Genomic DNA, 72,089 nt, shown 5'->3' with positions numbered 1-72,089 from the left:
TAACCTGTACTCATGTAGGAAATAACTTTTTCAAATACAGTACAAACCTTGTGTGAAGTTCCTTTTGCCCTTAGTCTTACAGACTCTGCTCATTTCCAAGGTTTCTTAGGTCAGCACCTTTTCTCCCACTCCTTTTACTGAGATTGCTTCATACACTTATATTGTACATAAGATTCTCTTGTCACATTTGCATTCTTTCCAGGGATTCTCAAAACTGCTAATTTTCAAAAATGTGCATACATTGAGGAACAGTCCTACCAATGGTGTACAAGGGTTCTCTTTTCTCTACATCTTTACTAACACTGGTTATCTTTTGTCGTTTTGATAATAGCCATTCTAAGATATGAGGTGATATCTTGTGGTTTTGATTTGCATTTTCTCGATGATTAGTGACATCGAGCACCTTTTCAGACACCTGATGACCATTTGTATGCCCTCATTTGAGAAATATCCATTTAGGTCTTTTATAATTGGGTTATTTATTTTCTTGCTTTGGAGTTCTCTGAGTTTCTTATGTATTTTGAATATTAACCTCTTATCAGATGTATGGCTTGCAAATATTTTTTCTCATTCTGTAGGTTGTCTCTTAACTCTGTTGATTATTTTCTTTGCTGTGCAGAAGCATTTTAGTTTGATGCAATCCCATTTGTCTATGTTTGCTTTTGCTACTTGTGCTATTTGGGCTATACTTCAAAGAATAATTGCCCAGACCAATGTCTTGGAGCCTTTGCCTATGTTTTCTTCTAGTGGTTTTATAATTTCAGGTCTTATATTTAAGTCTTTAATCCATTTTGAATTGATTTTTGTATGTGCTGTGAGATAAGAGCCCAATTTCATTCTTTTGCATGTAGGTATTCAGTTTTTTCAGGACTATTTATTGGAGAAATGATCATTTTCCTATTGTGTGTTCTTGGCACCCTTTTAGAAGATCAGTTAATCATAAATGTGTAGATTTATCTCTGGGATTTCTATTCTGTTCTATTTGTCTATGTTTCTGGTTTGATTACTATAGCTTTGTAGTATATTTTGAAGTTTGATAATATGATACCTCCAATATTGTTTTGTTCTTGCCCAAGATTACTTTGGCTATGTGGAAAATTTTTTAGTTTCATATGAATTTTAGGATCGTTTTTCCTACCTCTATGAAAAATGTCATTGAAATTTTGATAGGAATTGCATTAAATCTGTAGATTACTTTGGGTTGTATGGACATTTTAACAATATTAATTCTTTCAATCTATGAACACAGAATATTGTTCTATTTGTGTGTTCTTCAATTTCTTTCATCACTGTCTGATAGTTTCCAGTGTATAGATTTTTCACCTCCTGGGTTAAATTTATTCCTAAGTATTGTATTGTTTTGTAAGTATTGTTTTGTAAGCTATTCCAAATGGGATTTTCTTTATTTACTTTTCAGTTAGTTTATTATATATGGAGAAATACAACTGGATTTTGTGTGTCGATTTTGTATCTTGCTACTTTACTGAATTCATTTATTAGTTCTAACCGTATTTTAGTGGATCTTTAGGGTTTTCCCTATATAAGATCATGTCATCTGCAAACAGTAGACAATTTTACTTCTTTCTTTCTGATTTGGATGCTTTTTATTTCTTTTTCTTGTCTGATTACTCTGGGTAAGAAATCCAGCACTATATTGCATAGAAGTGGTGATAGTGGGCATCCTTGCCTTGTTCCTCATCTTACAGAAAAAGCTTTCAGCTTTTCACCACTGAGTATGATGTTAGCTGTGGCTTGTCATATATGGTCTTCATTGTGTTGAAGTGCATTTCTTCTATTCCTAATTTTCTCAGAGTTTTTATCATCAAAGGATGTTGGATTTTGTCAAATGTTTTTCTGCATCTGCTGAGGTGATCGTGATTTTTGTCCTTCATTCTGTTAATGTGTTGTATCCCATTTATTGATTTACACATGTTGAACCATCCTTGCATACCAGGGATAAATCTCACTTGATCATGGTGAATGATCCATTTAATGTGCTGTTGCATTCTGTTTGCTGTTATTTTGTTAAAAACATTTGCATCTATGTTCATTAGGGACATTGGCCTGTAATTTTCTTTTCTTGTGGTGTCTTTGTCTGGCTTTGGTATCATTTGGTACCCATTTTTGTACCCATTTACCTTTTAAAAAGTGACTTGAAAGCATTATTTCATTTTTGACAAATAACAATTGTGTATTTATGAAGTACAATGTTGTATTTCAATATATGTATACATTGTGGAAAGATCAAATCAAGCTGATCATCATATCAATCACCTCAAATAGTTATTTCTTTGTGTTGAGAATATTTAAAATTATCTATTTTAGCTATTGAGATACACAATACATTATAATTTTACTTTTAATCTATGTGTGTTTTGGTTTGGTTTTCTTTTTTAAAAGAAGTTCAGCTTTGACATTTCTGTCTTTTAATTGTACTTGAAACAGTAATATTTGAAGTATCTATTGATATCTATCTACTTAGTAAATGGTTTTATTCATTGTACTTGTTCTTTTTTTTATTCTCTGGTTTTAATTCACATTATATATTATTTTATTTTCTCTCCTCTTTTTTCATAGCAAGTAAACTTCTTTTTCAAATTTTTTAGTGGTTGTACTAGAGTTTGCAATATATCTTCACAAATAATCTAAGTGTACTTTTCAAATAACACTATAATACTTCACAGGTAGTACAGGTACTTTATAATAGAATTTGTCCAATTCCTCCTACCTATCTCTTATAAAATTGCTGTAATTAATTTCAATTATTTATATGTTATAATCACATAGTACATTGTTACTATTATTGTTTTGATTAAACATTTATTTATTAGATTAAGAATAAGAAAAATAAAATATTGTATTTTATTTTTATTTATGTCTTTTCTGATACTTTTCCTTTTATCATGTACATCTGCATTTCTGACCTATATACTGTTCCTTTTTTCTGAAGAGTCTCTCCTAGCATCTCTTATGGGGCATGTCTGCTGGTCATGAATTTCCTGTTTTTGTTTGTCTGCCAAAGTCCCCATTTTTCTCTTCACTCTTGGAGGATTATTTTGCTGGATGCAGAAGTCTAGGCTGGTGTTTTTTTGTTTTGTTTTGTTTTGTTTTCAACACTTTAAATGTTTAACTCCACTCTCTTGTTGCTTGCATAGTTTCTGATGAGAAGTCCACTGTAATTCTCATCTTTGCTCCTCTATAGGTAGGGGCAAAGGGGTTTGTCTTTCTTTGGCTTCTCTCAAGAGTTTCTCTTTGTCTTTTTCTGTTTTTTTTTTTGAAGTTTGAATATGATATTCCTAGGTGTAGAAGGTTTAGCATTTATCCTGCATGATGTTCCTCTGAGCTTCCAAGATCTATAGTTTGGTGCGTGTCATTAATTTTGGAAAGTTCTTGGTGGTTATTACTTTAGGTATTTTTCTGCTCCATCCTCTTTGCTCCTTCTAAGCTGAATTATGTTAAAACTTTTGAAATTGCTTCACAGTTTTGGGGTATTCTATTCTGTTTTTTCCCCTTTATTTTTGCTCTTTGTATTCTAATCTGTAAAACTTCTATGGACACATCTTCAAACTAGTGAATTCTTTCCTCTTCCATGTCCAGTCTACTGATGAGCCCATTACAGGCATTCCTTGTTTCTATTACAGAGGTTTTGATTTCTAGCATCTCCTTTTGATTTCTTCTAAGAGTTGTCATCTCTCTGTTTACATTCCTTGTCTGTTCTTATATGTTACCTACTTTTTTATGAGTGATCTTAATGTATTAATTGTAGTTATTTAAAGTTTCTTATCTGATAATTCCAAAATCTGAGTCATATCTAAGTCTCATACTAATGCTTGATTTATCTCTTCAGAATGTGTTTTTTCTGTTTTTTTAACATGTCTTGTAATTTTTTGTTGAAAGTCAGATATGATATCTAGGGAAATAGGAACCGAGATATAAGTAGGCCTTTAGTGTAAAGTTTTATATTAATCTGGCTAAGTATTGGTGTACGTTTAATGTTTTCTGTAGCCATAAGTGTTAGGGACTTCAAATTCCTCTTGTATCCTTGTGGGTTTTTTTTTGTCTCTCCTGTTTTTGAGTTTTCCTAAAATTTACTTCTTAAATAAGCAGAATCTGAGCCTTGCAGCTCTTTCAGCTGTATGAAACAGCAGTTACACTGCCACTCTGTTATTGTGGTAGTATGGTGTGGATAAGGGGAGGGGTTCTATAATTTTATGGTTAAATCTTAGTTTTTTAGTGGGCCTTGGATCCTGGGCTGTGACCTTCACAAGTATTTCTTATTGCAACTCCTTCCTCAACACTTAGGTGAGACAGGAAGGCTAGATGGGGCTGAGATTGGGTAATTGCTCTTCTATTTATGTGAGATAAGGTTCTAGTAAAGTATTTTCACTGGAGTGAAAAAAAAGTTTTTGCCATGGAGGGTAGAGTGAGCATATTTCAAAATGGTTAATTTCCACCGTCCCCTACTTGCCCCGCCAGAAACACAGGAACACAGGACTCGCCCCGCCAGAAACACAGGCTCTTCACATGAGAATCTGGTGGGGTTCCTGGAGGTAAAACCCAAGAAAGTGTGGGAGTATTTCTTGGACTATGGACCCCATGATTTTCTCAATCTTAAGCTAGTCCCTACTCAACCTCCAGCAATTCACCAAAGCTAGAATTTAAGTGTCCTATTAGTTTATACTCCAGTGGCTTCTGCTCCAAGTAAGCTGATCTTGACTGTTTCTCTGTATTTGCTTGACTCTTCAAATTTCTGCCCTGCAGCCTTAATTCTATAATAAGTTCAAGAAAAGCCATTAATTTTTGGTTTGCTAGCCTTTTGGTTGTTGTAAGGATGAGAAGGATGACTTCCAAGCCCTTTATATGTAAGAACTAAAACCAAAAGTCCAGGAGGTGACTTTGAGCTGGGTCCTGAAGGATGAAAATGACTTCTCCAATAGAAAAGATCACCCTCACCACCCCTTAGGGCCTGCCATCATCACAAAGGTGTCCAAAGCAATGGGGGCTGAGAACATTGGCAATGCCCTTCAGGTCTCTGGCTCCCAGGCCTGACCTTTTCCCTTTTGGGTTTCCTCACCTCCAGAGGGTGATCCAGATCTCCCATCCAGACTGGTCTTCCTTGAACAATGCCTCTATCTATATTTCCTCTTCTGACTCTGAGGTTATCACTCAAGAATTTACCTGTGAAAGAGTCATGCCAGTGTGGACATTGGTTGTATTTTGACCATCCAACCATACATATGGTCTACCTTTTGTAGAAGCTCCCAATTTTCTATTAGTGATGCACCCCCATTCCTAGGCAACAATCTATGTGCTTCAGATGAAACCAATTCCTTCTGTACAGCCAGGCATGTGACTCTGGCCAGGCGAATCAAAGCCTTGAGTTTATCTGAACACAGTGATTGGTTCATAAATGTTTCCGTTATCCCACTGGAGCTGATGAGATATGACAGGAGCTAGTAGCAAGCATTATGAGATCAGAACGGAGGAGCTTGATGAGAATCACATTAATATGGAGGAAAATGACTTGAGTAATACTGAGGAAAACCATATCCTAGTGACATTGTTTAAGCTTCTGCTTCTAGCTATTCCTGAAAACTCTTCTACTCATGAACTTTTTACTTGCAGGATCTTCATGTTACAAGATTCTCTTTTGTTCAGGTCACGTGGACTGGGTTTACTTTTGCTGTCTACCAAATAAAAGTTCTGAATGCAAGAGAAATCTGTGGTCAATAAACTCTATCATGCCAGAGAACAGAGAACAATGTCTAAATGCTGTAGATGACCCTTTAATGGAAGAATTTCAGACCTCACCAAATATGTGCCCACTCCCTGGTGACTGTATCCCGGTATGTGGCACCAGGGTGCGTGCTTATTTGCCGAGGTTCTTTTTCCTTCTTCTTACCTGCCATTTACCCACATTTTCCCAGAAAGTTTTCTTAGTATCTGATTCTAGGTGGGCCATTCTTGCATGGGATTTTGAGGTTCTAAAATACTTTCTTGAAGATGATTCTGCCTTTTTCTGTCATTTTATACCCTCAGCTTCTTCAGATGCAGATCCCCAGTTAGTGTGGGGTTTAGCCTACCTCTGCAGCTTTTCTTCTGAGGGAGCCAACCAGAGCCATTTATACTCACAGGACTGCCAGGGGCCCTGCAGTATGTGAAGCAATGGGATGGTGGGGGATCTTGCCTCATTCAAGTCAGATGATGAGAGGGGGATTGAGCGAGTGTACGTACAGACTTTCAGAATTCCCGTTGGCAACTTGGAGATCGCTTAACCCAGGGTTTGGCAAACTTTGGGCCAAATCCAGCCTACTACCTATTTTTGTAAATGGTTGAAAAAAATTAAAAGAATACTTTTTCATGACAGGTGACAATTATATGAAAATCAGTTTTCAGTGTTCATAAATAAAGTTTTACTGGAACACAGTCATGCTCCAATAAGTATCATTAACATATTATCTATGCCTACTTTCATACTACAACAGCAAAGTCTCATGAGTAGTTGCAATAGAGACCATATGGCCTGCAAAGCCAAGAATATTTACTATCAGGTTAGTTATAGAAAAAATTTGTCAAATCTAGGTTAAATAAATGAACTATAGATATAAGTGACAACATGGATAAATCTCAAAAACATAATGTTGAATGATAAAAATCAAGTTTCAAAATGAAGAGTATAATGACAGTATTTATGTAAGATTAAAAATATGTAATCTGAGATTTTTTTTATTTTTTATTTTTTGGGGTACATGGTAGGGTATATATTTTGTGGGGTGCATGAGATGTTTTGATTCAGGCATGCCATGTAAAATAATCACATCAATGAGAATGGGGCATCCATCTCTTCAACCATTTATCCTTTGTGTTTGAAAAATTCCAATTACACTCTTTTAGTTATTTTAAAATGTACAACTAAGTTATTATTGACTATAGTTACCCAGTTATGTGATCGAATAGTATGTTGTATTCATTTTTTTCTATTGTTTTTGTACCCATTAACCATTCCCACCTTACCCCAAATCCTCCACTACCCTTCCCAGCCTCTGGTAACCATCATTTTACTCTTTACTTCCATGAGTTCAATTTTTCTGATTTTTAGATTCCGTAAATAAGTGAGAACATGCAATGTTGGTCTTTCTGTGCCTAGATTATTTCACTTAACATAATGATCTTCACTTCCATCCATGTTATTGCAAATGACAGGCTGTCATTCTTTTCTATGGCTGAATAGTACTCCATTGGGTATATGTACCACATTTTCTTTATCCTTTCAGCTGTTGATGGACACTTAGATTACATCCAAATCTTAGCCATTGTGAACAGTGTTGTAACAAACACGGGAGTCCAGATTGATTTGAGATTATGTATGACAGATATATATGTTATATGACATATTAACATCATAAGAAGTATAGAAATATGAATACGAATAATGCATACCAACTTTAAGGAGTAGTTGCCTCTGGGAAAGATAATGGGATCTGCAAGAATGCAAAACCAGCCTAACATAGTTCTATGATATTTTGTATCTTGAAAGAAATAAAGATTTGAAACAAATATTGCAAAATACTAAGATTTGTTAAGCCAAAGGTAGATACACAAGTGTTCATTATGTTTAAATTTTTTATTCTGCAGGTTTGAAATATATTTTTAAAAATATTTTTAAGGAAAATATAGTGAACACATCAAACCTATAGCTTCACGGATTCTACAAGGCAAGTAAAAGAGGGACTGGTTTAAAGTTAATACAATAAAAATATTTGGCATATGTAGTGAGCTGAATAGTGTCCTCTGAAAAGATATGTCCAGGTCCTAACCCCTAGGAGCTGTGAATGTGACCTTATATGGAAATGGGGTTTTTACAGTTGTAATTGGGTTAAACTCAAGATGGTAAACTGGATTTCGGGTGGGCCCCAACTCCAATGACTTGTGTTCTTATAAGAGGAGGAGAGGATGCAGAAACACATGGGGAGGATTATGGGCTCTGTGCCAGTTACTGTATGAGGCATTTTGAATACAGTCTCTTCTCTGGAAATCTGAATTAAATGGGTAGTAACAATAAACTATATAGTAGAAGCTAAGCATAGTGTATATGACATACAGAAGATTGGGCTCTTAATCCCATATGATTGACATCTTTATAAAAGAGGGCAAGGGACAGGGGAGACAAAGCCATGAGAAGACGAGGACAGAGATTGAGCTGATGCTGCCACAAGCCAAGGAACTCCAGGAACCACCAGAAGCTGGAGGAGGCAAAGGAGGAATCTTCCCTTGAAACTTCAGAGAGTGCCTGGCCCTGCCAACACCTTGGTTTCAGCCTTCATGACTCCAGAACTGTGAGAGAATAAATTTTTGTTGTTTTAAGACACCTCAGGGATGGTAATTTGCTACAGCAATTCTGGGAAATGAATCCAGGAGATAATAGTTCAATCGGCATATGAGTGTGGCAAACATTCTGTAGCAAGTACTTTAGTGACCAAATTTTGGGAACACTGATTTATCCAGTGATTTTGTTTTAGTGATAAAAGAGGAGGCACCAAGATGAGCCTGGTGTAGGGGTACACAGCTGGGTGGTGGCAGAACTAGGATTTCAGTTCATAAACAATGATCCATTGATTTGCTAATTTTTTCTCCCTGCTGGATAAACGCATACCAGGTCTCCCACTGCCACCACCTCATAAAGTGGGGAGAAATTCCTCCATCAACACCCAAATTGCCCTCTAAATAGAGAGCATAGGTGTACTCTAGTGTCTCTCAGTGGCAGCCTGACACCTACCATTCCACAAGAGCAGTTTTGCTGCCTGACAACTCTTTCCATTCCTACGTGAATGTGTCCTGGGCAGTGGATCAACCAACCGCCCATCCACAGCAGGACATGGCATCAAACCTCTTCTCTCTGTCTGTCTTAGCTCAGGCTGCCACACAAAATACCACAGACTGGGTGGCTTAAACAACAGAAATGTATTTCTTACAGTTTTGGAGGCCACAAGTCAAGATCAAGGTGTCTGCACATTAGGTTTTTTCTGAAGCCTCTCTCCTTGGCTTGCAGATGGTCACCTTCTTCCTGTGTCCTCACATGGCCTTTTCTCTGTGCATGCATGTGTCTTCTTCTTCTTATAAGGCCATTCGTCCTATTAGATTAGGACTCAACCCTCGTAACCTCATTTAACCTTACTTACCTCCTCCAAAGCCCCATCTCCAAATACAGTCACATTGGGGATTATGTGTCCCCCCAACCAAATTCAGTAAGAATTCTGGGGGGGAGGACAAAAATTCAGTGCATAACACCACCTTTCAGCCAGTCCCAGCAATTTCTCTTAATTCCAGATGGATTTTAATTGCCTTAGGGGTATGATGATCAGAAGTTCTAGTGTTGAAAATGTTGCTCAGCAGACACTGGTTAAGCACCTTCTCTGTATCAGCTGCTGCACTCAGCCAGCAGAAAGAAATCCCAGCCTAGAGCACAAATGAAAGCAGGACTGGGAAGTTTGTTCTCATGGACCCTCCTCTTCCCTCTCAAGCCCGTTCCTCTCCCGTTGTCCTCTCATCATCCAGTATCTCCCATCCAGGCCTCCTGTCTCCCAAAAATACCCCTCTGCACTTAACTGATGCATCCTACAACTGCCCATCCGAGGCTGCCCTTAACGACCTATCCTTGGGGAAAGTGAGCTTGTAAACAAGTTCACACTGAAATATTAGTGATGGGTAACTGTTTAGGGAGCTCCCTCTCCCAGGGGCCCAGTTCAGGAGCCAAATGAACAAAACCCTCGTGGTGGAATTTGAGGCATTGAAGAGGGGCTGCTTCAAAGTCCTTTCTGTTGCTCTTCTCATTGCACCAAGAAGGTGTTATTCTTACTTGCAGATTCTGGAAGGGGTGGCTATTGGAGAGGAAGAAACATAGCTTAATAGAAGGTCACCAGTGAAGACCTGGGCCTTGGCCCGGCACGGTGGCTCATGCCTGTAATCCCAGCACTTTGGGAGGAGGCAGGCGGATCATGAGGTCAGGAGTTTGAGACCAGGCTGGCCAACATGGTGAAACCGTGTCTCCATTAAAAATACAAAAAATCAGCTGGGCATTGTGGCATGCGCCTATAATCCCAGCTACTTGGGAGGCTGAGAAAGGAGAATCACTTGAACCTGGGCGGTGGAGTTTGGAGTGAGCTGAGATCATGCCACTGCACTCTAGCCTGGGCAACAGAGAGAGACTCAAAAGAAAAAAAACATAAAAAAAGACCTGGGCCTTAATGCTGATGTTGGCCCTGATGTGTTACATAACCTTGGGCAAATCCCTTGCCTTTTCCAGACCTCAGTTTCCCTACTGGCACAGCTGAAAGGATAAGCCTCCAGGGACACTGAGAATGAATGCCGTAACAGGCAGACAAGTGTTTTAGATGGAAAATGCCATAAAATAAATTCAAGGTGTTATTATTTTAAGGCATGAAATCAGAACTTATAAAACCAAGCATAAAAATGTCCTGGTGGATATATTTTCATTCTGGAGAAAATTAATGGCTACATCTTGGGCTTGAATTTCTCATAAAGTCAGTCTCAGGGTGTCAGAGTTAGAAAGTCCCTTAGAGAGATGAACTCCTACCCCTCCTGATGGGGAGTCTGAGGCTCAGATAAGGAAGGGACTTACTCAGGGTCACACAGGTTAGGGACTCGGTTAGGATTGGGACTGGGTAGTCCTGGTGCCTCCTTCTCCATTCCAATCGTTCTTTTCATGGAGATGGCAGAGAGTGGATGGCTAAAACTTATGAACCACCCTTAAGTAATACTTAAGCCTTGTGAGACCACCTTAGCATTTGGGCACATCTCTCCCTGATGAAGGCTTCTAATTTGCAGGCCCAGTGGCCTCTCAGAGGAAATTTTTGCCGCAGTTGCTGACCTCAGCTTCTCAGGGCTATAGACTGGCTCGACCCAGAAATTCTGCTGCTGGTCTCTTTTCCCCCACTGGGATAGCTCCTGTACAGTTTGACTTGGTCTAGTTTGAGTGCAGAGGTAATTGCAATATATTGAGGTTTGGTATTGTAATAAAAATAGGGGCCATTACAACAACCATTTATGTCATTAGTATTTAGTGGTGGTGTGTTGCAGCTTTTTTACTGCTCATAAAACTGTCACTGCTTGCAGATATGTCACGGCGCTGATATAAATTTAAAGGGTTGGAAATCCATAAGTCATAAAAACTAGATAGTAAATAGCAACAGAACAGGATGGACAAGAACTGTTGCATTAGGCATGCAAATGCTTATGGATTTGCATGTCTAGTGCTTGTATTAGCATAATGAGAAGCACATTTACATTACAGATGGAATTGATTAACTAGGCCCTTGTAAATAAAGTCCACTCAGCCTCAATAGAGGGTTTTTGGGCACCAGAAGAGAAATTGTTACAAGACCCAAAGGGCAAGTAGAGTCATTTCTTGATTCCTCTCTGGTGATATTGACTTAGAAGAAAAGTCTTCAGAATCACTGATGATGTTCAGATGGGAATGGATTTGGACTCATTTGACGTAATCATAATGACTAATGTGTTGAGCGCTTACTATGAACTAGCCACTATTTGGACATTCCACATATATTAGCTCACTTAATCCTTACAACAGCCCTATTATTATTCCACTTTTACAGACTAAGGAAGCTAAGGTGCAGAGAAAATAAGGGAATTTATCAAAGTCCAATTATCAAGGAGTGGCAGAACTAGGATACAAACCTGGGCAGCCTGGCCCCAAAGCTCACTGCTACACCAGCTACCTCTTATTCATGCAGCCCATGCATGCATGCAGCTAATACTTATTAAACATTGCCTGCATGCAGGCTTCATGCTACTGTCAAGGATATAAAGATAAGTAAGTTAAATGCTCTCTTCTTAAAAAGCTCATGCAGTCAAGTGGAGAAATTGAGACGAAAGCAAAAATTCCCACCGTATACTCAGGGAGCTCAAGGAAAGACACTTAGCCTCTAGGAAAAGTGAGTCAAAGAAGACTACTCCAAAGGGATCCCCCTTAAACTGAGAATTGAAGGATACGTAGGAGCCAGCAGGTAAAAAATAAGAGAATTAGAACACTTGCTTAGGAAACAGCAAATGCAGAGTCATGGAAATGGAGCATTGAGTGTGTTCTCAGATCTCAATTCACTCCACACTGGAGCATAGTGTCCATGTAAATGAGAGGCAGGAGAATCAGGAGCTGGTCATGAGGACCATGTGGGAAGCCTTGCAGGGGCCAACTGATCCTTTGGTCCTATGGCCTTCTCCAAACAGAAACCTCTTTCCAAATTAGGCACTCGGATTTGCAGCTCAAATACCAACTCTCTATTGCAAAATCCAGAACCAAATCCTACTCTAAAGCCCTGTGCCTTTTTCACAGTTTCACAGATTCTAAACTCCAGAATTGGTGAGGGTATTGTGGCCATTCAGACCACCCTTGAAAGATGCATGAATCCTGCCATAAGCACCTCTTAACTGGTGAGTTGTTTAATTTCTGCCTGAGGACTCCCATCTAAAATTGGGCAGGAGGGGAATGTAAACTCATTCCTGGTAGCCCAGTTGAATGAGAGGTCCAAAGAATCCCGAATATTTCAGGGTGCCCTCCATCAAAATGCATATTTCCCACGAGCTCTCCTTTCACTAATAGCTCCTGACAGTAAATATACTACTTGTTCCAAGTGTATTTGAATGGAAGCCTCCCGTAAATGATTTTTTAAAATGGTCCCAGACAAAATATAGCAAACGACATGGGGGAATTCCTGAGAATCAACATCCTCTCTGAATCACCCTAAGGAGTCAAGGCGGGCACAGTTTCTTTGTAGGTGCTTTGGTTCTCCTTTGTGCCTCCAGATAACATGCAATGTAGATTGTTTTAGATGAATCTTCAGTGGGGCCAGCAACACTGGTCATCTTCTCCACCATTTAGAACTTTTCATTTGTCTTGGTCATGATTCTGGGGTCTTCAGCAGGCAGAAGTTGTCATCTTGAGGTGCGCAACAGCTGCCAGGTGAGGATGCTGGTTCTGAGATTGAAAGCCTTATTGAGGGGGAGAAGGAAGGCATTTGGGAATAGTAAGCCATAATCCAGCATCAGAGAGAAATGTGACAGAAATTCCACAGTGGGGCTTTCTAATAGAAAAAGCAGAATGTATGCTGGAGGATCCATGGATTGCGGATTCATGCATCATGAAAGGACTGGTCTGAATGGCCATGACATCCTGATGAATTCTGGGAATTAATGATGAATCTACAAAATGATGTTAAAGGCACAGGACTTTGGAATAGGCAGAAATTTGCAATACAGAATTGTTATCTAAAATGCAAATCATAATGCTTAATCTGGAAAGAGTCTTCTGTTTGGAGAGGACCATAGGTTGGCCCCTCCCACATGTCTTCCCACATCCTACAAGTACCTCCTGACTAGGTCCTGATTCTCCTTCTGCTTCCCACCTCCCACCCATCCCCTCCCACTCACTCCTGGTGAACTCTGTCCAGAGTGCTGGTTTTCATTTTCTTCTTCAGTAAAGCCAATCAGGATAAAGCTTGCCACATTCTTGGCTGGTTCTGCCCTCAGTCAACCAGGAGCTGCTCAGAAATTCCTTTTCATAGCTGGTAGGAAAGCTGGTTTGGGGACCAAAAGCCTTAAGAAACAATTCTTGCCCAGCACTCTGGGCAGCACAGCCATTGGCTGCTAGAGTTGACTTCCCTGGGGTCTCAGGGCTTCCAAGCCTAAGTATCTTACAGCTGGATTTCCCCAGCAGTAGAGCACTGTCTCCTTTCATCTGCTTCCTCCCTCTGCTCTGGGCCATCAGCACAGCCACAAAGCTGGACCTGTGTGATGTGGACTTTGAGCTAGAACAGAGGTTGGGGGCTTCCTAGGTTCTCTGTTTCTTGAAGGTGCTGCACATGTGGTCAAGTTCATGACTGCACAGTGTGTGACAGTGTAATAGTGTGCCAGGTGACATTTTACTAGTGCACACATATACGTGCATGTTTATCTTTTGTGGGTGTATGTGCATTAGGCTGTAAGTACATGTCTCTTTATATGGACGTATATCTTGCTTCATGTATATGCGTGCATGTTAGTCTATGAATCTCTCTACAGATTTGTATATGTGTATATGGGTACTTACGTCTGTGAACATGTGTTCCTATGTGTATTGTTGCATACCTGTGTGTGCACATGTGTCTGTGTATACACACATCTGGAAATGCTGACAAGCGTGCCGGAGGTGCTTGTGGCAGGACTAAGAGCTGACACTGTAATCTCTTCCTGGGAATTTCAGAGCCTCTGAGGACAAAATTCCCTGAGAGGAGACAGAGGCCTGAGTTGCCAGCTAGACTACAAATCCTTTTTATGTTGCCCAACGCCATTGTCCCAGACATTGGTCCTGGCCTGACAGTCTGGGAGATGGCAGGATCTGCAGGAAGAGGCCTGCCACCACAGAGCAGGCATATTAGTCTGTTTTGTGTTGCTATAAAGGAATACCTGAGACTTGGTAATTTACAAATAAAAGAGGTTTATTTGGCTGTTGGTTCTGTGGGTTGTATAAGAAGTGCGGTGCTGGCATCTGCTTGGCTTCTGGTGAGGGCCTCAGGAAGCTTTTACTCATGGCCAAAGGGAAGCGAAGCTGGTGTGTCACATGGTGAGAGAGGGAGCAAGAGAGGGAGGGGAGGGGGTGCCAGACTCTTTTAAACAACCAGCTCTCACGTGAGCTAACTAAGGATGAACTCACTCATGTCTCTGAGGAGGACACCAAGCCATTCATGAGATCCAGCCCTATGACCCAAGCACCTCCCACCAGGCCCCACCTTCAGCACTGGGATCACATTTCAGCATGGACGTTGGAAGAAACAAATACACAAATATCAGCAGGGGAACCAGGCTTCCCTCTCCCCACAAAATAGGAGCCCAGGGGCAGGGGTGGGGGAATCCTAGTGATAGCACACCCACATTGAGCCAAGTTTTACATGTATGCACCCATTTGATTCCCACAACAGCTTCGGGTGAATTATCAGTCCCAATTTCCAGAAGAAGACACGAAGGCACAGTGAGTACAAGTAACCTGCCAGGATTGGACGGCAGGCAGGAGAGCTCTGGCTATGACCTTAGGCACGAAGCTCCTCCAGGATGAGCCATACAGCTCTAAGATTTCTTCTTCCCAGTGACCAGACGTCATTTCTGGTTGAAAGGTCAACTCAGCAAAGTTTTTGTTTTGCCTTTCTTCCCTTCCATCGTCATTCTTCTCTTTGCTCTGAAGGTGTCCACACCACATCCATCAATACTTGGAGCTTCTTACAGGGGGCACTGCTGCATTTAGAACTTCTCTAACCAGTGCCACTGCAGACCCCAATTTTTCACCTTCATCACAATTGTCTGTGGTGCTGGCCAATCTGTTACTGACCTGCTCTCTGCTTCCCAAGCTGTTTCCATATCGAGGAAATTAATCAGTGGTAAGGTGAGTGTGGCTACTAATGACATTAAATGTCTCACTTTCCCAGGACAGACCACAGAAGTCCTAAGTGCACTTCAAGTTAATATCTCTTTAGGCTTAAAGAAGGGACATGTAACCTGCCCAGGTTACATGGCTAGTGAGCGGTATACTGGCCTTGAACTCAAGTCTTGTGGTTTCAAACCCAGTACTTTTCTTACTTAACCAACTTCTGATTTACTAAAGAAGTGTGATGATGGTGGGAGCTTCAGGTCAAGACTGATCATTGGCGGAGAGAGTTTGGTTGTACTATAGGTCTTTATCTGTGAGTAGAGTGACTTTCTTGAGATGTGGGAACAGAAGCCCTCCTGAATGGATTCAACATGACAACTTGCCTTCACCTCTCTTAGGTACTTGTCTAAGATAATAAAAACCCCAACCTGACATGTGACCTTTTGCGCAAATCTAAGATGACCACAAGTGTCAGCTGCCCATGTATTGATATTCTTTTAAGGATAAAGTGCAGTAAAGGGGGGGATAAAAGATAGTTTTTACCATAATATCTTGGTTAAATATTTGGTGTAGATCCCCCTTTCTGGAAAACTCCAGCCAGAGAGCAAGTCTGAGCTTGGGAGAAAGTAAAAAGCAGATAAGACTTAGTTATCATATACATATAGACTGACCCTTTATAGATTCTACCTACTGCCCTGGGAAGCTTTGCAGTAGCACTCCTTGTCATGTTATAAATAATAATGGGTTCTAAATCTCCTGGTTAAAAATGTCCTTGATGCATTTTATGGGTGGAACATCTTAAAATGCATGATATAGCAGCAAGAATCCACAAACCCCAAGCTTGGGGAGAGAAAGGCAGGAGCATCTTCCGACAATGGACTCTCTGCCTCTCCTGTGGTCCCTGGATCCCTACCAGGTTTTAAGGGGCTCAAGGACACCAGATGGCCTGCTGTACAGTCAGCCTTAAGGTTTACCCATCTCCAAGAAACTCATGAGCTGCTTAAAATGAGTTTCCAATTGTGTGTTTAGGCTGGATTTACGTCTGGGTTGCTGCATATTAAATGCTGATTATTAAAAACATTTGCATGGCATTTTAAGAACGATAGATTATGTATTTGTTACCTAAGTCTCAGTGAAGGCTTTATTAATTCATTATTATTTTATCAACATACAATAAACTGTTCTATTAAATCTAAATTAGACAGATATTTGGGGAGGGATCATCTAAAAGGACCTCAGCCGAGACTGTCCCCAGGGAAGGACTTAATGAAGTTTCAAACAGTTAATAACCCTCAGTTCATAAATAAAACATGGGTATTTAAAGACCTGCAAAATACTAGAATAAGATGTTGAGATTCAACAAAGGAAGTATGAAAGAATGCTCGTGGAATTCCCTTCCTTGCAACTCACAGATGGAACCTCTACCTTTAGACAATATTTATTGTGCACCTGGGAATATGTGACACCCTGGGAATGACCTCTGCCCTTGGCCCCAAATTCACTAAGGAAATGGGTAGAGTGACAACTTTGAAACAATTTTCTCCTTCTTTCAAATAATCCACTTTTGACTTAAAGAAATATTTTAGTGTGAGCGATAAGGAATGAAAAAGTGAGATTCCATCCTAATAAGAGAGATGACAATTTCTTAATAACCCTGTATGGTAAATTACTATTATTTGAAAGCTAGATCTCATTCTACATACTCCAGAAGCAGGACTAGTGACATCATTTGCAGTGCCCAGTGCAAAATAAAATGCAGAACCCCTTGTTTAATAAATAGTTAAGAATTTTTAAATGGCAAAAGCAGAACATTCAACCAAGCACAGGGCCCTTCTAAAGGTGGGACCCAATGTAAGTGCACAAGTTAATGGCCATGAAGTTTGGCCTTATCTGGTGGCATAAAAAGCAAAGGCCCTGAGTTGGGGAAGTGCTAGTGTCCCAGTGGACCATGGGTAGTGGAGAAGTTAGAAGGAATCACTATAGGAAGAACAGTGAGGCTGTAGGTTTGGGAGAGCCAGAATATAAAAGGCCTAAGAGCCAGGGTAAGGGATGAGGAAGTTATGCAAAGTTTTAGAGCACAGTGTGATGACCTCAGAATTTCAAGCTCACTGATGGTCTAGGGCCAAGGACTACCTCAGGTTGGAAAGGTTTTCTCTCATTGCAATGACTTGTACTTGCAAACTTACTTATTCTGGGGGCACTAACCAGAGCCAATACTTGGCTTTTTTCTTTGCAGCCTGAGTTCCCAACAAACCCTCTACACTTTTCTGGGTGGCGACTAACTACAGTGGGCTTCAGGCTTTCTTAATTTGCCTTCCACTGAATGAAGAGCCTGAGACACAGAGTTGGGTGTGATATGGTTTGGCTGTGTGCCCACCCATATCTCATCTTGAACTGTAACTCCCACAATTCTCATGTGCATGTGTTGTGGGAGGAACCCAGTGGGAGGTGATTGAATTATGGGGGCAGGTCTTTTCTGCACTATTCTCCTGATAGTAAATGAGTTTCATGAGATCTGAAGGTTTCAAAAATGGGAGTTTCTCTGCACGAGCTCTCTCTTTGCCTGCTGCCATCCACGTAAGATGTGACTTGCTTCTCCTTGCCTTCTGCCATGACTGTGAGGCTTCTCCACCCATGTGCATCTGTAAGTCCATTAAACCTCTTTCTTTTGTAAATTGCCCAGTCTTGGGTATGTCTTTATCAGCAGTGTGAAAAGGGACTAATACAGGGTCTAAGTCATTTAATTGTGGGTGACCCAAATGGGCAAAGTGAGGAAGCAGGGAGAGTGAGCTAGTGAAAGAGAAAAAGCCAGCAAAAGGTGTTTCACTAAGTGGGCTGCCACAGCGGGCAGCTGGGGCTCCTCAAGAACTGTGTAGAACGCACTGCAGAATTGTCCCTTTGCAGAACAGGAAGCTAAAGCTTAGCCACTGACTTTCACTCCCATTGATTGAGGACCTCCTTTGGGGCTACTGTCTAGCATGCACTTTCAGGCTACAACTGCTAACAGCTGAAGGACCTGCTTGTCTGTGGAAAGTATCTTGGCACAGAAAGAAGGGGAGAGACACTGCAACATATCTGAGGTAGGATGCTAGCTGTGTGCTCAGTGGTTCCTTGATAGCTGCATAGAAACTGAGTGGGCATATGGCATGGGACACATAAGGTATTTATAACAACCCCCCCAGACCACCAGAAAGGGTCTGAAAGCCTTCATATTCTCACACACTTGGGACTCAGTCTCTGAGGACACATAGATGAGTGGAAAAGTTTTCAGGAAGTAGTTGACTGTACTTTCCAATGCCATACACAGAGGCAGAGTATGTGTCCTAGAGGGGGCCAATTTAAAATACAGGTAGACCAGAAAGCTACCTGGAAGGTACATTGAATCTCCCCACATCTCCCGTTGGGTTCCTGGAATTCTTCCTCTGATCCCTCTGTTAGAGGATTACCTTTTCCACTGAAACCTTTGGTGGGAATGGCAGTGTAGCAGCACTGGACTCGCAGCATCACGGGGTGAGACAGGGAGATGTAAAACTCTGCCAAGAACCAGCCCGGAGGCCCATGATTCAACCTTAAAGTCATGGGTGTTGGAGAGGAACAGCCCTGAGTTTGAATCTTTGTTCTATTACTTGTCAGCTGTGGGATCTCGGGCAGGTTACTCATTCATTTGTATGGTGACTAATTAAATAGTCACAGAGCATTGATTCTGTTTCAGGGATGAAACAAGCTTGCTCAGAACTTTCAGGCTACAGAAGAAGATAGACAATAATAGATGAGATGGGTAAGACTAAGATAAGAACACGTGTATATGCATGTGGGAGAGCAAGCAGGTGGACACGTAGAGTTTGAGATGTCTGTAAGGCGTGCAGGTGGAGACAGCTATTAGGTATTGGTTATTTGAGTCTAGACTTTGGTGAAGCCATTTTGGTGAAGCCTGACTTGGCAGTCATTGGCACAGAGGTGCTCTTTGAAAGCCTAGGGAAAGATGTTATCTGTAAAGACGGGAGAAGATCTGTCTGCAGAGTCAGATGGAGCCTAGGAAGTTCAAGTTGCCTTTCCCCTTCTCTCTTCCTCCTTTCCCTTCCATCATGGGGATCAAGTGTGTAGGCCCCTTGGAGGCTTGCGCAAAGGCCAGTGGGGAGGATCCAGCCTCAAAGGAGAGGAACAGCACAATTTCTGCTCAGTCTCAACACCAGGTGTCTTACCCAAGGTCCTTACTTCTGAGCAACAGGATGCACTGAGTTGTGCTGGAGGACTGTCGCAAACAAGATTCACATGGGCCTTTGACACTGAACTCATTCCCAAGATAGTGGCCACACTGATTCATCTTTCAAGGCAGTGAGCTGGAGAGGAGAGACAGGTTTGGCGTCAGGAACCTGAGTCCTACACACAAAGAGACCATGAGCCCATTTGACGCTGTGACGACAAAAGGCCTTGGTTGCTAGGAAGAAGGCAGTGGAGAGGCACTGCATAGGCTGTTTGTCAGAGTGGAGTAAATATACATTGAAATATGAATCACTGGAGGCCTTTTAAACACTGTCTTCTGATGTACAGAAATCACATTTCTCTTGTGGTGGAAAATGGCAGCAGGCATAAATTGTTAGGGGATGCTTTGTGAATGGCAGGCCTTATACAGTGCTTTGTTCTACCTATAACATTTCTACTGCACAATGATAGTTTCTGCACAATGTCTACAAATGTACATGAGTAACCACACATACACATGTCTTGGTTATTCATTTATAGATATTTCAGAACTTCCTTAATAAGCAAGAAGAGTCACATGGCTTAAACTGCCTTTGTCTAATTCCCTAAAATGTTTCCACCACTGAAGAACTTTCAAGTAATCATGACACCAGCCTCAACCATAATATTTCTGCATACCCATTTAAGAATCCCTGTTCTGGACTCAGAGTTGAGCCCAAATTTTGGCTGCGCGGCTGTGATCTTGGACAAGTCATTTTGTCTTTCTAAGCCTCCACTTCCTAATATATGAAATGGAAATTGTAATATGCTCTCAGTCTGTACAGAGTGTTTGGGAGTAGTAAGAGGTTTAATGCCCAAAGAGCACTTAGCACAGAGCCTAGGATGTGACAGGCACTCGTTAAGTACTGCCTATTACTTGTATCCCAAACCCCAACTTTCAGATGAGTTGACAGAAGTCACCAAAGTTAAGTGATTCAGCCAGGGTTACACAGCTGCTGTGGTGTTAGGACTGAATGTTTGTGTCTTCCCAAAATTAATATGATAAATCCCTAATACCCAGTGTGATGCTACTTGGAGATGAGGCCTTTGGAAAGTAATCAGGGTTAAACCAGGTCATGGGGGTGTGACCCTCATGATGGGATTAGTGGCCTTTAAGAAGAGGGGGAGAGAGAGAGATTGGCATACATGCACCAAGACTGCATAGGGACCAGTGAGAGGTCATTGGTCTGCAGCCAGGAGGATAGCTGTCACCAGGAACTGAATCAGTGGGTGCCTTGATCTTGAACTTCCCAGACTCCAGAACTACAGGAAATACACTTCTGTTGTTTAAGTCACCCTGTCTATGATATTTTGTTATGGCAGCCTGAACAGATTAAGACATACAGTAAGTCCCAACTCATATTCTGGCCCCAAATCTAGGTACAAATCTCAGACAAGCCCTAGAAATGGGCTCAAAACACCCAGAGGCATCATGGAAATTGAAAGTTGGCCTTATACTTTGCCTCCTTCTCATCCTTCTTCATTTCCACGAAATTCTGCCTTGTCAAAAACATGTAGTTTCCAATGTCAAAGTGTCCACACTAATAAACTTGGATATGATAATTTTATTCATTTAACATTCATTTAATTTACATATTTTTTCATTTAGTCATTCTTTTAACATATTTTTCATTCACCTTTCAATCACTCAGCACTTATTGAGCACCTGTTGTGTGCTGAGTCTTGGCTAAACAAATTAAATAAAATCTCCTTCAGACCCTGGGTTCCTTTGCAGCATGCTAGGGGCATGAGGAGCGTCCCCCTGTCTGCCCTCTTCCCAAATGCTTGCACTGTATCACACATTCCCATATCTGGTTCCAGCCCTCGGCCTCTGGAGTGTGGAGATTCCAGTGCTTGCCACTCTTTTCCAAGCTTGCCTGGATCTCTGAATTTGCTTTCTAGGGCTGCTGTAAGAAATTACCTCCAACCTAGTGGCTGCCAGGGCTGCATTTCTTTCCGAAAGTCTAGTGGAAAATCCGTTTCCTTGCCTTTTCAGGCTCCTACCGGCTGTCCCCTTCCTCCATCTTCACAGTCAGCAATGTTGAATCTCTGACTTTTCTGCAGTCACATCACCCTTTGAGCCAGCTGGGAAAAGCTCTCTGATTTTAAGAATCTATGTGATTAGATTGGGTCCACCTGGATGATTCTGGATACTCTCCCATTGTCAAGGTCTGTAACATGAATCACATCTGCGAAGTCCCCTTTGCCATGGGAGAAATTCTAGAAGAACAGAATCAAGGCTTAGTCCCCTAGTACACTCACAGGTTCTGGGGCGAGGGCATGGACATCTTGGTGGGGGCATTATTCTGCCCACCACAGTACCTCAGCAGATCTCTGGGCAGGGCCAGCACCTGGTGGATTCAGAGCATCTGTCACTGGGCCCTGGTAGGCCTGCAGGAGGGTTTTATGTTCCAAGCCAAGAAGAGCCATAAGTGGAAGTTCCATTTCAATGCAATGGATAGAGTCTCTCTAGTCAGTCAAATTATAGTTCAATCAGTTCATTTTAATCACTCCTCTGGAGAGAAGTAAAACCCTGTGTTGAGGAATATGCAGCAATTTTATTGATGACAAGTTTAATTGTTTCATTTTTCCTTACTGTCTCCAACACACCCGACTTTTAATCAGTGGGAACTGAAGTTTAATGAAGTAAAGTCCACTTTTCCGCAGTTCACAACTAGCTGGAAATAATTGGGCTGAGACTCCCATCCAGACACTGCAGAGCCGCTGGCATCTTCCTGAAAACTGGGCTTAATTGCTTTGCTGATGTTGTTAAGTAGTCCTGAGGGGATGGAAATAGTAATGCTGCCCACATATGACGGGAAACAATACCCCAAAATGTCCTAAAAGGGTCTTCAAAGTCTGTCCAATTGGTAGTGAGGAAGAAAAACTAAAACTGAGTGTGTTTTCTGCAGGCAGGGACCTGGGGGAGCATGCGGGGGCTGTAACATAAACTGCCACAATTTGATAAAGAGCAACATCAATATCATCATGAACAACTTTTTTCCTTCCTTTGAAAGCTAAGCAGGACTCCAAGAGCAGGTGTGAGCCTGTGAGTGTGTATGCCCTTGTCTGTGTTTCTGTGGGGCAGTTTTAAGGAAAGCATTGAGTTTTCAGGGATAGGTGGCTGGCTCTGGTCTCTGAAAGGGAGGGCTCAAGGTGGCAAATCTGGAGGATTCAAGAGGGCATTGTCTCAGCCCTAAGGAGAGGTAGAGAGATAGGCTGGTCTGGAGAAATTCTAGAATCACAGAATCAAGGCTTGGAAAAGCCAGAGAGATTATTTTCTTATTTCTCCCAACTCCTATAATCTTTTTTTTTTTTTTTTTTTTTTTTGAGACGGAGTCTTGCTCTGTATCCCGGGCTGAACTGCAGTGGCCGGATCTCAGCTCACTGCAAGCTCCGCCTCCTGGGTTTACGCCATTCTCCTGCCTCAGCCTCCCGAGTAGCGGGGACTACAGGCGCCCGCCACCTCGCCCGGCTAGTTTTTTTTGTGTGTGTTTTTAGTAGAGACGGGGTTTCACTGTGTTAGCCAGGATGGTCTCGATCTCCTGACCTCGTGATCCACCCGTCTCGGCCTCCCAAAGTGCTGGGATTACAGGCTTGAGCCACCGCGCCCGGCCCCAACTCCTATAATCTTTACTTTACTTGAAGGAGATGTTGATGATGATAGCAGCAATAACTGCTGGGTTTTGCTCCCTTATTATACAGACAGATACTTGGGCTAAGTACTTTAATTGTGTTCTCTTATTCCTCATAAAACCCCAATAAACTGGGTGCTATTATTATCCTATATTACAAATAAAGAAAACATATAAGTAAATCAATAAAGAGAATTGTTGCTTGGGATAAGTGCTACAAAAAGTAACAGAGTAGAAGGTAACTCCCAGGAGTGGTAGGAGAACTGGGTGGTCAGGAAAGGCTCTTAAAGAGAAGGTATGATACCTGAATTATTTGCAGGCATTTGGGAGAAGATTTTAGGTAAAGGTAACAGTAGTGCAAAACTCTTGGGGAGGGAATAAGCTTGACTTATGGAAGAGCAGGAAGAAGACCAAAATGGCAGGAGCATAAAAAATGAGGAGAAAGGAGGTGGTGCTATGGTCTGAATCTTTGTGTCCCCTCAAAATTTGATAGGTTGAAACTTAACCCCCAATGCAGTAGTATTAAGAGATGGGTCCTTTAGAAGGGGATTACGTCATGAGGGTGGAGCCATCATCCATGAGATGGCTGCTGTTATATAGGAGAGTACCATGCTGTTTTGGTTACTGTAGCCTTGTAGCACACTTTGAGACCAGGTAGAGTGATGCCTCCAGCTTTGTTCTTTTGGCTTAGGATTGTCTTGGCAATGTGGGCTCTTTTTTGGTTCCATATAAACTTTAAAGTAGTTTTTTCCAATTCTGTGGAGAAAGTCATTGGTAGCTTGATGGGGATGGCATTGAATCTACAAATTACTTTGGGCAGTATAGCCATTTTCACGATATTTATTCTTCCTATCCATGAGCATGGAATGTTCTTCCATTTGTTTGTGTCCTCTTTTATTTGATTGAGCAGTGGTTTGTAGTTCTCCTTGAAAAGGTCCTTCACATCCCTTGTAAGTTGGATTCTTTTTTTTTTTTTTTTTTTTTTTTTTTGAGACATTGTCTCGCTCTGTCGCCCAGGCTGGAGTGCAGTGGCGGGATATCGGCTCACTGCAAGCTCCGCCTCCCGGGTTCCCGCCATTCTCCTGCCTCAGCCTCCCGAGTAGCTGGGACTACAGGCGCCCACCACCTCGCCCGGCTAGTTTTTTTTGTATTTTTTTGGTAGAGACGGGGTTTCACCGTGTTAGCCAGGATGGTCTCGATCTCCTGACCTCGTGATCCGCCCGTCTCGGCCTCCCAAAGTGCTGGGATTACAGGCTTGAGCCACCGCGCCCGGCCCGTAAGTTGGATTCTTAGGTATTTTATTCTCTTTGAAGTAATTGTGAATGAGAGTTCACTCATGATTTGGCTCCTGTTTATCTGTTATTGGTGTAGAGGAATGCTTGTGATTTTTGCACATTAATTTTGTATCCTGAGACTTTGCTGAAGTTGCTTATCAGCTTAAGGAGATTTTGGGCTGAGATGATGGGGTTTTCTAAATATACAATCATGTCATCTGCAAACAGTGACAATCTGACTTCCTGTTTTCCTAATTGAATACCCTTTATTTCTTTCTCCTGCCTGATTGCCCTGGCCGGAACTTCCAACATTATGTTGAATAGGAGTTGTGAGAGAGGGCATCCCTGTCTTGTGCCAGTTTTCAAAGGGGATGCTTCCAGTTTTTGCCCATTCAGTATGATATTGGCTGTGGGTTTGTCATAAATAGCCCTTATTATTTTGAGATACATCCCATCAATACGTAGGTTATTGAGAATTTTTAGCATGAAGGGCTGTTGAATCTTGTCGAAGGCCTTTTCTGCATCTATTGAGATAATCATGTGGTTTTTGTCTTTGGTTCTGTTTATATGATGGATTACGTTTATTGATTTGAACCAGTCTTGAATCCCAGAGATGAAGCCAACTTGATTGTGGTGGATAAGCTTTTTGATGTGCTGCTGGATTCAGTCTGCCAGTATTTTATTGAGGTTTTTTGCATCAATATTCATCAGGAATATTGGCCTAAAATTCTTTTTTTTGTTATGTCTCTACCAGGCTTTGGTATCAGGATGATGCTGGCCTCATAAAATGAGTTAGGGAGAATTCACTCTTTTTCTATTGATTGGGATAGTTTCAGAAGGAATGGTACCAGCTCTTGTTTGTACCACTGATAGAATTCAGCTGTGAATCTGTCTGGTCCTGGACTTTTTTTGGTTGGTAGGCTATTAATTATTGCCTCAATTTCAGAGCCTGTTGTTGGTCTATTCAGGGATTCAACTTCTTCCTGGTTTAATCTCGGGAGGGTGTATGTGTCCAGGAATTTATCCATTTCTTCTAGATTTCCTAGTTTATTTGCATAGAGGTGTTTATAATATTCTCTGATGGTAGTTTGTATTTCTGTGGGGCCGGTGGTGATATCCCCTTTATCATTTTTTATTGTGTCTATTTGATTCTTCTGTTTTTTCTTCTTTATTAGTCTTGCTAGTGGTCTATCAATTTTGTTGGTCTTTTCAAAAAATCAGCTCCTGGATTCATTGATTTTTTGAAGGGTTTTTGTGTCTCTATCTCCTTCAATTCTGCTCTGATCTTAGTTATTTCTTGCCTTCTGCTAGCTTTTGAATGTTTGCTCTTGCTTCTAGTTCTTTTAATTTTGATGTTAGGGTGCCAATTTTAGATCTTTCCTGCTTTCTCTTGTGGGCATTTAGTGCTATAAATTTCCCTCTACACACTGCTTTAAATGTGTCCCAGAGATTCTCTTACGTTGTATCTTTGTTCTCATTGGTTTCAAAGAACATCTTTATTTCTACCTTCATTTTGTTATGTACCCAGTAGTCATTCAGGAGCAGATTGTTCAGTTTCCATGTAGTTGAGTGGTTTTGAGTGTGTTTCTTAATCCTGAGTTCTAGTTTGATTGCACTGTGGTCTGAGAGACAGTTCGTTGTGATTTCTGTTCTTTTACATTTGCTGAGGAGTGCTTTACTTCCAACTATGTGGTCAATTTTGGAGTAAGTGCAATGTGGTGCTGAGAAGAATGTATATTCTGTTGATTTGGGATGGAGAGTTCTGTAGATGTCTATTAGGTCTGCTTCGTGCAGAGCTGAGTTCAATTCCTGGATATCCTTGTTAACTTTCTGTCTTGTTGATCTGTCTAATGTTGACAGTGGGATGTTAAAGCTTCCCATTATTATGTATGGGAGTCTAAGTCTCTTTGTAGGTCTCTAAGGACTGGCTTTATGAATCTGGGTGCTCCTGTGTTGGTGCATGTATATTTAGGATAGTTAGCTCTTCTTGTTGAATTGATCCCTTTACCATTATGTAATGGCCTTCTTTGTCTCTTTTGATCTTTGTTGGTTTAAAGTCTATTTTATCAGAGACTAGGATTGCAACCCTGCTTTTTTTGTTTTCCATTTGCTTGGTAGATCTTCCTGCATCCCTTTGTTTTGAGCCTATGTGTGACTCTGCACGTGAGATGGGTCTCCTGAATACAGCAAACTGATGGGTCTTAACTCTGTATCCACTTTGCCAGTCTGTGTCTCTTAATTGGAGCATTTAGCCCATTTACATTTAGTTAATATTGTTATGTGTGAATTTGATCCTGTCATTGTGATATTAACTGGTTATTTTGCTCATTAGTTGATGCAGTTTCTTCCTAGCATTGACAGTCTTTACAATTTGGCATGTTTTTGCAGTGGCTGGTACTGGTTGTTCCTCCCCGTGTTTAGTGCTTCCTTCAGGAGCTCTTGTAAGGCAGGCCTGGTGGTGACAAAATCTGTCAGCATTTGCTTGTCTGTAAAGGATTTTATTTCTCCTTCACTTATCAAACTTAGTTTGGCTGGATATGAAATTCTGGGTTGAAAATTCTTTTCTTTAAGAATGTTGAATATTGGCCCCTGCCCTCTTCTGGCTTATAGAGTTTCTGCTGAGAGATCCGCTGTTAGTCTGAAGGGCTTCCCTTTGTGGGTAACCCGACCGTTCTCTCTGGCTGCCCTTAACATTTTTTCCTTCATTTCAACTTCGGTGAATCTGACAATTATGTGCCTTGGGGTTGCTCGTCTCAAGGAGTATCTTTGTGGCGTTCTCTGTATTTCCTGAATTTGAATGTTGGCCTGCCTTGCTAGGTTGGGGAAGTTCTCCTAGATAATATCCTGAATGTTTTCCAACTTGGTTCCATTCTCCCTGTCACTTTCAGGTACACCAATAAGACACAGATTTGGTCTTTTCACATAGTCCCATATTTCTTGAAGGCTTTGTTCATTTCTTTTTACTCTTTTTTTTTTCTAAACTTCTCTTCTTGCTTCATTTCATTCATTTGATCTTCAATCACTGATACCCTTTCTTCCACTTGATCTAATTGGCTACTGAAGCTTGTGCATGCATCACATAGTTCTCGTGCCATGGTTTTCAGCTCCATCAGGTCGTTAAAGGTCTTCTCTATGCTGTTTTTTTCTAGGTAGCCATTTGTCTAATCTTTTTTCAAGGTTTTTAGCTTCTTTGTTTTGGGTTTGAACATCCTCCTTTAGCTTGGAGAAGTTTGTTATTACCAATTGTCTGAAGCCTTCTCCTCTCAACTTGTCAGTCATTCTCCATCCAGCTTTGTTCCATTGCTGGTGAGGAGCTGCATTCCTTTAGAGGAGAAGAGGCACTCTGATTTTTAGAATTTTCAGCTTTTCTGCTCTGGTTTCTCCCCATCTTTGTGGTTTTTATTTACCTTTGGTCTTTGATAATGGTGACATATAGATGGGATTTTGGTGTGGATGTCCTTTCTGTTTGTTCATTTTTCTTCTAACAGTCAGGACCCTCAGCTGCAGGTCTGTTGGAGTTTGCTGGAGGTCTGCCCCAGACCCTGTTTGCCTGGGTATCACCAGCGGAGGCTGCAGAACAGCAAATGTTGCAAAGCAGCAAATGTGGCTGCCTGACCCTTCCTCTGGAAGCTTCACCTCAGAGGGGCATCAGGCCATATGAGGTGTCAGTTGGCCCCTACTAGGAGGTGCCTCCCACTTAGGCTACTTGGGGATCAGGGACCCACTTGAGGAGGCAGTCTGTCTGTTCTCAGGTCTCAAACTCCATGCTGGGAGAACCACTATTCTCTTCAAAGCTGTCAGACACAGACAGGGACGTTTAAGTCTGCAGAAGTTTCTGCTGCCTTTTGTTCAACTATGCCCCCAGAGATGGAGTCTACAGAGCAGGCAGGCCTCCTTGAGCTGTGGTGGGCTCCACCCAGTTCGAGCTTCCAGGCCGCTTTGTTTACCTACTCAAGTCTCAACAATGGTGGATGCCCCTCCCCCAGCCTCACTGCCACCGTGCAGTTCGATCTCAGACTGCTGTGCTAGCAGTGAATGAGGGTCCGTGGGCATGGGACCCTCTGAGCCAGGTGTGGGATATAATCTCCTGGTGTGCTGTTTGCTAAGACCATTGGAAAAGTGCAGTATTAGGGTGGGAGTGTCCCGTTTTTCCAGGTACTGTCTGTCACGGCTTCCCTTGGCTAGGAAAGGGAGATCCCTGATCCCTTGCACTTCCTGGCTGAGGCAATGCCCCACCCTGCTTTGGCTCATGCTCCGTGGACTGCACCCACTGTTTGGCAAGCTGCAGTGAGATGAACCTGGTACCTCAGTTGGAAATGCAGAAATCACCCATCTTCTGCATTACTCATGCTGGGAGCTGTAGACTGGAGTTGTTCCTATTCGGCCATCTTGGAACCTCCCTCCATTTATCTTTTTAAAAAGGCATTTTTAGTTGACCTAAGGAGGTAAGTTTAGAAACAGAGAGATTAGTTAGGAGGCTCCTATTATAGGACATACTGAGGTCTCAACAAATACTGGATTATTACACAAATTATTATCATCTCAGAGAGGAGTTAGCCCCTGAGGAGATACATTTATAGATAGCAGGAGAAAAATGGTTTGGTCAGTCATGTAAAATGCAAGATGAGAATTTTTAGAGACAAGTCTTCTCAAGTCATTGTGTTCCTTAATGAATCAAAAGGTAATGAGTATGGAAAACAGAGAAGGAGGAGCCTGGATGACGATGATGGGACAGGAGTGGCCAGTCAGCTGGCCTGTTTGCAGTGATTATGAATGTATGATTGCCAAGCCTCTTAAGCAATAAATAACCCAAAATGTCCTTACATGAATGAAGCTGGGAACAGCAACATTGTCAGAACCTTGTTCTTGAATTTGCCACTACCCAGGAAGGGTCTCGGCATTTGCTGACACCCTTCCCAGTCTGGACTGTTGATGTCTCCATGTCAAAAAGAAGAGAGAAATAAACTTGTAAAGAGGACCATGTCAGAAACGTGTGTGTGCGTGCATGTGTGTGTGTGTGTGTGTGTGTGACAGAGAGAGAGAGAGACTGACTTTTCAGTTTATCCGAAGCCATGGCAGTACTTTTGTTTGATTTTTTTTTTCTGCTGCTCTTAGGTAACAAAAAGGTAAATTAAAATACAATAAAAATATTACAGAGGGAAAAAAGTCAAAAGAAGAACCAATTCTCCTGGCATTTGTTTCAAGGCTGCAAAATGTAGAGTGTCTTGACAGCATCGAGAGATATTTTTCTCCTTTAAACTAGGTTTCAGAGAATGTGCTTCATTTAAGCAAATCAATATCTTTAATTCCAGCCTGTTGCTCTGGATTTAGTGCCTGATTTCCAGGGAAATGTAGAAAAAGTCAAGCCTCATAAGTTTTGCATACTTTCCATGAAAAGGCAGCAGAAGACCAAGGGAGATTCAGCATCTATTTTTAGGAACAATTTAATTCTTTTCTACTTCTTGGCAGAATATGGACTGCCTGGGAAGCTGTAAGGCATTTCAGAAAAATAAAGCAAAGAAGAGGATATGAAGTTTTGAGTGTGGGGACTGCAGTTGTAAATGTGGCCTGCAAAAGCCTCACTGAGAGGGTGACATTGAATAAAGACATGCAGGAGACAAGAAGGTGAGCCAGGTAGGAACAGGGGAAAGAGGATCCTGGGCAGAGAGAGCAGAAAAGTCAAAGGCTCTGAGCTTGGAGCAGGCTTGCTGTGCCCAAAGAATGAGGAATTGAGTATGGCTGGAATGGCAGGAGAGAGTAGAGGATGAGGTCAGAGATAAGGGTGTCCGGATCATGTGGGGCTTTCTGGCTCATTTTAATGAACTGAGCTTTCGTTCTGAGTGAGAGGGGAACCTCTCACGGGTGTTGAGCAGAAGGGTGACATGATCTACCTTACACACTAAGAGGATCCCTCTGATCTGTGTTAAGAATATCTCAAAGGGGAATAAGGTAGAATCAGGGAGCAGAATTAAGAGGTAATTGCAAGATTGCAGCAGAGAGATTATGGTAGCTTGAACCAGGAGTGGAATCAGTGTCAGTGGCAACAATTGTAAGATCTGATTGTTTTGTTGAAGTAGAAACAACCAAGATTTGCAGATGGTTTGGATGAGGAATGTAAGAGAAAAAATGTAATTTTCGATGATGATGAGTCTAAGGATTTAGAAACTCTCAGAAGAACAGAGTTGTTATTAACTGATATGGGGGAGATTGTGGGAGGACCCAGTGTGGGGGACTGGAGATCAGGAGTTTAGGACATGCTAAGTTTATGACATCCATTATACATTCAAAGGGAGATATTGCAATTGATGTATGTCTGAAGATAGGGATAGAGGTCCAGTCTGGAGATACAGACAGGGGAATTGTCAATTTAAATAATAATGTAAAGTCATGAGATGAAATGAGCTCAGTAAAGGAGTGAGGATATACAGTTAACCCTTCAACAACACAGGTTTGAACTGTGTTAGTTCACTTATACATGGATTTTCTTCCACCTCTGCCACCCCTGAGACAGCAAGACCATCCTGTCCTCTTCCTCCTCCTCAGCCTACTCAGTGTGAAGACAATATGAGGATGAAGACCTTTATGATTATGCACTTCCAGTTAATGAATAGCATATATATTTCACTTCCTTATGATTTTCTTAACAACATTTTATTTTCTATAGCTTGCTTTATTGTAAGAATATAGACTTGTATGACACAAATAAGATATAAAATAATTGATTGTGTATGTTACTGGCAAATCTTCTGGTCAACAGTAGGCTATTAGCAGCGAAGTTTTTGAGAGTACAAAGTTATACATGGGTTTTTGACTGTGTGGGGAGTCAGCACACCTAACCCAGTGTTGTTCAAGGGTCAACTGTATATTAGAGAGAATAGCTTTAAAACTTGGCCCAGGAGCCTCCAATTTTTGAATATAATAACCTTAACTATGGGGGAATGAGGCAATTGAAGGAGATGCGGGAATGAATGAAAGAAGAAACTGCTTATCTAAGATCTAATGTTAGATCTTATATTTCTGCATTGTCTCATTTTTTTCTATGTACTAAGGCCAAAGGATCATCCACCCATTTATCTCTTCATCCATCCATCCATCCACCCACCCACCCATCATGCCTTTCTCTTTCATGGCATATGTGAAAGAGCATTGAGCATTTTAGAAAAATGAGATTTTCAAATTCGCTCTGTCTTAACTCCTCACCTAGTCCCCAGGCAAACCTGACCTCAGTTTCTCCATTAGTCAATTGAGAAGATTGCCTTATGAAATGTCTAAAAGCATGCCCTTCTCTGACATTCTGTGATTTTAGGAATCCCAGAAAAATTTGGGAGTCTATTTGAGTCCTCTAACATGGGTCTGATATGGTTTGGCTGTGTCCCCACCCAAATCTCACCTTGAATTGTATTTCCTATAATCCCCAGGTGTCATGGGAGGGAGCCGGTGGGAGGTAATTGAATCATGGGGGTGGTTACCTCCATACTGTTCTTGTGATAGTGAGTGAGTTCTCATGAGATCTGATTGTTTTTTAAGGGACATACCCCTTCACTTGGCTCTCACTCTTCTCCTTCCCACTGCCATATGAAGAAGGACATGTTTTCTTCTCCTTCTGGCACAATTGTAAGTTTCCTGAGGTTTCCCCAGTCCTGCAAAACTGTGAGTCAACTAAACCTTTTTCCTTTATAAATTACCCAGTCTTGGGCAGTTCTTTATAGTAGCGTGAGAATGGACTAATACAGGGTCCAACTAGATAAATAGAGAATTGTTCATTGTTTCTTACCACTTCTTGTATTCCTGATTGTGCGTAGAAGAGGACACATACTAAACAATGAATCTTCTGAGTCTCCTGTCTCTAGACTCCCAAATCCATTTTCGTCCAAATTCCTTGAGCTTTCCTCTGCTCTGAGGATGACTTTGCTGTATTGAGGTGCCGACATGCAGATGTGGGAAGGTTTGCTGAACACGCAGTTTGGGGAGCAGAGTGTCACATTGTTCAGGGGGGCAGAGCATGGGCAGTTCTCATTGGGATCACTTGCTCATGGATGCTTGCCAGTTGGCTCATCTCTTCTTGTGGTATTATTATTTTAGAATCAGGAAAAGGCCACCAGGTTGAAAAAAAATTCATCTTAGAAGTCTTCTTTGTCATCTATCAAGATGTGACAGTGCTTATTCATATGCATGATATACCATCAACTTGTCTCTAAGTTTGACCTCTATGGTGTCTCTTTAGGCAACAGGAGCTGGTTCTTCCACAACTGTAGACCAAGGAGCCTTTTAGCTACCCTGTCTCAAATATCTTACCAGGTTCAAGACTTAGACTTTGGAGGTGGGAGTACTTCTTGGGACCTTTATACCATTCTAACTTTACCCCATGATGTATCCCTGTATCTTTACATTAACTGCTTCTGCCCTTCAAGCCATCTGCTTATTGCTAGTAAATATTAAAATAATTGATCACATGGAATATCTGGATAGATCAGTCTTAGTCCTGGGTCACCTTGGTGGCTTCAGTTATTGGTGATCTGTTTGAAGCTTTGGCATGGGCCAAGGAAGGTGTGCCTGGGTTTGGCTGTTGCCTTCCAGGCAGATACTGGGCCTCTGGCCATGAACATCTTTATTTATCATCTTCCTTTCAACCTCTTTCAGGCAAAGCTGTTGTCATAATAGAGTAGGTGCAATTTATTTTGGTCTTGGCAAAGGAATGTCCCCATTCCCCAGGCTTTCATCTTCTTTCTCCCTCTTTCTCTGACATTGTTTGTCAAATGATCCAAAGGTAATTTTTAATACCCTTACATCACGCTGAAGCTAAGTTCTGCGGGATTATAAATGATTAAATATCTTCTAGTCATCCACCTGCACAGTCTGTGACAAATTATCTCAAAAAGGAGATTAATTCCTTTATGATTTTTGAATAAGAAAATGATAAGACAATGTCCTGCAGCTGTTAGAATGAAAATCCTCTCGTATTTCTGAAAAATTGTTGATTTTAAGGTAAGGGCTTGAATCTCTCCTTCAAAGGTCATTTAGAAGGTATTTACTGAGACCTCATGGCATATTAGCTCTGTGCAGGGTGCTTCAAAACTTGCCTAATCCTTATATTCAAACAGAGATCTTTGCAGAAATACAGATTATTAGTTCCACTTCAGACCTCCTGAACCAGAATTTCTGCGAGTGGAGCCCAGAAATAGGAATGTTTGGAAAGTTCCCCAATGAATTTTCCGGTGTAGCCAGTCCATAAAACCATTTTGGATTCTCTGCTATAGAGAATGTGAGAGGAAGAGAGGCAGGCTCCTTGCCTGAAGAGAGTTACCATTTCACAGGATTTACCTGGAATGCACAATTGTGCCACTGTACTCCAGCCTGGGTAACAGAGCAAGACCTTTTCAAAAAGGAAGGAAGGAAGGAAGGAAGGAAGGAAGGAAGGAAGGAAGGGGAAAAGTAGATTGTTCTAAAGGGAAAGATTTAGGGGTGGCTTCGTGAGGACATAGGTGAAGAATGAAACTATCCATTATATAGAAGTGGGGTTAATAAGTGGTTAAACTTTATCCAAGTGCATGAGGAATGGAGATTCCTCTCTATCGTGTACCTATCATCTCTATCATCTATCTTTCTATTTATCATCTATCTATCTCTGTCTTCTATCTATCTATCCACCTATCATCTGCCTATATCATCTCTCTCTTATTATCTATCATCTATCTATCTATCTATCTATCTATCTATCTATCTATCTATCATCTCTATATATCTATCTATGTATCTATGTATGTATGTATCTATCTCTGTCATCCTTATCAATCAGTCATCAATAGATGAATCTATGTAATCTATGATTCTATCTAATATACTTTCTATGAATCTATCTAATAGAATGTATCTAACTTTATTGGGTTGACTTTAAGTTTTATTGCTAAGCATCTTTCCAGCACACATGAGTTGAGCAAGGGTCAGTCATCCTGGATTTGAGCCCTAGCTGTGCTTTGTTAACTGTTTGATTTAAAATAAATATCTTCTTGATAAGTCTCGGTTTTCCTATCTGTGAGTGAGAAGACTGGATTTAGTGACCTCTAGGGTCACTTCCAGCTCTTATACTCTATGAAAATATATGAGTTCACTTTCCTGCCCTAGCCAAAACCGACTAGTGGCCATAGTGAAATCTTTCTTCCCTGTTAAAGGGTCTGGTAAACCTTAAGTCTTCATCCTGAATGCGAGTTGCTGTTTATCAGAGATTGAACTTTCATTGAGCACAGAACAAACTGTGGAAGGTGATTAGTACTAAAAAGACTACATGTCAGCTCTGAGCTCTTTTTGGTATCGTTTGTGTATTCCTCTCAAAAGTAGATGCAGGGAACAACAACACTAGTCTATTGGGTAATTATGGTGAATGAATGTGATACTTAATTTGCAAGGCATCCTACTCATTGTTGTCCATAGTAATTGAGAGAGCAGTGCCATTTACCAACAAGGGTTTATTGAGCAGCTATTTGGCAAGCCTTGTGCTAATTTGAATCAACATGCATACTTCAAGTTGAAATGCTCTGAAAATTTTGTTTGTTGCAATCTTGCCTTTATCATTATGTCAAGTGGACAAAAGGTAAGAACCATCTTATGTTTCCTGAACCATCCAGACTGAGGCAGTTGGGTTGTTGGTGACAGGGAGGCTTCAGGGTGGGTGTCAGGCCATTCTCTTTAGTGTCTTCTCTATGAGTCATGCCCAGCATCCCATTTATGCCTTTGGTTCAGCTATTCATACGGTAAAAGGGATTTTTTTTTTTTTTTGGCCTGGTCAAATTCAGCTACTCGTTGTCACTTAAAACCTGCCTTCTCCAAGAAGTTTCTGAGGCTAATCTCAATGACCACAGTGTTTCCCTTGTCTCTGACCCAGGTGTACTTTGTGCTATTTACTGAGCATCTGATGGGTGCCAGGCACTGTGTGCTAAACACCCATCTCTACTGCATTGCCTTACCTCTGTTAGAAGCACTAGGATATTAGTCACATTTTTCAGGAAAGGAAATTTAGAACGTGAATTCATTTGTCTGAGATCTCAGAGCTATTATGAAGTGGTATCAAGATTGAAAACCAGATCAGCCTGGATTTGGGCTTCTTTACTCTCTTGTGACATCTTTGTTGGCCCTCCTGATATACCCACTAACCACATGGCACCCAAAGTTTGTATTGGGCCTGACCCACAACAGCTTTGCACACACGAGAGAGTCACTACTCATGTTTCTTTGTCTGTCCTACAGCTCTGAGACTGGTGTTGTCCAGTCTTCTTCTTAGTAGACAGTTGTGGAACTGAGTGAAAGTGGTATGTCTGCTTGCCACTGAGCTGAGTGTGTGGCCTTAAGGAATGAGAGGAGAATGATTGAAAGTTCACCCAGGCACATGCCGCCCCTCTCCCACCAGCATCATCAATGTGTTGTCTCTAGGCACCCATTGAAAAGAAGCATTGAGAATCAAAGCATTGGCTTCTGAATATAGAAAAATTAAATACCTGCCCCTTAATAGAAGGCAAATTCTTGCTGTCTGTGTTTGTGTACAATAAGGAGGGTGGGGTGGCAAAAGTGGTGACTATTTCTTTGAGTAAGAAATAAGACATAAGAGCTTACTGGAAAAATTCTCTTTTTTCCCCCTAGAATTAATTTAACCATCTAAAGAAAATTTTACTTATTGGGGACCAATTATTCTAATGATTCAATAATGTCTCTCTCTCTCTCTCTCGTTCTGTCAATGAAAAAAGACAATTCTGTTATGAAAAGGAAATCAGCTACAGATAGTAGAAGCCTGGAACTGGTCCTTTGAGCCATGAGTTTTCTAACAGATACTTATGATTTGATCCTATGCAAATGCAAAGCTTCAGTGGAAAGGCTGCTGTAAGATCACTACTGTCTCAGCCATTACAAAAATGGTGAAGAACAATACTTTAGAGAGATGCATCTGATGTTAAGTTACTTCCAATTTTTTTTTTTTTTTAAATCCGGGGAGAGTTCGGTTTCCAGACATCAGATGCAAGATTATGAAGACACAAGAGTTTCATTTCCAGCACTATTTATATAAACTTAAGGATCCAATGCAAAAGCAAATTAGAAAATGCCTCCTTAGAGTTTGTTTGATTATATTCACAGGAAAAAAAATACCTCAAATCTGCTAGGTTTTCGTTTGCTTCTGTATTTGCCACAGAAATGAATACTAGACCAATTGTGCCTTAGCAGCTTGAAAAATGCACTGGGGCTTCATTTTACATTCAAGACAAATGATGTCTCTTTTGTTTTGCATTTAAAATAGGAATGTTGCATCAATAACCCTGGTCTAACCTCACCCAGCACCTGCAAAGGGAGACAGAGAAGCCAGCATAATTGAGTATGTGACTTTACCTCGAAACAAGGGACAAGGGCAAATGTAGTTTTATCCTTGCAAGGGGTTTTTGGAAGGAGACAGTTCTTTTTTCTTTAGGGATGACTGCATTCCTCAGTTGAATTCTGTAGCTTCATGACTAAGGCCAACAATTTAAAGAGTGGACCCGAAGCCATGGTGAGAGCAGAGAGGCTGTTAGTCATCACAAAGGCTGACCGTGTAAGACTGAGGATGTTGCGCCTGCATGGCATTGGGTCACATGTCATCTTTCTATGCCCATGTGACAGCTCCGTGTTGTAAGAAGAAAAATGGCTTGATGTCCCCTTCCAGCAAATGAGGAACTTGAGACCCAAAGAGGTGAAGGAACTTGCTTGCAGACACACAACATGTGGGGAGGGGTGGTTCAGTGGGGGACTCTGAGAGCAGAGGTCATGCTGCTGCAGCCTCCATACCTCCTCCACTCCACTTTGCCTGGAGATGTTGGCTTTGCTCAGGGTTTGTTTTTCACTGTTTCCCTGTCAAAGCTCAACTGCTCTGCATCTCTAGAATGTCCTGGGTGAAATCTGATGAAGTGGTATCGAGCATTAAGAGGTGATGATTGGGATATCTGGTGGATAGATTCTGGCTTTAGGATCAGATAGAACTAGGTTTGCCTCCTATGTGACCTTAGACAAGACACTTAAACCTCTCTGATCTTGGCATTTTCATCATTGAAATGGAAATAATAATATGTATCTCAGATGAAATGGAATGATACACAATAAGGATCCAACAGTCAACCATTGTGAGCCCCCAGTTTCATGTTGCCATGATTGTCTTCAATGGTTAAATTCCAAAGGATTCAATGGAAGATGAAGTTATGATCCCAGTGAAGGCAGTTTTGGGGGTGCTGTTGGGATGCTAACATCATATCTCATGGGAGGCTGCTTCTTACCACCTCAGCTGAAGCACAGTAATAGAATTTCAAAATAGAAAAGATTATTGGGGACCTGTGTTTAACCCAACTTCATTTTGTGTGGGGCTTATTGAGGCTCAGAGACAGGAAGGGAAACACAGAATGTAAGTGGAGGGAGAAAGGGGGAAGGAAGGTGAGTGGTCCAGAATTTCAAGACACAGTGTGCAGGCTGGCTCTGCACAACAGCCCTGGGATGAGAAGAGGCAATGCCTTTCCAGGAATTAGAGAAAGACAGCAGCTAGCCCATCTGCCCAGGGGGTTGTGAATGCCTGGACAGTGCATGTTTTGTTAATTAGTACAAAGGTTCCACCTGAGCTGGCGGAGATCCTGCCAAGTACTCTTCCTGGAGCTAGAAAACTTGGGCTGGGATCTGGGCACTGCTAGAGGGAGTCCTCTCTCTCCTTGGACACTGTTTTATTTGCATAAAACAGAGTGTGGCTTCCTCACTATTCACAGGGTTGCTGTCGACTCCAATGAGACCATGGATGTAAAAGATGCACAGCACATTGTGAAATGCTGACACTGCCTGTGGCTAGTCTTGGAGCTTCCTCTTTCTCTGGACTTCATTCAATGCTCCTCTATCTACCTTTAAGCCTAGGTCAGGTGAGCCTCCTTTTGTCCTGGCCTTCCCAGTGATCCTAAGATTGCCTTGCTTACCTCTGCTATCTTAGTATTTAAGTCTGTGCTATGCGCATTGGGTGGTTCCAGGAGGACTCTGGTTGTAAGTGACAGGAAACCAACTCAGGTTTACTTGAGTTGGGGGAAAGGAGAAAAATCACTTTTGTATTCATGAAAATTAGAAGTTCAAAAGTAGTTCTGGCTTCATCTCCCTCTCTCAGCTCTGCTTTTGTCTTTTCAGCTCCATTCTCAAGCAGGCTGTGATGGTTAATAGTGTCAACTTGATTGGATTAAAGGATGCAAAGTATTGTTCCTGGTTGTATCTGTGAGGGTGTTCCCAAAGAATATCGACATTTTAGTCAGTGGACTGGAAGAGGCAGACTCACCCTCAATCTGGCACCATCTAATCAGCTGCCAGTGAGGCTAGAATAAAGCAGGCAGAAGAACGTGGAAGGACTAGACTTTCTGAGTCTTTGAGCCTTCATCTTTCTCCTATGCTGGATGCTTATTGCCCTCGAAGATAAAACATCAAGTTCTTCAGCTTTTGGAGTCTTGAATTTACACCAGTGGTTTGCCAGGGGGCTGTTGGGCCTTCGGCCACAGGCAGAAGGCTGCACTTTGGGTTTCCCTATTTTTGAGGTTTTGGAACTTGAACTGGCTTCCTTGCTCCTCAGCTTGCAGACAGCCTATTGTGGGACTTCACCTTGTGATCGTGTGAGTCAATACTCCTTAATAAACTCCCCGTCATATATACATCTATCCTGCTAGTTCTGTCCCTCTGGAGAACCCTCACTAATACACAGGGTCTACTTATGCAGTGGCCAAGACATGTATCTGACAGCCTTGGGCTTGGGTTCTACTAGCTTGACACTTGTTTGGAAAGAGGAGAGTTTCTTTTTCCAATAATTCAAGCAAATTCCCAGGATTGAATCGTACTGGTCAAAAGCAGTCATGTCTGAGTCAGTCACTGTCGCCCAGATAATGGAATATGATATCTGACTTGGGATGAGTGATGTTTAACCCTCTGGGGCAGATTTTAGGATCATCTGCCCCGATACAACATTACCACATGTACTGAGTGGAGGTGGTGTGTGTGCCTGTGTGTGCATGTGTGTGTGTGTAAGAGAGATTCATTTAAGGCTAGAAATTTGCTTTAAAAAACCCAAATGTATAATAAATGGAAAGTCTCCAAAGTAAACTAAACTTATTGGCTAGATAAACCAAGTAGAAGATAGAAAAGCAGTGTTTAATAAGATTCTTTCCTCACAGGTTGGCTTGTATCCTGATAGAATCAGAACTCATGCTGGCTCTTGCCTTTCTTCTTCCTCCTTTTAAATGGCTCTCTTCCTGGCTCTTTGATCTCTGCTTCTCTGAGTCTTTCTCCCTCCTTTTCTTCAGGCTCCTGGGTAAGGACAGGAGAGAGACTACTAAGGCAGATGCCTGGCTGCACCTGGTGCCCTGCAGAGCCCCTCCCTCTCCACAGGGACATGTAGGACCTCCATGGAAATCTCCGGTATCAGTACCAGGAACTGTTTTCTGACTCTCACTCACTCTATGCCTAAATCCCAGCCACTGTTCTGTTGTTTCTGTTTTTATCTGAGTATCTGATTCTAACTTTAAAAATCCTTTCTTCACTCCCCACTTTCTCCCAGGTACTATCTGAATGCTCTGTTCCTATTGCAGCAAAGTTTTTCAAATCAGTTATTCATAACCACATCACCACTTTCTCACCTTTATTCTCTCTTCATCCCAGTGATGTTCAAAATTCTATTCACACTACTTGACTGAAAGTACTTTTGTCAAAGCCACCAATATGTTCATGTTTCCTAAGCCAGCGGCCACCTCTTTATTCTCATCTAACCCAGCCACTCAGCCTCATTTGGTATAACTGATCCCTCCATCCTCCTTAAAACACTTGACTCTCTGCCCGTCCACCAACCTCACTTGCTGCTATTCCTTTATTTCCTTGATTGGTACTTTCTCCTCTTCATGACCCATAAAGATTAGGAGGCTCCAGGGGCTAGTCTTTGGCCATCTCTTTACCTAAGGGCATCTCCCTGGATGCCCTTATTACCAAATATTTGGTAATATTGCTTATGACTCCCAAATATCTACCTTAAACCTAGACTTCTCCCATAAATTAAAGTTTGTATTTCTAAATGCTTTATTTCCATTTCCACATGGATGTCTAACAGCCACTCCCTGAAGTTACATCTGCGTCTTCTCATGTTAATAAATGGCACTGGCTAGGTACGGTGGCTCACGCCTGTAATACCAGCACTTTGGGAGGCTGAGGTAGGTGGATCACAAGGTCAAGAGATCGAGACCATCCTGGCCAACATGGTGAAACCCCGTCTCTACTAAAAATACAAAAATTAGCTGGGCGTGGTGGCACATACTGGTAGTCCCAGTTACTCGAGAGGCTGAGGCAGAATTGCTTGGACCTGGGAGGCAGAGTTTCCAGTGTGCCGAGATTGTGCCACTGCACTCCAGTCTGGCAACAGAGCAAAACTCCATCTCAAAAAAAAAATAATAAATAAATTAAAAGATGGCACTAATATTCACCCGGTTATTCCAGCTTAAACAATCTTGATATTATTTGAGATTCCTTTTCCCCCCATTATCTTTTTGCTAACCCCATGCACCAGCATGCTGTAAAAAATACCTAAAACCGTGGAAGTAACTTTGGAATTGGGTAATACATACAGTCTGGAAGAGTTTTGAGGAGGTACATGATAGAAAAAGCCTAAATTGCTTTGAAGAGTCTGTTGCTAGAAATGTGAATGTTAAACTTGCTTCTGGTGAGGTCTTAGATGGTAATAAAGAACATCATATTGAAAACTGGAGAAAAAGTGATCCTTGTTATCAAGTGGCAGAAAACTTGGATGAACTGCACACTATTTGTGAAAAGTAGAACTTGTGAGTGATGAACTTCGATATTTAACTGAGAAAAATTTCAAGAAAAGTGTTGAAGGCCAGGTGCGGTGGCTCATGCCTGTAATCCCGGCCCTTTGGGAGGCCGAGGTGGGCAGAGCGCTAGGTCAGGAGTTGGAGACCAGCCTGCCCAACATGGTGAAACCCTATCTCTACTAAAAATACAAAAATTAGCTAGGCATGCTGGTGCGGCCTGTAATCCTAGCTACTTGGGAGGCTGAGGCAGGAGAATTGCTTGAACCCAGGAGGCAGAGGTTGCAATGAGCTGAGATCACGCCACTGTACTTCAGTCTGGGCAGCAGAGCAGGACTCCATCTCGGGGAAAAAAGAAAAAAGAGAGAGAGAGAAAAGTGTTGAAGGTGTGGACTGGTTTCTCCTTTTTGCTTATAGTAAAATGCAAGAGGAAAGGAAGAAATTGAAGAAGAAATTGTTAAGCAAAATGGAACCAGAACTGGAAGATTTGGAAAATTCTCAGCCTACCTGTATTGCAAAAAATAAGAAGGTATGTTATGAAAAGAACACTCAAGGGTGTGGCTGAACAACCATTCACTAAAGAGATTAGATGTGTGACTTGAGGATCTAATCAACTCTCTCAGTAGAAATGCTACCAGCTTGAACTGAAGGGGACAGAGATAGGATGAAGTGAAGGAAGGCTGTTGGACTTCTAGGATTCTATGCATGAACTATGTCTTACTGATTTTAATCCTGTATCCTCAATCTGTCTACCTCTCCATCTCCACCTTTTTATTCTGGCCCAAGGTACCATCAATTATTTGTGTTGTCACCATCTCTTGCCTGGATAACTTCAGTGGCCTCATAAATGTTCTTCATATTTATATCTTGTCTCTCACCTACTCCAACTTATTTTCTACATAGCAGCCAGAATAACTTTTTTACAAATGTAAATCACATCTTTTCACACACCTGCCCAAAATACTTTGACATGTTCTCATCATGCATAATATAAACCATGATCTTTAAGGCCGTACTTATGGGCTCCTCACTACTTCTTGATATAATCTTCTCCCCAGCTCTGATCCATCCACACCAACTTTCATTGCTGTTGTTGCTATTCCTCAAATAATCCAAGCTTTCTTCTGCCTTAGGGCATTTGTACTTTCTATTTTCTCTGCCTAGAAAGTACTTCCACCAGAAATTTACTTCTGTTTTTTATTCTCCAAATTAGGTATCTGCTTAAATATTGCCTCGTTGGAGAGGGCTACCCAGGCCACTAGGTTCTATAGATTTTATTTTACAAATGGGAACAGAATTATCCAGGAAGGATAACAATTTGCCTGAGGCCCCAAAGCCAGAGAGTGTAGTGGGACCCAGGATGAGAGGGCATGGTTGTGACCTCCTAGCTCAGGGCTTTTGCTGCCTGAATTCGTGGAGTACACATACAAATGCTAATTCCACTCATCCTGGGGAAGACAGTGGGATTACTGAAGCCTCTTCTCTTGTCTGTCGTACTAGGGAAGGCCCCCTGACTTGGAGCCAAGCCAGTGGGATGCTCTTTGTATTCCTCCTCCATCCATCTTCGTTTGATTATTATGCGATGAACGGCTGGTTCTTGAAAGACTACAACTCAGCTTGGGCCAGTGAGTTGCAGAGTGCAGTGGGGCATTCTGAGTGTCAGCCAGACATCAAAAACAGCGTCTGAAATGGAGATAGCCAGAGCCATTCTCACTTTGTCATGAAGGCAGACACAACCACAAACTCTGAAGGTGGATTAGACGCTGCACAACCTGCTGGTCTACCTGAAAACTTCCCTTCTCCACAGGGCACTAGCTGGCTTCCTTGTGGTTCTAACATCAAAGCAGGGGACGGTCACAACTCCCCTAGTCACTCTAGCTAGTCTGACACATCACCACACCTGCGCAGACAAGAGACTTCCCCCTCGTCCACCCTCCCCTTCCCCCACCTTCTGACTCCTACCTTCTCCTGCAGGAAGGCTGCATCCCATTTCCTCCAGAAAGATTCCCAGTGTGTTGGGCTTGATTTGAATTCTGACTTGATCTTTCTTCTCATCCTGTTTCCCAATCCCAGTGGCTTTACTCTGTGCTCGGAGGGCTTCTCCACTCCCCAGTGCTACAGACTATCAGAGAATAGCAGGACTTAGATACCCACAGGACCAGAAAATAAATATGCAAAGCCATTGGGATTTTGTTTGCCAGGATAACAGTACACAAGAGACCAGAAACCTCCACTGGAGGGAAGATCCCTGGCCTGGATGAAGAGATCAAATTGAGGATCCTACCTGCTTTGATATCCCAAATACCATCTCAGCTGGTCAGGAGCAGGAGAACTGCTGGGAGGTTTATCCATCACTTTTCTTTGCTCTTTCATTGAGTTACTGGTCTAGAACTACTTAGTCAGAAATGACGGAATTGTTCAATATCATGGATTCAGAAGGCAGTGGCCACAGCAATCGTTTTCTGGCCCAGTAGCTGGCTCATTTATGGCCTCAATGAACTGAAGAACAAAGCACCCTACCAAGCACTGGAGAGGCAAAGTTGGCTCCTCTGATTGCTCTGCCCAGGGCTGGTTCTGCCTAACTGCTCTGGGTGGCCTCTGAGAGGCATAACCCCAGCACCAAGACCACTAAGCATATCCAAGACATTTGCTGCCATGAAGGAATTCACTCATTCATCCATTCACCTATTCATGCACTCATGACTAATTTTTTTTTTTTTTCATTCTTTAAGGTCTTGGTATAGGTTAGTCATCAGGGATGAGCAAAAAACAGACTTTATGCTTTTATGGGACATACTGAGGAGTAGAAGAGACAGACGTTACTCAAATAATGACATGAGTGGATGTTTTATTAGGAACTGGGGAATCCCCATTAAGGAGAGGACAGAGTCTTCTAAGTGCACATTAACAAAGGAACCTGGCTGGGAAGAAGGAGGGAGTTGGAGGACACCTGCCCTAGGCTGTGAGGCTTGTGCTGATTGCTGAACAAGTATGAGGAGCTGAGTGAGATAAAGGTGGGGAAAGTGTGTAAGAGGAGAAGGGTTACACATGCGCAAAGGCCCTAAGCTAGGAAAGAACTTGGCACTTTCCAGAAGCTAAAGGAAGGCTGACGGAGTTGAGAGAGAGAAAGAGTGAGAGAGAGAGAGAGGATGAAACACAGGAGTTGACTTTGCAGGGCCTTGTGGATGATTTCCTGGGGCCTAGAGTCACACATTTAGTGGGCAGACCAGAGGCCTCCCACGTAACCACAGTCTCTACCATAGAACCTTAATACCCACTAGTGGTCTTTCTTGACTTACAACATTAAACCCTAGCCCTGCTAAAGTACAGGGATTATTGATGCATGATTTCAAGGCAGAAATACCTTAGCATGCACCATACCTACCTGGACCTGAAAGAATGGAGCACAGCACAGATTATTTTGAGCGAGATGGATCTGGATGGACACCTTGTTTCATGTGTTTTGCTTCCTCAACAAGAATATATGTTGAACTCTGGAATTTTCGTATCCTCTACCAAAGGCCTAAGAGCATGCTGGGCATACAGAAAATATTCAACTTCCACCCAGATGGGTTGAGAGTTCCCCTGCCCTAGTTCTCGCTGCTCCCTGCCTAGACTTCAAGTAATAAGCCCAGGCTGTGTGCATAGTGACAAGGGCCCAACTGGGTCAGGGGGATCCAGAAGACCTGGATCCAGAAGGTCATGAGGGCAATTCCACCAAACTACTCAGCATTTGCTAGCTGCTCCCATGAACTTCTGGCTGTTGCCCTAGGTTAACTGTCCACAGCATGTGTAAGGGATTTTTTTTTGTAGGGTGTGGAGAGTGTAATTTCTCACCCACAGCCAGTCTGCATATCATTTCAGCTGCTTCAGGGTTCCCGATCAGAGTGCAGATTACAGTTAATGGTGACAGCCTAGAATGAAGTTAGGAGGTTAGGCGTAGATTCGGAGGCAGCTTCATGCTGTCTGTAAGCTTTTAGATGGCTGCATGTCCCTGAGTTTTTACTCCATTGATAATAGAGGACTGGGAAAAAATCAAAGCCTCTTCACAGAATCTAACGAGGAATAAATGAGATAATGTATGTAAAACCAGCTAGGGCAGGGTTTGGTCTATTTGTCTTCAATAAATTTGGGGTCTAATAAGTTGAGGCCCAAATAACAGCTTTAAGGTTGGAGAGAAGTGGACAGATTCACCATATATTTAGCAGGCAAAACTGGAAGAGCTTGTTGCTAGAGTAGATAAAGAGTTGAAGGAGGCCTGGCATGGTGGCTCAAGCCTGTAATCCCAGCACTTTGGAAGCCAAGGTTGGCAGATCACTTGACGTCAGCAGTTCAAGACCAGCCTGGCCAACATGGCAAAAACCCATCTCTACTAAAGTTACAAAAATTAGCCGGGCCTGGTGGCAGGTGCCTGTAATCCCAGCTACTCAGGAGGCTGAGGCACAAGAATCACTTGAACCCAGGAGGCGGAGGTTGCAGTTAGCTGAGATTGCACCACTGCACTCCAGCCTGGGCAACACAGTGAGACTCTGTCTCAAAAAAAAAAAAAAAAAGTTGAAGGAGACAAAAGACAAAAAGAAGAGTCCACATTGACTTCCAGGTTGCTGGCATGAGAACTGTCATAGAGAAGCCAGAAAGGGAAACTGATGTGCCACCAGATTCATACGGTAGCCAGAGAGGCCTTTTACATATTGAAGGAAGATAATATCACTCCCCTGCTTAAAATTGTTACAGCTTCCCATGGCATTTAGGATAATCTCGATATTATCCAGCTCGACAGCCCTGTCTCACCCAGTCCTATCCCTGATGGATCCCATCCTTCCACCTTCAAGCTCACTACCCTTCAACCACGCTGGCCAGAAAGCAAAGAAAGCTCTCTGTTGTCTCAGGGCCTTCTCATATGTAATTCCTCCTTCTAGAAGGATCTTCCCTCTACTTGTAACCTGGCTGATCCTTGCACATCCTTGAGGTGTCAGTTTTAGTTATTTCTTTAGAGAGCCTCTCTGGGATGGCCACCGACCAGGTCACCTGGCTTGTCCATTACGGCCTTGCCCTGCATAGGTGAGATGCATTCTTTTTTTTTTTTTTTTTTTTTTTGGAGACACTGTCTCGCTCTGTGGCCCAGGCTGGAGTGCAGTGGCACGATCTTGGCTCACTGCAACCTTCGCCTCCCAGGTTCAAGCTATTTTCCAGCCTCAGCCTCCTGAGTAGCTGGGATTACAGGCACGTGCCACCACACCCAGCTAATTTTTGCATGTTTATTTATTTATTTATTTATTTATTTATTTATTTATTTTGAGATAGAGTCTCACTTTGTTGCCCAGGCTGGAGTGCAGTGGTGTGATCTTGGCTCACTGCAACCTCCACCTCCCAGATTCAAGCAATTCTCCTGCCTCAGCCTCCTGAGTAGCTGGGATTACAGGCACGCACATGTCACTACGCCTGGCTAATTTTTTTGTAATTTTAGTAGAAATGGGGTTTCACTATATTGGTCAGGCTGGTCTCAAACCCTTGGCCTCACGATCTGCCTGCCTCGGCCTCCCAAAGTGCTGGAATTGCAGGCATGAGACACTGCACCCAGCCAATTTTTGCATTTTTTGGTAGAGACGAGGTTTCAACATGTTGGCCAGGCTGGTCTTGAACTCCTTGCTGCTGCCCCCACCAGCCTCTAAACTCCCTAAAAGCTTGTGCCGTTCACCTCTGTGTCCTCAGCACAGTGCCCAGCACATGGCGAGTTCTCAGGACATATTTGCTGAATGAACCAATGAATGCATCGATCATTAGGGGTGCACTGCACCCTCTGCCTCCAGCGTTATTTCTCTACAGTTCTCTGAGCAAATGGGCAGCTGCCTCCATCTATTCCCACACTCGCTCTGCAGGTGCAGCCAAACCCCAGGACAGAGGGCCTCCCTGTTCCCCTTTATTATTTGTGCCTCACCACTTAAGAGCCATATATCTCCAAAAGCAAGAACAACTTCTTTTTCTAATACTCTTTTTCTCAAGAGGGTCATATGAACAGAAGTCATGCTGAGGGAATACAGGCTAGGATGAGGGAGGCCTCACTTACCACCTTGACAATTATTTTTGTCTCTCAGAGCCTCGTTTCCCCCATTTATAATATACTTCTTTTCGCTTTAAAATTAATTAATTCCTTCACCTGTTTTTGCAAAAGCTAATGCATGCACATGGTTGAAAGAAAGATACAGAAGCATACAGTGTGAGAAGTAAATCCACATCTCTTGTCTTTACCACAGTGAGGTAAGCTGGCGGAAAATTAAGGTCTTTTTATAATATACATTTATTGTAGAAAATTAGAAAACATAGATAATAATACCACAAAGAGAATACTGGAAATTTTTAGTGTATATTTTTCAAGACTTTTTATTGTATTCTTAGTTTTTGGAGTGTGTTTCTAAAATATTTATTGAGCACCTACAACAGACCAAGCCCTGCTGTAACTGATTTTATGTACATTATCTCATTCAATCCTCGTTAGATTCTGCGGACAGGGTTGATTCGTCTCAATCCTATTTTACCAGTGGAGCAAAAGCTCAGGGACACAGAATCATCTAAAAGCTTACAGATGGCAAGGGGCTGTCTTAGACTCTACAGCGAACCATGCTCCCTTTCAGACTTACAGGCTTCTCAAGATCTCCAGGGTCTCTCTGGCTCTAGCTGGATCCTAAAGCTTCCCTTCTCTAAAATTGTGAGTAACCAAGTGGGGTGGAGGGACTATCCTCCCTTCCATGGTGGTCTGTGTTCTGTGAGTGTATGTAGGAGTGAGGTATAGAAATGCTACCTCATTTTTTTCAGGAGCATCCCCTATTCCAGTAGGGGTTAAGAAGTGCTTTGATGGGAGTTCTATTTTTAATCATTTTCCTGGGGTCAGGGGGTGGGTGCTTAGTACTGGAGCCAACCTCACACCCCATGCTGTACATTAAGATTTAATGGGCCTTCCTTATTTACACCTAAGTGAGGTTTTTAATGGTTTAATTAGCAAAATATATCAGTTTGCTTCTTTAAACCTTGACTCTCAGAGGTAGCACTTTTAGCGATTTCTAGTGTTTAATAAAAGATGAAAACTTTCATTCTCTCTACTAAGGAAGGCTGTGACCACCTTTTTCTGATTAGAATAGACTTGGGGTGCCTTGGAGAAGTCGAAATCAGAAAGTCAATCAATGGCAATATTTCCCACCTTGCCAATGTGACCTTTGCTTCCCAGGAATTTTTGTCATCAGTTTCTCTCGCTCATTTAACTCAAGTTAAATGTCTAAAATGAAAGTTTTACAGATGAAATCATAGTTCATAAGGGGTCTTGTTTTAGTCTGGAAAATCCTGTTGAAATTTAGACTGAGGATAACTGTAAACAGGGTATTAACCTCAACATTAAGAGCCACCTTGCTAGCTTTGCAACACCTCATGCAGTGTAAGTGAAATATCTCTTTTTCTTTTCTGGGCATATCCAGAAAAATATTTTAAAAAATTAAAAATATTTTTTAATGACTTTAAGCATGGCAAAGCATTATTTTTGTGTTGCAAAATTACAAACAAAAATTAACATAGCAGAAAATCTAAGATAAAAATCACCTACAATTTTATTACCTAATCAAGGCAATGTTTTTTATTTGAGTCTGTTCCATTAGAACCCTTGTCTACATGGTCACTTAATTTGTAAATACTTGCAGCAGCAATGTAGATAGTATTTTATATTTTGTATTTTTACTTACCATGCTTTTTTCTCTTCCATTTAGTAGCAATCCTTTTAAATTTTCTATCTTACACCCCCTCTGCTTGTCTCCTTTTCCCCACTCTCTGTTCCCTGCCGTGCAGAGGAAATCAGTGCTAACTGCCTGGTGTCAGTGATTCCAGATCCTTCTCCAAGCCTGGATAGACAATTACAGACATATATACGTTTTCTATGGGCTTTCACTTTTTGTCTTTTTCCCCCAGTGGGATTTTATGACACACATTTCTGTGCAGCTTGCTCGTTAATCCCACTTAATACATTGTGGACAATAGGTATAGGTGTTAACTAAGTTTTTAATTTGTTGTCTTTTTTACATTTAAGCTGTCAATCTACCTGAAGTTTCTTGTTGTAGCTAGTGTCAGACAGAGGTCTTACTCTGTTTTCTTCTAGGCATATAGTCAATTATATCAGCATCCTGCATGAATCAGAACATTCCAATAATCTCCTCAGCTGCCCCGGCCTGCTTGGGTCTCTTCAAATGAGTGTGTCATTTGGCCCAGACTCTATGGAGCCTGAAGTGGAAATGCTTCCGGGTTTGTGGTCCTGTCTGCAGCCACTGGAGACCAAAACTCGGAGAGGATGTCTGGTCTGGTATCCCCATCTTACAGTGACCACATGGAAGCCCAGAGAGGCCAGCAGTTTGGAGAGGTCAGTCTGGTGTCATAGGAGAGACCCAGCACCTGAGCTCAGTCAGACCTGGGCGAAAATCCCACTTTGGATGCTTTTTTTTTTTTTTTTTTTTTGAGACAGAGTCTCACTCTGTTATACAGTGGCACGATCTCGCCTCACTGCAACCTCCGCCTCCTGGCTTCAAGCAGTTCTCCTGCCTCAGCCTCCTTAGTAGCTGGGATTACAAGGCGCACACCACCACACCCAGGTAATTTTTATATTTTTAGTAGAGACGGGTTTTCACCATGTTGGTCCGACTGGTCTCGAACTCCTGACTTCATGATCTGCCTGCCTCGGCCTCCCAAAGTGCTGGGATTATAGGCGTGAGCCACAGCTCCCAGCCTTTGGACGCTTTTTAACTGTGTGACTTCAGGCAAATTACTTACCTTCTTAACACTCAGTTTTCTCATCTGAGCAATAGAGATTCTACCACCTGCCTGATATGGGTGTTATAAGGACTGGAGGATAAATCTGTACAGTGCCTGACAGTCAGCACTCAAAAAAAAAAAAAAAAAAAAAAAGACCTTAAGTGTTAGAGCAGCACTAGGACTGGTTCCCATTGCTCTGGTTATTAATCTAGTGCTCTTTCCATTGGACCTGCATTCCCCAAATGTCATACAAGTGATTTCAGGAGATACAGGTATAGCTATTCCTGTTTTAATAATTATGTAATTGTTTGACAGTAATCTTCTATTGGTGGCAAATTATACTGTTTTTTATGCATAGGAATGTTATAAAGTTTATTTTTAAAGATAAATTTATTTAAGGTCCAAAGTTAGTTGATTTACAAAAGCAATTTAAGTACATGACAATAGGGGTGGTAGAGCATTATGGCAAAAACTGTGGCTTGTCAATGACCCAGGGTTTTGGATACTGCCTCTCTTCACATCATCTCCCCTGTGATCAGGCAGTGCCTTCCACAGAGTCGGGGAGCTAGGACTCAGCTGCATATTGGTAAGCACCTCCGTACCTCCTGTCTGGCTACTCCTCCTCCCTGTTCATCCTCACCCCAAACAACAGGCCTCCAGTGACCTTTATTCTCATAGCTGAACAGGAACAATGAGCTCCCATCTACCTTGGCTGTCATTGTCTGTGTGTGTGTGTGTGTGTGTGTGTGTGTGTGTGTGTGTCCTGAGAAAGACACAAGCTTCTCGAGGTCAAAGGCCCCTTGTCTGTCCTTGCAGAGAGCTGGGCACAGAGTTGATACTCAATCTATACTTATTGACCAATTGGGGACTTTTTAATCTTCAAATAATCTTTGATTCTTTTGGGGGAAAATCTAATGTTGGTGTTTTATTGATTTCTGTCAACCTTTATTGGGTATTTACAATGGGAATGATAGAAATGAGACGTGCATGCCTTTCCCCTGTCTCCATCATGACCCCATAGCCAAGGCAGACCTCACACATTGATGCCAGAACTTTTTAAAACTGGGTCAACTCAACTTCATGGAGTTGATATGAAACATGAGACCTTTTGGCCACCCTGGATCTATTGCTAGGCCAAGGATGTGAGCATATTTTTTTATCTTGCCAAAATGTCCAGGAAGGTGTCAACCCCACTTTGCCTCCTCTTGCTCATGTGGATGCTGGGTCCAAGAGACTGTATTCAGTTCAGGACAGAGGGCTTCTTGGAGAGGCAGCAGAGATGCAGACCCGCTTGCTAGGCTTCTGGCTTTCATCTTACTCCACCACTCAGCAGGAGTTCAAAAATGCCTCTGCTGAGTGTGATCCTGTCCCAGGGAAGGGGCTTGTCTATCTTGTTTGCTGGGACGTCATCCTAACTCAGCACCGTGCAAGTGCAGCTTCAGCAAAACCTGCCAGACTTAATCTTGAGATAGCAAATGGAGAGGTGCAAAACCCAAGAGCATGCAACACACCATGGTGACGGTTTGAGGCAGGGTGACAACTTGCCTCCTCTGGGGAGGAGGGACAGTTGGGGTCTGGCAGTGGGGCAAGGAGGAATGAATGTTCATGGGGGAGGAGGTCCAACCCCATTCTATTCTGTTGGGCTCAGGAAACACTTACTGAGCATGCACTGTGGCAACCTTTGTCCTGGGCAAATGGAGGGAACCCAGACCCATTCATTCTGCAAAACTCTCCCAAGTGCCCTAAGATGTGCCAGTTAGTGTCTTCGGCACTGGTGATGCAGAGATGGGCAAAAGAGCCAAGTCCCTCCCCTTAAGGGACTTATATTCTATTGATAAAGACAGACAATCAGTAAAGAGCTACAAATACATGTCACAGCAGGACAGACAGGCTAGGTTATGTTCCAAATACAAACCAAACATTGTGTTGGGACTTTTCACAACAGAAGTTTATTTCTTGCTCACTCAAGTTCGACTGCAGGTCCAGGTGGCTCTCCAGGGCAGCTGTTCTCCATGTGGTGGCTCAGCCTTCTGGGTTGCTCTGGCTTTGTGGCACCTCTGTGCTGACATGTGTTCCACAATTGTCACTGTGGTGGAGAGAGCACAGAGAACCGGCTGTGCCTCTTAGATGCTGTCACTTGGAAGTGACATGTCTCACGTCCACTCATGTTTGTTTGCAAAAGCCAGTCATATAGACTCTCCTAGCTTCTAGGGGCTAGGAAGTCCAATCCTCCCATGTCCTCAGAGGGAGGAGGACTAGAAATCTTGGTTAGCAGCAGTAGTGTCCCCTGTGAATGTGTATTTACAATGGGGATAAGTGTATAAAGGAACAGAACAGAATTCTGTGATAGAGTGTGCCTTGATGCTTGAGCTGCCATAACAAAATGCCACAGACTGGGTGGCTTAGACAACAGAAATGTATTTTCTCACAGTTCCAGAGGCGGGAAGTCCAAGGTCCGGGTGGCAGCAGCTTTGGTTTCTTCTGAGGCCTCTCTCTTACGCTTGTACACGGCTGCCCTTTTGCTGGGTCCTCACATGTGCAAGCGCATCCCTGGGGTCTCTCTGTGTATCTAAATTTCCTCATTTTATAAGGACACCTGTGAGATTGAATTAGGACCTATTCTAATGACCTCATTTTAACTCCTTCACTGCTTTAAAGGCCCTGTCTCCAAATACAGCCACATTTTGAAGTACTGCGGGTTAGAGCTTCAACAGAGGAATTTTGTGGGGACTCGATTTAGTCAATAACAGAGTGTAACCCAGGAACCGCACCTTAATGGGGGGCTTGGGAAAGTAAGCTATGAAAGGGATGTTGCAGGATGAGTAGGAGTTGGCTAAACGAAGAGTAGAGAAAGAGGAACCGGGAAACAGGAACAGCAGGGGCAAAGGCCCCGGGGCACAGAGCCCATACTAGGGGACCTCACAGTCTGATAGGGAAGATGAGCTTAGGATCGGATCATGCCACTGTCTTGGGGAACATGGGGCAGAGGGGGTACAGGCACAGGAGGTGGGCTAGCCTGGCCTTCAGGTGGGCAGGTGGTGGGAGGGTTGATAGAGAGCTGCATCCTGAAGGAAGAGTAGGCATTTGGGGCAGAACCTTGCCAGCAGAGAGACAGTCAAAGAGGTGGGGGCAGCCTGACAAGTGTGAGGCTGGGGTTCCCTGGAGGGGGAGTTACAAAGTGAAGAGGTTGCAGAGAAGGCGGGAGGTGGGGCAGCTCCTGGAAGCCCGACCTGATGATGGGGATCACAGGATGTCCCCAGCAGGATCATACACGCCACTGCATTCCATCCTGGACGACAGAGTGAGACTCTGTCTCAAAAAAAAAAACAAAACAAAACAAAAAAAAGCTTGGATGGTCTTGCAGGGCTCACAGGTTTCATCACAAGCATACACTAGCCTTAGCATAGGCAGGGGAGGGGTTGCACTGCCTTTGGGGCGCTATGTGGAGATATTGTGCAGCTGAATTGGTACAGATTAGTAGGGGAAGACTGAAGTAGAGATGACCTAGGAATGCTAGAGCCAGGAGGCAGGGGGGAGGAGGATTCTATCAGAGAACAACACAAAGCAGACAGTTAGGAGCCACAGCGCCATCCAGCTGAGACAGGTGTCCCCACTTCTCTCTTCCTGTTAGGTCGGGGCAGAGGCTCCTATCGGGGTGGGGTGCTGCTCAGGGCATCAGCTGTTTTTGCCTGCTCAGGTTCCTTCGTTTTCCCTGTAGGGACCTGACTCCTTCCCACTCCTGTCCATTAGGTTTGAGTGAGGCTGACTCTGCCCCTAGCTCAAGGGTGAGCATATAACCCAGGTGCAGCCACTGAGGGCTGAGGGTTGTGGGTAGGAGACTTTTATAGAATCAGGGAGAAAGAAGTACTCGTTTTCTGCTGGGGACAGTAGGATGTGAGCTGGTAGGATGTGAGCCTGGAAGTACTGGTGGCCACATTAGCTGAGAATTAAGCCAACAGAGAAGGCAGACATGGGGAGAGACTGATTCCTGACAAGATTGCTGGATTCAACCATTTTTGTTCTAGGCATTTCTATTTTAGTAAAATTATCCCCTGTACTGCAAAAGCCTGTTTGGGTTGAATGGCTATTGTTTATGGGTGAAAGATACAGGTACCTCTCTCCAAAGCCAATGATTTCACTTCAGTGGGAACCCAGGATGGTGACTTCTGCATCCTGCCCACACCTTTCCTGGGCTCTCTAGGCAAGGCGGGGGTGTGTGTGTGTGCACACATGCATATGTGAGAAGGGTGTAGAAGACTATGGTGTTCAGATGGGCCTGTGCTGCACTGGGGGCTCTGGCCTCTAGGTTCTGGAGCTGTGGCAAGGCCAGAGTTAAGGCAGAGGTGGTGGTGTTAGGTACACTTGCAAGACTTTGACTCTTTGTATTTTTCTTTTTGATGGTGGCTGTGCTGGGTGTGAGGCTCAGGGCCAGATCTGCTCCATGCTCTTGGTGAGCAGTAAAGGGATTTCTTACTCAGAATCATGAGCTGGTATAATTTAGCCTGGGGTCAACATTTCCACATGCCACCAGGGCTTTTACATTGCAGCTATTGTGTCTTTTCAAGAAGGAGCACTTCACAGGCTCTTTTAATTATCTAGACCAGTGAGGATCCTAAGGGAGGGTCCACTAGTGAAACTAGCTTACAGGCATGTCTCATGTGTCCCAAAGAATGTTTAAAAATTAAAGATAAGCTGCCAATTTTGAAGGATCAGGAAATTCTATCTTCAAAAAAAACCAACTCCTATTTCTAGATTCTCTTGAAAAAAATGACAAAGTCTGGGAACTCTGGGCTTGCATCACCAAACGGCAGTAGGCAACAGAAATGGGATTAGGGTCTTGGTCTCTCTGATTCCATTTCCATCAGATGGCAAGGTTGGACCAGCTAAACTTGGGAGCCCTTCCACTTCCACACCCCTGTAGGTCTTCATGCTTGATCTTTCTGGGCCATTTCTTCATTATCGCTCTTTCTCCATGTTGGACTTTGGCAGGAACACACTCTCTTGCTCTGGAAACTGCCTCTGAGATAAACCTAAGTGCCATTTCCACCTCCTGGAAAGTTTCAAGACGGTCCAGTCCAACTCCAAATGGAGAGTGGTCAGAAGAAAGTAGCTATAGCAACCTCTGCCAGCCAGGACAGGTGCAATGTCACCTCAATTAATGGTCCCTATATGCACAATAATAATTTAGTGTGAGAAGTCAAAAGTTGCAACAAAGCTGTATTGAGATTCCTGATGGGTTGACGGTAATTATCAAATAACTATTATGGGAAATGAATGGGACTGGTCATTAGGGAAGAATTTTATTATTATTTTTATATCTTTGAGAATGAAGATCAAGTCTCATGTCCTTCAGTAAAATCCCTGAGAACCACAGATTTACAGTCTTGGAGCAGAAAAGGACTCTGAAGCTTTGCTAAGTCCAACTCCTGCCAAAAGGATAGATTAATAAACCACTCTACACAAGACTTAAAGACAGTTACCTGGCCTCAGCTTGCTCACCTTCACCCCAGATAGGCTCATGCCCTACTAGTGGACTAATCCACTATATCTAGATCACTGTTTGGTGTTGAAAGTGTGGGCTGTGGAATCAGACTTTCTGAATGCAACTTTCTGAATGCAACTTTCTGAATGCAACTCCTGGATCTGCCACTAGCTTGGGCTTCTTCTTGAATCTCTCCGTGCTTTTGTTTTCTCATCTGTTACAAGGGAGTAGTTGTGGTATTTCCTTCTCCAGTTGTTGTGAGTACTCAAAAACATAATGTATGTAAAGAACTCAGCCATGGGAAGCACCCAGGGAATGTTACATGGAGTTGTTATAACTACTTTCCGTAAGGTGAGCTCTATCTCACTGTATGATGCTTGATACCACAGAACATCAGCTATGAATGTTATCAGTGACTAATAGAGTCCTCACCCCATCTTCCATCAGAGTGGCCTCGGTTTTATCTGTGTTATACCTTTAGCTTCTATTGATAGTTTAATTTTGAAGGAAGGTTCTGTAGCTAAAGCCCTTTGACAGCTGCTGATCTTATTTGACTCCATTTGACAGATGAGGAAACTGAGGAGAAGAGAGGGAAAGGGAGTTATGTGCCCCAGGCAAGACTGCCAGATTTAGCCATGAACGTACAGGATGCCTGATTCAATTCAAATGTCAGATGAACAAATCATCCTTTAGTATGTATATCCCCGATGTTGCACAGGACATGCTTGTTTACCTGGAATTCAGATTCTGTATTGTCTCGGGTAACCCTGTATTAGTCCATTTTCATGCTGCTGATAAAGATATGCCTGAAACTAGGCAATTTACAAAAGAAAGAGGTTTAATGGACTTATAGTTCCACATGACTGGGGAGGCTTCATGATCATGCTGGAAAGCTAGGAGGAGCAAGTAACATCTTACTTGGATGGCAGCAGGCAAAAAAAGAGAGAGTTTGTGCACGGGAACTCCTCTTTTTAAAACCATCAGATCTCATGAGACTTATTCACTACTGCTAGAACAGCACGAGAAAGACCCACCCCTGTGATCCAATTACCTCCCACAGGGCCCCTGCTACAACACGTAGGAATTCAAGATGAGATTTGGGTGGGGACACAGCAAAACCCTATCAAACCGTATCCCCGGGTCACACGCCAAAGAGGTTCCAGAGATTGGACTATGACCCAGGTCTCCTGAGCCTCACTTTGCTGTTCTTTCACTGGACCAGGAGTTTCAAACACAGAAGCTGTGTGCTTCCAAGCCCTTCTTCCTGTGCCCAAGGGCAATTGCATTAATTAATCACAGAGTTCTTTCTTTCTGAGCCATATCTCAGCCACAAGAGCCTGTAAAGAGCCACAGGACTCTTTATAGGAAGTCACAGCTACCTGATGAGGGCTGGGTTTCCATTTGCAGTCCATTTGCCATCCTGTCACTAGACGATGCTGTTGTATCCTTGGGAGGTCCATAAAATAAGTCAGCCCCTGCTCCCCATCCTTGTCCAGTGGTTTCCCATGTGTCTGACCCTGTCACCTTATATCTGACCCATTCTACTCTGATCCCTTGCATCTGGACAAACATCAGAACAAGTTTGCCAAATGAACAGGCACAGGCTCCAGTGGATTTCTGAAGGAGAAATCATTTCTATGTTCTTTTCCCAAGCAAAATCTAAGCAAATGAAAGCAATAAAAGCCAGGTTAAACCCAGGGATGGGGCAAGGGGAGCCCTTCCCATGTTTGAGGTTGAAATGGGACTCCTTATTCTAGGTGGTCACAAACATGTCTGCCTGTGGGTCCAGGCAGGAAGGGAGGTGAAATGGGCTGGGTGGAGACCAGGGCAAACAGCAACCACACACCCCACGGTGCTTCAGCTCCAGCTGAAACTTGCCCTGTGGGAATATGAGTCCCCTATTGCCAGATACTCCTATTTTCCTAAAGAAACCAGAAATCTGGATGTTTATAAGAAATCTCCTGCTTTGGAGATGTTAATAATGATTTCCAATTTTCCCAAGATCATTGTGTAGGCCAAACAAAACATGATCACTGGGTACACTCAGCTCCAGGGCAGGAGCAGTTCAGGACCCCACTTCATTGTTCCCAGGGCAAATTCAGCGGCCACCTCTCCTCGCTGGAAGGTCTCTCAGGCTGGGCTACCTGGAGGCCTCACTCACGGTTGCCTCTGCAGGGAGCCTGGGATCAGATGATTCTCACCTCACTCAGCGCGACAACACAGAGAGATGAATAAAGATTCCAGTCCTGCCGATCTATCATCTTCTGGCACCAAATTACGCACGTATCCCATTATCATTACAGAGCTTTTGGGTTAATTGCAAATCAGGGAGTTAAGATTATTAATGTGAGTGGAGGCTTCTGGGGGTGAGAGGAGGACTCACGCTCGGCTGGCTCGTGTCTCGCCTACCCCTGGCTGGACAGCCCTCTTGCCATGGACTGACCTCCTGCTCACTCCCACATGGGTGATGCCTCTGAACTCCCTGCTGTCTGCTGTCGGCTTGGGCACGTGCCTGCAAACCATTTCCCAGGAACTCTTTGTAGCAGGAGCATTAAAAGCAAATGTGCTCATTATACCTGATGGCGCACAATCCATGCAGAGGAAATTAGTAACGATTAGGGCGTCATTAGAGGGAGATGTCTCTCTTCACCCAAAATATTGATGGCAAAAAACCCAGCAGTGCAGATAACAAATGAATAAGACTTAGAAACACAAAGCACTGTGGTGATGATCAATGTTGTCCCGAGTATACCCCAGACGTCTGCAAAGCAGAACAGTTAGCAGCTGTTCCAGTTCTCTTTAGCTGTTGCAAAACAGTATTTGGATGTCCTCACACATTTTTTTTTCATCCAGTGTTTTTACCAAGCTTCCTGAGACAGGACAGTGGAGTAGAATATCTCAGTGATGTGGATTTTTATTTTTCAGAAGTCACAAGCTGCTGGCCTAATCTACCTTTAGGGATACAATTTTTTTAGACTGCATGATGCTTCACAATAGATTGTATGGATGTTAACATCCAGATCTCTAGCTTTTCTATAAAATTGGACTGTAGTATAACACCGGGCCCAGTCTCTGTATGACAATCGTCAGTTGGAGGTGCATATCTACTGCCTCACTGGGTGCACCAGTGAGCGGTTTATAGCAGTCTCCGCCACTCCCTCTTCTTCCCCAGCAGTAACGACGGAATAGCAGTTCCCATTTATTATGGCACTTACAATATTGCCTAGCCCTCTTCCTGCACTGGATGCCTAATTCTTTGGGCATCTGAATCTGTAACCCCTATTCAGGTTCACCCTTCTTCATAAGATCACCAGACTGATGTTGGTTAAAATACAGGTTGAAATGTGTTCTCCATTTCCTCAAAATCCTGAGGTCTTCACCCATCGAACACCACCACCACCAGCATCATCACCATCACCAATCACCTGCAGGGTAAAAAAGCCAAGCACTCATTCAAAGCCATTCGTGATCTGGACAATCTTGCCTGTCCCTTATCCCTTCCAGCGTCCCATGCACTTGGATCTCTAGCTACCCTGGACTGCATCCCCCTTGGAGACACACCAGGCACCCTCACTCCTCAGGGCTTTGCTGCTACAATCCCTCCAGCTGGAGAATGTTTACCCATTGTCACTTCCCAATGAACTCTGATTCCATCCTGCAGGACCATCTCCCACTTTCTATTCTGGTCCTGAAATTAGAATGGCTCTCAGGAGCAAGCTGCTCATCCTCTTCTTGACATCTCAGTTATCCCAGGCCTCCATCTGCTTGCTTCCTACCATATCCTGAGCATCTAAACGACAGGCTCTCCTCTTCCCGTTGCTGTCACCCCTGTAGGATCCAGCCAGCTCTGCTTATAGCAAGTGCTCAGTAGAGCTCTACTGAATGGATTCACTTGGCATCAGACTAATTTCTTCTTCCTCACGCAGTGCGAGTTCTCAGACTTTGCTAATGTTCTGGAAGAGCATTAATTCTCACCAAATGCTTTAATTAGGCCTGGTGGTCCTGGCCAGGGCCTGCCAACCATCAGAGGCTTGAGGTCTCTCTCACTCACTTCTTGCTGTAACCTGGCCCCTCGCTTCCATACTGGCTATTCCCAAAGTCTCCACACTGCTGAAGTGTCTTCCATTTTCCCAAATTAATCAGTTTAACAAAAGATGCACTTACTAGGTTGTTAGGATAGTTTATGAGAGGAGAACAGATTTGGCTTGAATCGATCACTCAAAATGTATTGAGCAATTGCTATGCTGGATGTTGTGAGATTTCAGAAAGGGACTCATAGGTTTGTTTTGTATACAGAAAAGTGTGCCTATCTAGAGGGTATAGCCTCCAAATTTTCACAAACAAAATACACCTGTTTATCAGCAACCAGATCAAGAATCAGGCAAGACAGTAGCCCAGAATCACCCACAGGCTCCTATCCAGTCACTAAGCCCTCCTCCGAGACTAACCATATTATTAACTTGCAATGGGATAGAATAATTGCCCCTGTTTTTATACTTTATAGACATGGAATCATAGCGTATGTGCTTCTTTGTTTCTTTCACTCAATATTATGCCTGTAAGATTCGCCCATATTTTTGTTTGTGGCTGTAGATCATCATTCTCATTGCCATTTAGTGGCATTCTACTGTGTAAATACACCACCATGTATTTATCCATTCTTCTGTTGATGAACACTTATGTGTTTTTCCCTCGAGCAGTTTTTGCCTGCTATGAACATTCTCATTCATGTGTTATAGTAAACACACATGCATTTCTGGTGAAGCTATTCCTAGGAGTGGAATTGCTGGGTCGTAGGTTAGTGTATATTTAGCTTTGGTACATACTTCCAAAAAGCTTTTGAAGTGGTTGTTACTCATTAATTTTTAAGATTTATTCCTTCTTTAATTAATTAATTCAATAATGACTTAACACCTGCTTTGTGAGAGTCATTGTGCTAATTGTCGGAGAAAATATAAAGATGAATAAAAACAAATCATGACATTCACTTATTTTGAAACTGTCAGTGGATACTCATTGCTGAGGATAAAATCTGAATATCTTCACCTGGCAAAGAAAACACTCACCATTCTAGATTCATGTTCTTTCATCAGGCCAGAGATCTGAAACTCAAATGACTTCTAGGGCCAGGCAGGCAATAGGGATGCATGCAGAGAGCTTGGTGGGGGCTGTGAGGAAATGAGACTCACTTATCCCATTCCCATCTATGTGGGATAGGGATAATGCATTTCCAGTTGATTATGGACATGAGGGAATATGAACCTGTGATGTCCCATCTAATATTTTCAGAGAAGCGGAATATCTGAATTTGATGTAAAATCCCCTAATTTTTAAAGTTGAAAGCCATTTTAAAAATTAAAACACTACATGGGTCAAACAGAACATAGGTGTAAACTGGATTTGGGGGCAGGTTGCCAGTTTATAAACTTTGCACCGAGCCTTTGTTCTAGAACTTTCCCTCTATCTCTTATGTTCCCATGCTCATGCTTCCTCCAATCCCAGCACAAGCACCAGGACCTTCTTTTTCACATCTCTGGGACTTGCATTCCATTCCCCTGAGAAGTCCTTTCTCCTGTTTTTCAGGTGCAATTGCCCCCTTTCCCTGAAGACCCATTTCAAATGCCACTGTCTTCCTGAAACCCTCTTCCTCCCTCATGCAAGCTTCCAGACCACCCTGGAATTGATCTCATGTGATACAGTGTTTGATCACATATCTCTTTTCCTCCTTTGTTCCTCCAGGGCTGAGACCTGACAGCTTACTTATCTCTGTGTCTCCAGCATCTGGTTCACAGGAGAGTCTCATAAATGTTTACTGAGTGAACCAATGGTCTCCTGAGCATTCATTCTCCTTTTCTCTAGTTCAGTCCTTGGCTTTGACTTGGGGACCCACCCATACCCTGTACTGTGGAAATAGAAACCAGGTCAAAAATAACCTGGGAATTCTCTTCCCCTGGCCTCAGTGATGGTTTAAAAGAGAGCAGATGATTAGATTCCACCCAACTGGAATAAACTTCAGAGCTTCTCTGAGAGTGTCCAGAAATGAGGATAAATGGATAGAGCCTCTAACTGCTATCCTGTTCCCTGGTAAAGCCTGAGAGGAAAGCCAACTTACAGAAGAGGAGAGGCGGGAAATGGGAGAGACTGGGTCCTGATAATATCATGGGAGCACCTGAATCCATTTGTACCTGAAGGCAGCACTACCCTGGCCTTTTCATTGCATTAATCAGTTAAAATACATTCTCTCCTTGTTAATGTTTTGGAAGAGCATTCCAGAACATTGGAATTGGTGGTAATTCTCACCAAGTGCTTTCAATAAGCCTGCTGGTCCTGGCCAGGGCCTGCCAACCATCAGAGGAACATAAAAAATACAGAAATGACTAAAACACAAAGTAGAATGTAAAATTTTCTTCAAATATTTATATGAAAAAAGCATTTACATGCAAAGGAGTTAGAAATCCCCTTCATGAGGGAAATTACAATCACATTGGCTAGATGAGAGGCACCCAGAAAAGAAGTAGAGATGGTGAAGTATACAGTTATGGGAACCTCTGTTGGATCCAGTGAGGACAAATAAGAGGGAGGAGGGTTGAGTGTGGGTGAGCAGGCTGGGAAGACTTCATGGAGGAAGTGGGATTTTATTCCAATATGTGTGTGTATGTATATGTGCACCCGCAGGTATATGTGCTAGCATTGAACAATGCAAAGCTCTGTCTTAGAGGACCTAATAGCTTAATGAGGGGAGACATATCTAAAGCAAATAACTGGGCAGATACAATAATCACCTAATGGTGATAAGTGCTCGGAGAGAAATGAATCATGGGAAGATCCTATTTTGCATAAGGAGCTTAGGTAGACTTCTTGGAGGAAGTGGTATTTAAACTAATATGCAAATTACAGCAAGGGTCTGGCAGTGTGAAGAGCCAGCTTAAGAGTGATCCAGGCAGAGGAAATAGCATACGCTAAGATCCTCGAGCAGGGATGAACTTAGTGTGTTGAAGTAAACAAAAGGCTGGGACTGCTACGTGGTCATAGAGGGAGAGTCCTACATGCTGTGGATGAAGAGTTAGGCAGTAGCAAGATATGCAGTCTTGTTGGCTGTGGTAAACAGTTTAGATTCTATGCCATGAGAAATGGGAAGGCATGAAAGGTGCTGAGCAGAGAAGGGACATGTTCTCTTTGAGGGTTTTGATCATTGTGGCTGCTGTGGGTAGAACAGGCTACAGGGAGCAAGAGCAGGTGAATAGAGAGAAATGCACAGATTTGAGATTTCTTTGGAAGTGGAATAAATATAATTTACTTTTCAATTAGGGATTGAAGAAAAGGGCAAGGTTCTTTCCCAGGTTCTGGCTCCAGTATCTTGGTAGATGGCAGTTCCATTTACAGAGATGGGGAAGAGGTGAAGAGGAGACAGGACAAATGTGATTGACAGCAGAGGGATCATGAGTTCAGCTTTCAGATTGACATGGGCCTTGATAAGAATAAAGGATTGGAACAAGGGAAAAATGGAGATGCCTGTGTTTACAAGTTAAGCTAAGAGGGGGGTTGGCTCAATTGGTGTGTATCTGGAGATGGTTGTGCCAGAGCCTGAAGTGGTTTTCATTATCCATGGCATTTAGCCATGTGACCTTTGCTCAAACAAACAGGGCTTGATTTGTGCTAGGGAAGAAAGTATTTGGGGAGATTTGATCAGTAATTCTTTCCATGCAGTTAAACACAGCAGCCCAAGAGTGAGTGATGGCATAATTTAATAATGCACAACATGCCACTGAGATGCAGTCTGGCTAACAGGAGTGATTAATAGCTGCATACTGCAGCTGTGACTCACTTTCAGTGATGGCACGGGGACAAGAGAGACAGAAATTCCCATTATGGTATGACAACAAGGTCTAGACTTTTGTACTTGATGCTATATCAGGAAAGATCCATGGTGCACACAAAGGATCCCAAAATTATAACACACACACAGGCACACACAGACACACATAGGCACACACACATAAACTCACACACAGAGAACCTGTGCAAGGCCAGAAAACTGTTCCAACTCTTAGTTGGATGTGGTGGTTGACCGAGTATAGGCCAATGGAGTCAGGTGACCCAAATTCTAGTCCCATCGGACAGTAAATCTCTTCCATGTGACCTTGGACAAATTGATACCTTCTCTATGCCTCATCCATTTATCCTTTCTTTCAGAAAGTATTTATTGTGTACTGACTGCATATCAAAAGATATGAAGGCACAGGTGTTATTATGATGACCAAAACACACTTGGTTTCTGCTCTCATGAAGCTTATGGTCTAATTGACTAGTCAAGTGTCCATATTCCAAACTTTCAATGATCTCAGTGGACTAGATGATCTTCCAAAGCTCCCTTTATTTGTAAACTCTCTAGAGTTAAAAGTGGGCATAAACTATTCCTGAAGGCTTTTAATTTTCTTAAGTATTTATTAAAATTTTTTCCTAGGAACTGCTCTTAGCAATTTTCAAGAATACAGCACATTCTCATTAGCTATAGTCACCATGTTGTACAATAGATCACTTACACTTATTCCTCCTACCTAACTGAAATTGTGTGTTCTTTGACCAATATCTCTCCAACTCCAAAATAATAAGTATGTGAGGTATGCATATGTTAATCAGCTCAATTTAGCTATTATAAATGTACACATAGTTCAAAACATCATGTTGTATATAATAAATGTATGTGATTTTTATTTGAAAAAAATCATGTTCTTTGTTTTAAAAAAATAACTTTTTTTGTCTGAGTATTTTCTCCCTGTAAAATTTCAAACATGACCAAACATCCATCATGTGGTAAATAAAATTTCCCATTACAAATCTGTCTAGTAATACAAGAAAAATTAAAGTTATTACTATATTCAGCAGTGGTATAATCTACATTTTGTTTACATTTTAACCTACAATTGTGTTTGGCAGATGAGAGTTATTATGTGGTTGTCAATGTTTGTGCATGACACCAGAGCTTATAGCAGCGGTGACAACAACCTGGAAGAAAATCCTGAAGATAATAATGGAATATAATTTTAGTAAATTCTACGTCACAATCCTTTTGATTTGCAAAGAATACAACACTGTACAGAAAAACAGCAGCACTAATGATTCAAAGACAAAAGTAATCAACAAGATTTGGACTCCGAATGTAAAGAAATTTTGTGAATACTTTAACCTATTTGTGTAGTTTATATTTTTGTTTTTATGCATGTATAAGAGTGATATTTTATTTTCATGTCTAAATATGTATAAAAGGATACTTTTAACAATTATGAAATAAAAATTATAGTTGACAACATAACATTGCAGCATTTATCCCAGGAATGCAAGGATGGTTTAACAGAAAACAAAACAAAACAGAAATATATGGTCCTTTTGATAGATGCTGAATAAGCATTTGAGAATTCAAAATCAGTTTCTGGTAAAAAATTTTCATCCAACTACAAATAGAACATAACTTTCTCAATCTGATAAAAGATATCTGCAAAAATACCTACTGCTATGAGTTTGACTTTTTTTTAGCTTCCACATATAGGAGACATCATACAGCATTTGTTTAGAGAGTAGGATGATGGTTACCAAAAGCTGGAAGGTTGGGAAAAAGAGAGATGTTGGCCACAGTTATGAGAGGAATAAGTATTGGAGACCTGATGTGCAGCATGGCGACTGTAGTTAATAACCCTGAGTCATTTACTTGAAACTTGTTAGAGAGTAAATCTCAAATGTTCTTCCCCCACACATAAAAATGGTAATTAGGTGAGGTGATGGGTGTGTTCAGTAGCTTGATTACATTAGTCATTTCACAATGTATACATATATCAAAACATTATAGTGCACACCCTAAATATATGCATTTTTATTTGTCAATCATACCTCAATAAAGCTGGAAAAATAAAACTCACTTTCAGAGATGATATAAATTTAAAATATAGTGCCAAACAACAATAAAAATACACATGCATATTTTATTTTGGGGTTCTACTGTAAACTGGATTTCATAGGCTAGATTTTTTTTGGTCAAATCTTAATATTGTTATTTTTTCTGATTGTGATCTGTCTTTTTATATAGAATTCTTCATTGGAAAAATCAGAGTATATGACAGTTCAGTCAGTGCCACATTTATAATTATTTTTCTAGGTAAACAAAATGCTATTCTGGCTTAAATTTAAAAAGAGACACACAAAAACCCTACAGCTAATATCCTACTTAATAGTAAAAGAATGCAAGTTTCCTGAGATTAGTAACAAGGCAAGGCTTGCCTACTCTCATTGCTGCTATTCAATATGATATTGGGGGGCCCTAGCTATTGCAACAAGGCAAGAAAAACAAATAAAAATCATAAAGATAAAAAAGAAGCAAAATTTAGTTATTATCATAAACTGACATAATTATTTGTGTAGAAAATCCTAAGGAATCTATAGAAACACTGTTAAAACTAACAAATGCATTTAATCAGGCTGCAGGGCATTAACCTAACACACACAAATAAAAGGTATATTTATAAACTATTGACAATTAGAAAATAAAATTTAAAAGGCAAAATTAATTTAAAATAGTGTCAAAAACCTAAGATACTTAGGAATAAATTTAAGGAAGCTACGTAAAATCTCCACCCTAGAAGCTAGAAAACATTGCTGAGAGAAATTAAAGGAGACCTAAAGAAATAGTGAGAGATACCATGCTCAGGAATAGGAAGACTCAACACTATCCAGACGTCAATTATCCTCAAATCATCTTAAAGATGCAATGCAATCCCAAACAAAATTCCAACAGGATTTTTAATTTTTTTGGTAGAAACTGACAAGCTGATTATAAAACTTACATGAAAATCCAAAGATCTAAAATATACCATCTAATCTTAAAAAATAAGAACAAAGCTGGAGGGTTTCTTTAGCCTGATTTCAAGATTTACTGTAAAGCTACAGTAATGAAGACAGTACGATATTGGCATAAGGACTGACAAATAGGTCCTTAAAATGAAATAGAGAATGCCCAGTTATGCATTTGTGATTTGATTTTCAAGAAATGCAACAAAGTAATCAAATGGTGAAATGAAAATCTTTTCCATTAATTGTATTGGAAGAACTCTGAACCCATATTATTAAAAAAGTAATCACAATTCCTACCTCATACAATGCACAAACATCAATTCAACATATATTTAGATGTAAATGCAAGAGCTAAAATCATATATCTTTTAGAGAAATAAGCAGAGATTTTATAAACAGGTCACAGACAGCCATGTCAATAAAAAATCATTAGAGTTCATCAAAATTAAAACTGTTCACCAAAAGGTAAATGCAAGGTAATAAATAAGCAAGTCATAGATAAGAAAATATTGTCAAAGCATATATGTGGAAAAGGGCTGGCATTTAGGATATATCAATAACTCCTATTACTCAACAATAAAAAGACAAACAACCTAATTAAAAGTGGACAAAAGATTTAAATAGATACTTCACAAAAGGAGATATATGCATGTCCAATAAACACATATAAATGGACAACATCATTAGTCATTAGGGAAATGCAAATCAGAACCACACTGAGATATTATTCTACATCTGTTGGAATAGCTAAACTGAAAAAATGGGCAACCCCAAATATTGGTAAGATTGTAAAGCAACTTGAACCCTCATATATTGTTGATGGGAACATAAAATGCTATAATCATTTTTGAAGAAGATTTGGTGATTTCTTACTTTACTGAACATGCTATCCTATGACCCAGTGATTTCACTTCTAAGCACTGACCCACAGAAAAAGAAAATATATGTCTACAAAAAGATTTGTGCAGGAATGTTCACAGAAGCTTTATTTGTAATAGTTACAACCCATGTCCATTAACAAGAGAATGAATAAAGTAATATATTTGTTCAATGCTATATTACTCAATAATAGAAAGGAATAAATTACCAACATATGCAATAACATGGATGAATCTCAAAATCATTATTTTGAATGCAATAAGCCTTACATAAGTACGTCTACTATGTAATCATTTATATGAAATTCTACAGGACAAAACCAGTCTACAGTGGGGAGAAATCAGAATCGCAGTCGCCTCTGGGGAATGGGGGTAAGAATTTACAGTCAAAAGGCAAGAGGGTATTCCCTGGCAGTGATAGTAATGTTCTAGAACTTGGTAGGGGTTTGAGTTACGCAGGTGTGCACGCTCATTAAAACTCATGGAATGCATTTAGGATTTTTACATTTTATTATATGTAAATGTTATATCAACACAAAGAAACTGCAAACAAAATTTGAACTCTTTTAATAAAATCCATGCTGGGCTACTTAGGGGAAAATATAAAAGTCTTCAATTTACTTTAACTTATCCCCCAAATAAAATGGATTAATGGATGGCTAAAAGTATGGATAGATGGGTAGATAACGTGATAAAGCACGGATAGTAAAATGTTCAGAGTAGAATCTAGATACTGTGATTCACTGTAAAATTCCTTTAACTTTACTATATGCTTCAATATTTTCATAATAAAATATTGGTAATAAAAGAACTCTAAAATGTTTTTTGAGAAAGAAAATATTTCAGAGCTGTCATTTACGTCTGGGTGACCTTGTCATTTCTGAGTCTCCAAGGAGTGCTGAAAGGATACGTAACCTTCTGTATACGAATGAGTGTTTTTCAGGTCCTCAGGGTTTTTACCCATGTTGATCACTGAACCCTGCAGATCAGGCAGCAAACAGCCTGTATCAGTGTCTACCCAGTTCCCACCCTGCCTGTATCATTCCTCCCCTTCGTCCCTGGAATAGCTTTGACGACCGCATAAAATAACCAAATAGCAGACACAGACGGCACTTTACAGAACATAGCTTAAAAACTCCCCGATTACATATTTACTCCAAACCCATCAGAAAGGCTGTGTATCGTTAATGAAGGCTGTTTGAGAGTCAAGTGTTCAGCAAATTTGGCCAGTGGGCACTTAGGGAGTTCCAACCTCAGAATCACCAGGTGTAGTAAATGCATACACCTGAAGGGGCCGCTGCTGCTCACTTTCGCTACCCCCAGCAGCAACCACCTGGGCACACCCAAGTTCTGGATAGATAACTGTGTGCTATCTCCTGTGGAGCTTGCAGATTCTGGAGATGGTTACCAGGACCACAGGGCTTCTTGGGTTAAGCCCACAAAAAAGGAATGCGTGGGACCAGAATACAGGGATAAGCAAACGTGAAGAAAAGCAGAGCTTGCAATTCCGAGGGGCTGCTACAATATGTTTTCATTAAAGAGCAGTGGCCTCAGCCTCAAGACAATGAAGGCGCACATCTGCCCCTGGCTGGAGTCAGGGGTGAGAGAGAGGTAGGGACCCCAGTTTACACCTTTCTCCCTGTGTGACTGGGGCAAGTCCCTTTCCCTCTCTTGACCCCAGATCCTCCTTCTGCAAAATGAGGGTGTCCAGATTCATTCAGAAGTTTCCCATGTAGGGCCTTCTAAGACTCTGTAGTCTATTTGCAGTATTCCCTAAAACCTAAGACACAGCATGCATTTAGGCACCAAAGCAGCACAGGTTCATAAAGAAGTGACAGTCATTGCTTGTGCCTGGAATTGTCTACTCAGTGTGCTAGTGTTGCTGACCCAAAGTTCTGATTGGTAGTTACAGATACCCTATAACAAAGAATTAAATATGTATTTCTTTCACCCCAAACATACTATTAACACCTTGTAAAAATGGGACAGAGCACTGATCACCTTCAAAGTGCCAGACACTTTGCCAAGCACCTTGAATACATTATTTCATTTAATTAGGCAAACTTTGTTCATAAGCATTATTCCCATTTCACAGGTGAGCAAACAGAGGGTGAAGGGATTGATACCTTATCCAAAGCCATGCAAGTTAGTTAGCAGCTGAGCCCATTTCTGCATTCTTTCTGCTCTGTTCCCTCTCCAACACTGCAGAATCCATCCCACCACCCTAACACAACTGTCGTTAGCATCTTGATAAATATGTATCACACCTTTTTAGTTAAAGACATATATACTGTGTACATCTTTCATACATTAAAATGTGAAAATGAGTTGTTAAGAGATGCTGTTTGGTAAAAAAGTCAGGTTAATGGGGAAGAATAATAAAAGGTGCACTACATTCTTTTGGTCAGAGAAACCCCTGGACTAATCAGTTGAACCCCACAATCTTGGTTGGCCCAGACTGGCCACAGCTTAGATCTGTGAGTGCAGGCTGGTGAGGTCTATTTTCAAACAACAGTTGACCTTAATACTTCTCCAAGGACCACCACTGTTTTATTCCCGGATTATGTTCAGTGGCTCTTTAAATTGTGAAATTGCTTCTTTCCACATTTCACCAAGACAAGTAAAAGAAAGAAAGAAAGAAAAACCCTAAAGCACCATTTCTCTCTGTGTGTCCTTAAATGCCAAGTTTAGCTCTATGCAGGTTTTTATGACCATTATAAACCCTCCACCACAGCGTACAACAGTGGCAGATCTTTAGTGTGGTTACACAAACACGGCTGCCATAATAAAACACGTCTTATCTGATATTATATTGTATCAGAAGCATTAAATACACATTAAAAGGGTGTTTTAAGGCTCTTTGCAGTAAGTGGCAGATGTTATGAATAATAACCTGCAAAATCCTTCTGAATTCTAAAAAGGTGTGTTCCATAAAGCTTTCATATAAATCTTTAATAGAGCAGAAACACATTGAGCAGTGATTAGAGGAAATCTCTAATCGTATTAAGCTATTAGAGATAACTGGAAAAGGATTGGTAGTCTCAAAAATAAAATAAAATAAGGCAAGGAAATGAACACATCATGAATATGAAAGGTTTCCTATTTAAGCCTTTGACAGTTCTTTACTGGAGGGAGCCCGGCAAGTCTGTGTAACACACAAACACACAAGCAGTATAAAACCCAAACTGCCATCATTCACTGAAATTTATGTAAATGAATACACATTCCTTTATACAAAAAATCAGCAACATCTGCGGTCCATTTAAACAATCTGATTTAATGGAGTCACCAACAGATAAAGAGCAGGACAGGGGGAAATGACCTCACCCACCCTCCCCTTAGAGTATCTCGAAAAACAAATAAAATAAAATACAGGTTACCGGCAAACTAAACAGAGTTAAAAATATTGTCCCAGAGGACTATGGCTTCCCAGGAAGCAGAGGTGTTTAAGGAGAGAGACAAGAGACAGCTGCAATAAACTCTGGCTCAATAAAACGTAATTAACCCCTTGGGGCCTCTGCAAGGAAGCTTGTCAGCAGAGAGACAGCATGCGATCCCAGTGCCTGGCACCAAGGGGTTCAACTGGCCTTGCCAGATGAGATGAAGAAATGCTGGACCTAAGGGAACAAGTGACCCTGTGCACATTCGCAACCACATACATGCACACATCTGTGCTCACACATACACCAAACCTGGCCATGCACGGCTCTTACTAACTTTGGGAAGGTTAATCTTGAGCCCAGAGTCTTGGAGTCTCGGCTTTTTGAGGGTTAGAATGCACTTCTGAGTAATCTCACCCAAATCCCTATCCACTGCTAGCGGCCTCTCAGCCTCTACTTGAATGCTTTCAACGCTAGGGAGCTCAGTCTCCTTTGTGGTAGTGGAATTCCAGGCCTGGATCAATCAAACGGATGTTAGCAGTTCTTCCTGACACCGTGTGTATGTGAACACCAGCCAACAGATTGGTTTCTACTGCAAGTTCCCGTGCTTTCTTTTTTGGCAGGTGGGAGGATGATAGAAATTTAAGATGAACCAAACCAAATCCAAGAGAAATGCCAAATGCTTATTTTTTTGTCTACTTTGTGACAGGCCTTATTTAGATGTTTTGATACAAACTCCTAATCTCAAATAGATATTAAAGAGTGACTAGAAGTTAAGATGTTTTCAGTCTCATGAGAAAGAGCATATATGTCTACAAACACATGTAATGTTAGGTAAAAAGTGCTGATGGATCCAGGAGCTAGTGGGTGGGGGAAACCAAAAGGATACAGTATTTCCTGAGGGGTGGTCTATGTAACTCAGGAGAGACAGTGGTTGGTTTTAGGTGGTATATGACCTCATTGTCTCCACAGTTCTTTTAAAAATTCTTATTATGCCAAAGAGAAAGTATGAGTTTGGCACTAGCCTGTCTTAACTTTCCAGACTTCAAACTTGAAGTAGTCCAAGGTAAGAAACTCCTAGAGTCCAAGGTAAGAAACAGTGTCTAGCTGAAATTTAGCAAGTAATTTCATTTTTCTTACATTGGTTTTTTTGTTTGTTTTTGAGACAAGATCTCACTCTGTTGCCCAGGCTGAAGTACAGTGGTGGGATCATAGCTCACTATAGCATCAAACTCCTGGACTCAAGTGATTAGCCACTATGCCTGGCCAATATTTTATTTTTTATTTGTAGAGATAAGGTCTCGCTATGT

The sequence above is a fragment of the Chlorocebus sabaeus genome, chromosome 5 (genome assembly GCF_047675955.1).
Source record: "Chlorocebus sabaeus isolate Y175 chromosome 5, mChlSab1.0.hap1, whole genome shotgun sequence".
Lineage (NCBI taxonomy): Eukaryota > Metazoa > Chordata > Mammalia > Primates > Cercopithecidae > Chlorocebus > Chlorocebus sabaeus.
This window is presented reverse-complemented; position numbering follows the sequence as displayed.